Raw genomic sequence first — 72,089 nt, 5'->3', positions numbered from 1 at the left:
ATGAGTTAAGTTATTGAGTGTTATACAGTATGAAAGAGGAATAATTTGTTAAATAAAATATAGAGTATTATGACCATAACCTTGGTGGATGTTGCATAGACTTAGGAGAGGAGGCAGAGGAGTTAAAAAATAGTGATGCAGAGAGAGATAAGGATAATCATAGTTACAGGGGGCGAGATAGACTTAATCATATAGATACAACATTGGGAATACAGATTATCAAGAGGAACTGTTGCTTAGCACAATGATAAGAAAACATAGGCAAACAGTAGAACTCAAAAATGTTTCATGTGACTTGGGGGAAATAATTAATGATCATTAAAGTAGTGATTTTTTTTTTTTCATTTAATTTTTAACTTTTTATTTTGCATTGGGGTATAGCCAGTTAATAAACAATGTTGTGATACTTTCAGGTGAAGAGTGAAAGGATTTAGCCATACATATATGTCTATCCATTCTCCCCCAAATACTCCCTTCTCAGTTAAAGAAAGTAGTTTTAATAAATTGTTGGGAGAATACATTTGCAACAAAATAACTGACAAAGGATTAATCTCCAAAACATATAAGCAGCTCATTCAGCTAAATACCAGAAAAATAACCCAATCAAAAAATGTGCAGACCTACATAGACATTTCTCCAGTGGAGACATAAAGACAGCCAACAAACACATGAAAAGATGCTCAACATTGCTCACGATTAGAGAAATACAAGTCAAAACTGCAATGAGGTGTCACCTCACACTGGTCAGAATGGCCATTATTACAAATCTGTAAACAACAAATACTAGAGAGGATGTGGAGGAAAAGGGAACCCTCTTGCACTGCTGGTGGGAATATAAATTGACAGCCACTTTGGAGAACAGTATGGTGATTCCTTGCAAAGCTAGGAATAGAACTACCGTATGACCCCCAAATCCCATACTGGGCATATAACCTGTGAAAACCATAACTGAAAGAGACACATTGTTCATTGCAGCACTTTTTTATTTTATTTATTTATTTATTTATTTATTATTATTATTTTTTTTTAGTTGGAGGCTAATTACTTTACATCATTGCAGCACTTTTTACAATAGCTAGGACGTGGAAGCCACCTAGAAGTCCATTGACAAAGGAATAGATATAGCATTGTGGTACACATATACAATGGAATATTACTCAACTATAAAAACAAAACAAGAATGCATTTGAGTCAGTCCCAATGAGGTGGGTGAACCTAGAGCCTATCATACAAAGTAAGTCAGAAAGAGACAGACAAACACTGTATATTAATGCATGTGTATGGAATCCAGAAAGATGATACTAATGAACTTCAGGGGGCCAGGGGAGACACAGACAAAGAGAACAGACTTGTGGACACACTGGGGAAGGAGAGGGTAGGAAACTGAGAGAGTAGCATGGAAACATACACATTACCATATGTAAAACGGAGCAAGTGGGAATTTGCTCTGTGACACGCAGAGGTCAACTCACTGCTCTGTGACGACCTAGAGGGGCGAGACGGGGTGGGAGATGGGAGCGGGGTTCACGAGGGAGGCAACTTATGAATACCTGCAGCTGATTCATTTGCTATATGGCAGAAACTAGAACAATACTGTAAAGTAAGTAAATAAAAACATTTAAAAATAAGATTGAAGCAAGTATACTAGGAGGTAAAAGTGAAAATTACCTGTTGATCTCAATATTAAATAAATTTGTATTCGAAGCAAAGGGATGATGGTGTAGGAAGTGGGAGGTTTTGTGTTTCTCTTAATAAAGCAAAAGTTCTTACAGAACATATCAAATGAGAAGATGGGGCCTGCATGAATAAAGAGGTTGAAAGTACAAAAGAGAGAGGAGATCACATCCTGGATGAAAGGATATTTGCAAAAATCATATGCTCCTGGCCCACAATATGGACTTTTCCTTCTGTCATGAATCCATTCCACTCCCTCCATTGCAATGAATTCACTCATTTATTGAGTGAAAGATATGCAAGTATCACATAATCTAATATGTCTTGGGGTTCTGTAATCTCACATGCTAGTAAAGTAATGTTCAAAATTCTCCAAGCCAGGCTTCAGCAATACCTGAACCATGAACTTCCAGATGTTCAAGCTGGTTTTAGAAAAGGCAGAGGAACCAGAGATCAAATTGCCAACATCTGCTGCATCATCGAAAAAGCAAGAGAGTTCCAGAAAAACATCTACTTCTGCTTTATTGACTATGCCAAAGCCTTTGATGGCATGGTTCACAATAAACTGTGGAAAAGAGATGGGGATAACAGACCACCTGACCTGTCTCTTGAGAAATCTGTATGCAGGTCAGGAAGCAATGGTTAGAACTGGACATGGAACAACAGACTGGTTCCAAATAGGGAAAGGAGTATGGCAAAGCTGTATTTGTCACCCTGCTTATTTAACTTATATGCAGAGTACATCATGAGAAACTTTGGGCTTTATGAAACACAAGCTGGAATCAAGATTGCCAGGATAAATGTCAATAACCTCAGATATGCAGACAACACCACCCTTATGGCAAAAAGTGAAGAACTAAAAAGCCTCTTGATGCAAGTGAAAGAGGAGTAAAAAAGTTGGCTCAAAACTCAGAAAGCTAAAATCATGGTATCTGGCCCCATCACTCCATGGCAAATGGATAGGGAAACAGTGGGAACAGTGGCTGACTTTATTTTGGGGGGCTTCGAAACCACTGCAGATGGTGACTGCAGCTATGAAATTAAAAGACACTCCTTGGAAGAAAAGTTATGACCAACTTAGACAGCATATTAAAAAGCAGAGGCATTGCTTTGCCAAGAAAGGTCCATCTAGTCAAGGCTGTTTTTCCAGTAGTCATATATGGATGTGAGTGTTGGACTATAAAGAAAGCTGAGCACTGAAGAACTGATGCTTTTGAACTGTGGTGTTGGAGAAGACTCTTGAGAGTCCCTTGGACTGCAAGGAGATCCAACCAGTACATCCCAAAGGAGGTCAGTCCTGGGTGTTCACTGGAAGGACTGATGTTAAAGCTGAAACTCCAGTGCTTTGGCCACCTGATGTGAGGAGCTGACTCGTTTGAAAAGACCCCAATGTTGAAGAAGATTGAAGGCAGGAGGAGAAGGGGAAGACAGAGGATGAGATGGTTCGATGGCATCACCGACTCAATGCATATGAGTTTGAGTAAACTCTGGGAGTTGGTGATGGACATGGAGGCCTGGTGTGTTGCAGTCCAAAGAGTCAGACAGGACTGATCAACTAAACTGAACTGAATCTGTGTAGAAATACAGTATTAATATTAACAGATTAAAAAAACAGTTAATATATTGTAAGTATAAAAGGTTTGATTTACTTTAGTACGGCCTCAAGAATCTTGTCTTTTGGTCTCTGATCTTTTTACTTTTTAATATTTTCATACTTGATACTTATCATTATTAAGAGTTACATTAAATTTAAAAAATAAATAGAAATTTTAGTAAACCATGCTTAAACATAGTTACCGGAGTAGGAAATGGCAACCCACTTAATATTCTTGCCTGGAAAATCTCTTAGACAGAGGAGCCTTGTGGGCTACAGTCCTTGAGGTCGCAGATGCTGCTGCTAAGTCGTTGAGTTTGAATTGTATGCAAGTGAGCACACATGCACATACAAATATAGTTACAGCAAATATCAACTCAGTCATCACTGAGCTATATTAGTCAGTTTCATTCCTATTTATATCTGAGGTAACAGATGCACAGAAAAGTTGTTATAGTCCCAAGGCTACATGTTTTATAAAAAGTGAAGTTGGAAGGGGAGCTAATCTACCGAGTTTCTAGAGTGTTTATTCATATTTGCTGTAGTATGCAGTCTGATATTAGGACTCAGTTTACACATCTTCCTGTGGTTTCCAGCGAATAATTTCAGTTTAGTATTTCCTCTTTATTGTCTTTCTATGAACTTTAAGCTTAGAGACTTTAACAAGTACGTAATATAAGGGAACTAAATATATCGTGTTTATGAGAGAGTCTGCCTTTGGCATTCTTTGTCCCTCCAGTGAACCTCAAGTTTAGGCATTAATTCCAGAAATAAAAATTGTCCTGCACTTTAACGTTCTCTGGTATCTGAACTATAAGCTCTTTGAAATAGTCAAGATGTTACAAGAAAGACATGTAAAGGACAGGACAACCAATTCTTGACATATATAATGTTAAGGACCTTAGTACAAGTGTGTCTCTGCAGTATCTGAAAGGTTAATGGAATTGGGATTTGTGTAGACATGACTGATTTTTCTCCTGCAGGAAGGAAAGGAGGGGGAAGAAAGAAGCTGATTTGGACAGAGACCTTTAAGGTCATTCACATCTGCATCTTCCTTTCTTAAGTGCAGCAAAGCACTGTCTCTTCTACACTACATCACTCTAATCTCTGAGAAGAATCCAGTTAGAGAAAACAGTGTTCACCCAAGAATAAACTGAGAGACTAGATAAAATAGTCAGTGTGAGAAGAGCGAAAACCAACGTTGTGAATCAAGCAAGTCGGAGTAGCATTTTCATTGCTAAGTCAATGCCTTCCTGGTAGAAAACCTTAATATTTGATGGTATGGTTTCTGGCTTTTGAATATTAAATAAGGGTGATTTTTAGAGTGTGCCCCTGCCATCATTTTCCTCTAAAATGCAGTTAAAACTGTTCTAAATAGTGTCAAGATGATAGCCTATGTCAGTTTCTTCCTGAAGGATGTTACTTCTTTTGCTCTTATACACTCAAGAAGATTTTTTTTTTTTAACTTTGCATTAAGAAAAGTTTGCTTTGTCTTTTGACTCTTGGGATGTAGCTCTTATCTCATGGTAAGACATCCTTACAGAGCTGAGTGACTTAAGCTATCAGATCTGAGCAGATTTCAGACCATTTATTCGGCAAAACACTTCTTAAAAAACTGTTTCAGGATCACATATATTATGTACAGTTTGAGGAAATCATATTAATATGTTCCACTACAGAATTTAAGATGTTTTCCAAAAGCAGGTTCTTGTGTTGTCACAGAAAGATTTCAGAGATGAAATATGGAGGTCAAGAGAACAAATCAAGGGTTTCCTAAGTGTACTATACTCTCAAGGGGTGAGAGGACAGACAGGTGAGTAGCTGCCCTGAGTTGAAGAGGGAGGAGTTTTGTGTAGTATTTCCTGATTTTCATCCCAGCTCTACCTTCCCAAGGAAAAGAAAGATTTTTGTCCCTATTTAGCTTAAATTTGAAGTGTCATGGCAAAAGGGCATTGTGGGTACTTCTTATCCTTAGGGCTAATTTTATTGTAATGTGGGCATAATAAGCAAAAGATTGCATTGCGATGCCAGATGGTCCTGCATTTTCCCACCTTTCTTTTGCCTACAGAGCCCTTGTCAAACTCAAAATGTGTGATTTCCTGTCAGTCTGGAGGTTCCAGATTTTCTTTGTCTGCCCAAGGATGCTCACTCTTTACAAGATGGTAAAATGTGTGGTTTCCTCCCATTTGACCCTTGACCTCCTTTGTCGGTTCATATCTATCTCTCTGCTCAATTTTATGAGTGACTTGATTGCCTTTGAAGTTGAAAATCAAATGTGCAAAGGAAAGAAAAGGTTGGAAATCAATAGTTTGGCTCCATTATTTCATTGTCATGAACTTTAATGTTCCTTTATTTGCAAATATTTTATGTAGAAATATTGTAAGTGTTCCTTCTGCTTTTTGCTGGCCAATGTCATTAGTTAGCATTCAGTGTATACAACATCTCACCTGTTAGAAACAGTTTTGCCAAAAATAATTTCTAAAATATTCTAATTTTTAAATAACTAATAACACTACATAGTATGAACAAGGACATTTCTTTACAGATTAAAATAAAATTAACTAAATATTGAGTTCCATCCTGATTACAGTGTTTTGCCAGTGGTGTCTAAGTAAAAAACAAGAAAAGCCCCCAAACCCAAACCAAGACAAACAAAAAACCTGTGAGTCTGCTAATACGTACTGGAATTTGACTTCTTGTCATCACCTGAGAGCCCTTCCTTACCTTTCTATGAAGAATGAAATATGGATTAGAAACAGAGAATATTGATCCTTCTTTCTGTTGCAGTTCTGTTGAGGGTACCATATTTAATGTTTTCAAACTAGAAAAGGGAAAAGCAGGAAAAAAAAAATGTATACTATTGACATGAATGCTAATGTAGTCTGGATCTATAGAGTCAGACATAGGTAAACTAAGGAAAACAAGATAATAAGCATGAGGTGGCATAGAATTTAGAGTTCATGTGGTCCAGCCTCCTCAGGCACTTACAAGTGAGGGGCCTGGGCCAGTGTCTTAAATCAGGGATCAGGAAACATTCTCTGCAAAGGATTAGAAACATTTTGATGATATGATTTTTGTTGTGAGTACTCAGCTCTGCTATTGTCGCTCAGAAACAGCCATAGAGAATGTGAAAACAAATGAAAGTAGATTTTTTCCCAATAAAAATTTCTTTATAGGCAGTGAACTAAATTTGACCCATGGGCCATAGTTTTTTTTCTGCCCCAAACTATTGAAGTACTAAGTTATTAAAGTAAAGAAAAAGTACCCAGAAGTTGGCTCCAAGAGTTGTGCATGATCTACTCTGAGACTTTACTCTTTTAACTTGAATTTGCAGTAGACATTGAATATATGGAAGAAGCTATCCTTTCAGAGAATGATACTAAAGATGATGAAATGTTTACTAATGTGTAGATAACAATGAAAATCCTTTGGTATGCAGAGATTGGATATCAGAATAATAAGATAACCTTGAAAGATTATTAGATTCTTTGACCAGTGAGAGTTCTGTAGGTTATATTCCAACTTGATAAATTTGGTTTGAGCTGATGCCTCAAAACAGTATGTTCTTACATTTTCAGAGTCATTAACTGACTTTATTTTTCTGGGCTCCAAAATCACTGCAGATGGTGATTTCAGCCATGAAATTAAAAGACACTTACTCCTTGGAAGGAAAGTTATGACCAACCTAGACAGCATATTAAAAAGCAGAGACATTACTTTGCCAACAAATGTCTGTCTAGTCAAGGCTATGGTTTTTCCAGTGGTCATGTATGGATGTGAAAGTTGGACTATAAAGAAAGCTGAGTGCTAAAGAATTGATGCTTTTGAACTGTGGTGCTGGAGAAGACTCTTGAGAGTCCCTTGGACTGCAAGGAGATCCAACCAGTCCATCCTAAAGGAGATCAGTCCTGGGTGTTCATTGGAAGGACTGATGTTGAAGCTGAAACTCCAGTACTTTGGCCACCTGATGTGAAGAGTTGACTCATTGGAAAAGACCCTGATGCTGGGAAAGATTGAGGGCAGGAGGAGAAGGGGATGACAGAGGATAAGATGGTTGGATGGCATCACCGACTCAATGGACATGGGTTTGGGTGAACTCTGGGGGTTGGTGATGGACAGGGAGGCCTAGCATGCTGCGGTTCATGGCGTCACAAAGAGTTGGACATGACTAAGCAACTAAACTGAACTGAACTGAATGAATGATAACAATTGCAGGGGTTAAATCTATGAACTTCACTGGAGTTTTCTGGGGGAAAGAAAGCAATCATGACTTGTTGCTTCTAGAGTTGCAATGCAACGACACAGTAGGCCAAGTTTTCTGAGAAAAAAATTTTATTTAGACACACTATATACAATAATACATTTGTCCTTAACTACTGTTGGTGTCCAACTATGGCTACTTGAACCAATGAAAAGTTTAACACAAACACAGAATGCTGAAAACTCAAGTAATATGTAACATGGGATATCATAAAAAAATATGGCTTTCCTCTACTAAACACTGTTTAATAAGGGTAGTATTATGAACGGCTTCCCAAGTGGCTCAATTGTAAAGAATCTACATCTCAATGCAGGACACACCAGTTGGATCTCTGGACTATGAAAGATCCTCTGGAGAAGGAAATGGTAACTCACTCCAGTATTCTTGCCTGAAGAATCCCACGGACCGAGGACCCTAGGGGGCTATAGTCCATGGGGTCACAAAACAATCAGACATGACTTAGTGACTAAACAACAACAATTATCATGAATAATTATTAAATTACATGAATCTGTTTTTTTAAAGGCTAGAATACAGTATATGATGTTATGAAATGTCACATCCATTTATGATAAAACAGTGCTATTATTCATTAAATTGACTAATATTTGATGAGAACTTACTATGAATTAGGTAGTAGGATTACTGTTGAAATATCAGTAAGATATTAGACAGACAGTGTTTCTTCATCCATAAATATCTAACTGGAAAAAATTCCTTTAACCATCATATTTATAAATGATTATGAAAGTGAAAGTTGCTCAATTGTGTCTGACTCTTTGAGTCTGTATAGTCCATGGAATTCTCCAGGCCAGAATACCAGAGTGCATAGCTGTTCTTCTCTCCAGAGGATCTTCCCAACCCAGGAATGGAACTGATCTCCTACATTGCAGGAGCATTCTGTACCAGTCTATCCACCAGAGAAGCCCATAAATGACTATAAGTTGTGATAAAAACCATGGAGGTTAAAAAATAGTTTTAGTATAATTTCTCTGATTACGAGAACTTAATTTTGAAAGCTAAAATGATTATAACCATTCCAAGAGTATGGAAAAAAGAATCACAAAGACAGTGGAATATAAGAAAGCCTTGAGAAAACATTCTGTCACATTTGTGAGACGAACTGAAGATAGCTCTGCCTGAAGAATTAAGGAGGAAAGAACATACTTGGTGAGCTAGCTAGTGATTAGATAAATGATTCTGAGTCATGTGAGTCATGTTAAGGGAGATTTTAGGGTCCTATGTGCTGTGATGGAAGGAATGAATTGTGGATATGGGAGCAAGAAGTAATCATAAGAATACTTGAATACTTAGTAGCAGTTTGCAAACATCTGGGTAAGAGATGAATATACTAGAGTTATGTATTTGGGGACAGAATCAACAGGACTTGCTGATAAATTAAATGTGGGAGTTAATGAGAGAGAGAGAGGAATTAGGACCATTAGGTTTTAGGTTTGAGAAGTGAACCTCATTGACTGGGATAAAGGCTGATGGAAGATAAAGTCTTGTCAAGCACTTCAAGAGATATAATTTGAATATATCATGCAAGTTCAGAGCTCAGAAAAGAGGTGTGGTCCTGGAGATTTGAGAATCATCAATGTTGTACTTGATGTGAATTGATGTGAAAAAAGAAGAAAATGGGGAGTAGAATGCTTCTTACAGAACGTTTAGACATTATTAAGAGTTGAAGAGGCTTCCCTGGTAGCTCAGCTGGTAAAGAATTTGCCTGCAATGCAGGAGACTGGTTGGATTCCTGGGTTGAGAAGATCCACTGGGGAAGGGATAGCTACCCACTCCAGTATTCTTGGGCTTCCCTGGAGGCTCGGATGGTACAGAATGAGCCTGCAGTGTGGGAGACCTGGCTTCCATCCCTGAGTTGAGAAGATCCCCTGGAGAAGTGAACGTTTACCCACTCCAGTATTATGGCCCAGAGAATTCCAAGAGGGGTCACAGTTAGACACGATTGATCAACTTTTACATTAACTTTCAAGAGTAGAAAAATTGGAGAAAAAAAAGGTCACTTAAGTCAGGTATGTATTTCAACAGGGAGAAAATAGTGAATTGTGCTAAACGTTGCTAGCAGTTTGAGGAAATTGTGTGCAAAGAAGTGTCCATTGGTTTTGGCAACAGTTTACTGGTGATCAAAAAAATCATTGTTAGTAAAGCAGTGTTAACAAAAACCAGAACAAAGTAAGTAAAGAGAAAGTGAACATTCTTTTTTAAACAAGATAAAATTGAATACACATATTATTTTGATCCTTCCTGGAAACACCGCTGTATGGGAGTAATGGATTTTACAAGTCATCAACCTCAAATGATGAATAAGTAATTAGATAGCAATGAAATACTAACAGATAAACAATTGATAATTGTGTTCGTATACTTGATTACTTGATACTACTGAAACAGATGGAAAATCTTTAGATTCTTTTTAAAATCTAATACTTTTACTCTTTAGTACCAATATTTGATTAAGCTTCATTTCCATAATTTAAATTCTTGGATTTCAAGATTAATGCAGCTCATTTGATTTCCCATGAAAATGTCTAATTGTCAGATTATGAATAAGACCATTTTACAAGCTGCTTTGTCTTCTGCGTATAAGCCATGTAAACTGCAGAATGTGAGATTATAACCTGAAATAGTCCATAGAACTCAAGCAGGCCATAGGATCCTGGCAAATTAAGTCACCCTCCTCTTCTATTTAGAGCAACCAGGCAGTCACAGGTCCAATGTTGCCAAGTCTCCCTACTTTTAAAGAGAAAATATATATAATTTATATTTTTTAGGGAATGTTATTGAAGAATGAGTCAAGTTCATATGTCTTTGCTGTTTTACTTTTGTTTAACTTATTAAAGTAAATAAATACATCGAACAATATTCAGATCAGAGCAATGTTTTATGAATCACAGCTGTAGTTTGATACGGGTAAAAGAATTCTGCAAAAATCTATTGAAAGCATGCTATGAGAATCAATTGCTATGTGGAATTCAAAATGAAGAGTATTTTATATTTTATTATCTGCAAGTTTATACTACACATTCTTTATATCAGTAAAAAATTATATCAATCATGCATACATATCTATATCCATATGTTTTGCCACAGAGCTGGTTATTAAATATCTATCAGCAAGAAACTATTTGTAATGAAAAGATTTCTAAGAAATTCTATAAAACAGAGTAGGAGGAGGTGAAGGAAAAAGAGATAAGATGAAAGTGTCTCAGAAAATATAAGAAAAGTCAATGTTCAGTACTGGAAATTAAACACCTAATCATGGAATTTCTGCAAAGAGCGAAAGGAGGGAAGCAGATTATTAAAAAATAACAGAAGACTACTTCTCAGAATTGTGTGGACACACTTAGAACCAGATAAAATAAATTAAAAAAAAATACAAACCAAAATGCATAAGCAAGAAAGATCAGAACACCAGTATAAAAAGTAGTTTCTGAGAATTTCCATTGAGGGGAAAGAACAGCTGCAAGATCGCAGTATGAAGTAATACAAAGAAAATACGTACTAACTTCACAAGAGAAATATAGAAAATGAAAGTTTAAATATAATGCCTTCAAAATGCTGATGAAGTTTAGAATTGTACCCTGGCTAAATTATCTGTTGAGTGTTTTAATATTAAATTATCTATTAAGGGAAATGTAAAGATATACTAGATGCTTTGCACTTTAAAAACTTCCTCTGATGTATCCTTTCCCAGAAGTCTCTGGAGGTATGAACTTGAAGCACAACTTAGAAATAGGAAGATAATATAACAGGAGGCTTGATCCAATAGTGCCTGTGCTGTGCTTAGTTGCTCAGTCAGGTACTGACTCTCTGTGATCCCATGGTCACACCACCAGGCTCCTCCATCCATGGGATTCTCCAGGCAAGAATACCTGAGTGGGTCGCCACTCCTCCAGGGGATCTTCCAAACCAGGGATTGAACCCAGGTCTCCCACATTGCAGGCAGATTCTTTACCATCTGAGCCACCATGGAAGCCCATGAATACTGGAGTGGGTAGCCTATCCCTTCTCCAGGGGAAGAACTTCCCAATCCAGGGATTGAACCAGGGACTCCTGCATTGCAGGTGGAATCTTTACCACCTGAGCTATCAGGAAAGCCCAAGGATCCAGTAGAAAAGAGGGCAAAGGGATTTTCTGGACTAAAAGGAATAATAACAGACATCTGAGGGATAGACTGGTAGCCCACTGATATTTTGTTTGGAGCAGGAGGATGGATAACTTTAGAATGCATGATACCAGAAAACAACCAAAAAAAAAAAAAAATCAGCTTGATGCCTTTGACTATTTTGAGAAAATCTTTTTGACTATTTTAAGTTGAGAGTAAAACCTTATCTGGCACACATCCAGTACCAACTGAAAATAAATTGCCTTTCTTTGAATATTAGGAAAAATACAAAGCAATATAAGAAAGGAAATACAGTAAAAATATGCTGTGTGGTTGAGATTAAAACTAAAACTTAGAGCAATGATACAATTTAGCCAAAGCATGAGCATGATATATCCATGTCCACACTAAACAGTACAACAGACCCAAAATATCACCTATTTTCCTCTGGTATTTTCCAAGGTTAATCTTAGAGCCTCATTTTCATTGTGTCTCATCTATAGTCACACTTCTTTTTATTAATCAATCTCTTCCTCTTTTCTTCAGTTCAGCAAGAGTGTGTGCAAGCATGAACAAATGGAACATTTTTGCATGAATGTGTTTGAATTTTTCAGAGACAAATTATCCTTCCTGGCCCTTCTAAAAACTGCTTACAATGTGGTATAATTATCTTAATTACCTTAGCAAGTTTCGAAAATTGCAGTAAGCTAGCCTTTGCTAGAGACGTAATTTTAAATTTAATGTGATTAGGCTATTATTTCTCTAAATACTTTGAGCAGAATAATTTTAAATATCTAATGTACAGAGTTTATCTACAAGAATCATACTGAGTATTACTTAATGAAATGTATGTAGAAATGAAAAATAACCACTTGCCTTGTGGTTCACTGTGACTTAATATGAAGATAGCAGGTATGTAGTTAGTTCTATTTCAGGGTGATTCATTCAAAAGCTATGTTGCCAAATATAAATCTTTATAACTATTGTTAAAAAGTGTCTATTAGTGTCATTAAAACATACCTATACAACTTTTGGCTAATATATTTCTAAATTTTTCCATCTCAAACTGCTAATTTACATGCATTTGTTAAATTATTTCTTTTGTCCTACATTTTCCTAATGTACATGAAGTAATCAAATTGCTTTCTTCCTATAGGCAGAAAGAAAAAAATGGAAACCAAAGACTTGTCACTTTGTTCGAGTTTGTTAGTTTTCTCTTCAGATATAAATTCCCGAAAGTGTGAAGTATAAAGCCTTTAAATATGGATTCCAAAAGGAAATCTCTTTTGTTTTACAATCAGAGCAAGGAATCCTTGGTGTATATTTAACTTACCAGTACATGGTAACTTATTTGTTTCTAAGTTATTTAATAAAAATCATTTTCCCAATCAGAATTAGTCCTATTCATAATAAATTGAGCTGCCTTGGTGCTCATTTTATTATGTTTTTTTGATTATTAATGATGTTGTATTTGGAAAAAGAAATAATCTTTTCACATTTGTTCATGCTTTAAAATTGTTCACTTTTGTGAACAATTTAAACAATTGTTTAAAAGCAGCTATTCATCTCTGATAATGTTCCTATTGACTGTGAATATTCTTTATTGAAAGGTCTTCCTTTGCTTCAATCTTTAGTACTCTTTATTTCTCTCCCATTATTTTCTTTTCTCTAGATCCATTATTTGCTCTGACTTATTCCTCTGATCACTTAATTAATTTGAGGTTTTATATGGCAAATCTCTTACCCAGAACCTTTGATATATAAGAATTTTACTTCCATTTCTCACAGTTTAACACAGAAACACTGTTTAAAACAATTGAAATTGTTTGGAAAACATGTGTTTGGGATAGTGGTAATACTCAGAATCTGTACAAGAATGGAAGTGACTTTCTCACTCTCCATGTTAAAAAAGAGATCACAGACGGTAGGTCTAGATCAAGGGTCTTATCAACGAAGTGAAGCTGACTGATCACCAAGAATTTGGCTGAGAGTTATACAGTTTCCATGAGACCCAGGCATTGCAAGAAAATGTCTTGGTATATCAGTCAGTACATGTCAGTATGGGCAGAAACAGATGGTACTTCCAAGATGGGTAATTTGAAGATATATTTTTTAAGGAGTTGTGTACAAAAGGGAAAGAAAAAAAAAAAGGCTGTGAGAAAACCTCAAAGGGATAGTGAACTGGCACAGCAGTTCACAATTAAAACTCTAAAACTCCAAGCCTTGAGGGAAGAAGAGGCAGAGGGAGATGTGTGGAGAAGTCTCTTTGAAGAAAAGCTCTGGCTTTTCAACCAGGGATGCAGCCCCCAGAGGCGACAATGAAGGGTGCCTTGAATTTCATTCTCTTCCTCTTATTGATCTACACTGGTGGTTCCCATTGGGCAGACATGAACTGAAGTCAGAGGCCCAGAGAAAGAAGCAGAACAGTGCATGTTGTCAGCTTCTCATAACTCAGGACAAGGTGGATGGCAGATCTGAAGGGCAGGGAAGGTACTCAGCACACCGGGCATAATTACTATTGATCTGTTCTACTCTGTCCTTATTACATGTTGTATTAAGCAAATTATTATATTTTAATAATGCTCATGCCATTTAATATATATTTCTTAAGAAACAGGGTCAGTGAAATTAATAAAGTAAATAATTTATGAAAAGTCTAAAGATAAAAAAAAATCTACAAATAAAAGCACACATCAGTATGTTAAAATTTTTGAAAATTGATAGAAATCAAAGAGAAGGTGAAAGAGGAACAATAAAGATCTGGGATTCAGTATTCAAAATTTCAATAATAAAATGTGTGAGGCCAACTATAGAGCATAAATAACAATAATAATAAATCATTTAAAATTCATTCCTCAAGCAGTATTCATCTTGTTCTAGAACTTTTATAAAAAGGTGTCACAAACCTTTACAGTTATGAAAAAATTCAATACATTGTATAAAGTAGAAACATACAACATAATTTCTAAATTGCAGCAAAACTTTAATCGTGGAGAGTATAAAATATTCATATAGAAAAATTTTAAAGCAACAGTGAGACTGATGGAAGAAAATCACATAATTCTTAGAAAATAACTATTATTGCATCAAAATAACATCTTTTTTTCTTCACTCACTATTAATAACAAGAATTTATTAAGGTGAAAAATTATGTTTTCACTTGAGATTAAAATATGAACAATAAAGTAAACCTGAGTTATATGGAAAAGGTAATAATGAAATCTGAAGTAAAAAGTAACAAATTTGAAAAGAGAAAATTGGTAAAATTATTGTTTTCCAAGAGATAATGTGCAAAATATAATAAACAACTAGGATCTAGCTAGAATACATGTATGATATATAAATATCTGTATATATATGTGTATATATATATATCTGTATATATTGTACATATGTTATATACAGATATTTATATATCATATAGCATTGCTATAAGAAAAATAATACAAAGTTTTCCCTTGGTATCCACAGAGGATTTGTTCTAGGAGCCCCAAAGGTAGCAAAATCCACAGATGCTCAAGTCCCTATATAAAAAGGCATAGTAAAATGCATCCAGTCTGTTCTCTGTATCCCTGAGATGAGAAACCTGTGGCTATGGAGGGCCAACTATAGACACATATAGTGATTCAGATTCTGAAAGAATTTATGTACTGCTTTTTGTTAGCATCTAATAAAATCTTGATAAAAATATAATTAAGATAAAAAATATAAATCATAGAAAATAACTGCAGGACTAGAAAGCCTCATAAAAGCCTTTACAAATAAAAACAGAAAGAAAAGCACTTGAGAAAGAACATCTCAAAAATTACATCAATTCCACTTAGGTTAATGTATAAAGTAAATATTACTAAAAATGGATATCTCTCATGATATGTACATTTTTTAATGTATGATAGGTTGGAAAATTAAGTTTTGGATCAATTATACTGAATATATTACCAGTCTTCCAAAATTAATATGATTGTGTGAAACAACACGTTGATAAACTCCCCCAAGTAGTGACTCTTTAAATTTTCACTAAGTATTTTGTCAACTTCATTTTTATTTTGGGGCTTTCCCAGTGGCTCAGAGATAAAGAATATGCCTTCCGGTGCAGGAGACACAGTCCCTGGGTCAGGAAGATCCCTTAGTGGAAAGTGTCATTTTGTTCTTTCCTTTTGTCCTACCTAGATATCCCTTGCTTCTTTTTCCCTACTTCCTTATCCTCTTTCAAACTGATTATTTCTTGTGTGATTCAATTGCTTTCTCTTTACTTGTTCTGAAGTTATAAGAGTTATTTCTATTATTTTAGTAATTACTCTAGAAATGACAACATTTTAAATTATCATGGTTGTGATTAATCAGAAACTTTATATTCCACCTGAGCAAGAAAACTCATCAAGGAATTTAATTCCTATTGTTTTCATCTCAAATTGTACATAATTTTTATGTATATTAACAACAATGCTATTTTTAAACTCCAAACATATTTCCATTGATAAATTAGCCTTCATGTTTATCAGATTTTTGTTCTTTAATCCTTTTTGCATCCAATGCCTTCCGAGACCACATTAATTCTTTTTAAAAGTTTCTTATTTCTGTTATTATCTTCCTTCTATTTAGAGTGTTCACTATAATTTTCTATAGTAATTATATGCTTATAATAAACAATTTATGATCAGAGAATGTCACTGTTTATTTTTATTGTAGGCTTGGACTTTGCTTCTGTCCTATTCTCTTTCTCAACCTTTGCAATATTAAAAACAATATATATGAAAGAATTTATGTTCCTTATTTGTTAACATTTTTCTATGTTTTACTTCTAATTATCACTCTCTGTTATCTGGATAATTGATTCTGACTTCTCTTCCAGTTTTCCAATTTTCTCCTTAGCTATGTCTGTTCTGATGTTAAAACCTAGACATTTTGTTTGAACTTCCGTTAGTTGTTTAAATGTCCTAAAAAATCAGTTTGCTTCTTTGCGTCATCTGTAAGCTAAAGTTTCATAATATCCTATTTCTTGAAAGTCAGCGTAGTTCTTTAAGTATAGTGCTAAATTTTTAGTAATTAATCTGTGACTAATAATCCAGATCTTGGAATAATATATCATATTGCTTCTGTTGTCTGTTTTTACTGCTGATTTTTGTTACTGTGTTATGCTTACATGCATTCATGGAATTTTTTTTTCTTTTTCTTTTTATCATGGACTGCTAAAAATAGTTGTAGGTGTTTCAGGGGGCCCATAACAAAGGTATTTATTTTCCATAGAGAATTTACTTGTTGGGCCAGGCACATAAGGGTGCATCTAGTCCCATATCATTTTAACATAAGCATATAAGTTGGAGGTTTAATTGGATACTCTATGTACAAATATTAGGGCTGTAAAAATACCAGCTTTTGACTTCAGTTTCTCTAATGTATTTTCCTTTGCTCTGTTCAATAAAAAAGAAATTATTTTCCCAGTCTCTTGGGATGTGTGTTTTGAAAGAATAGTGGGTAGACTCCTAGTCGGAATTCTTGGCTTCTTCTTCTGTATCTCACAAATTTTATCAAAACTGATGTTGCTGTCTTATATTTAATCATATTTTAACTTAGTTTATATCATGATAACTGTCTCCTGCCTTTTCACCTCTTCTATGTATTTAAGATATTTTTAATCCTTTATTTTGAGTTGCTGTCAGCAAGAAGGTTGGTACCAATAGCCTGCTGTATTTCCTGAATCATATATTACACCTTCCACAATATTTATCTGTATTAGAAATTTCTTAGTAATCCTTCTACCTTCACTCTTGTCTCATATCTACTTATTGATATGAAGCTATAAGTTGGTGAGACTTCTTTTCTCAACTCCTATATAACTGTATAAATATAATTATTCATAGCACCTTAAAAAAAAAACAAACCTTTTTATTTTGTATTGGGGTATGTGTGTTGTTGCTCAGTCATGTCCCACACTTTGCAACTCCATAGATTGTAGCTGCCAGGCTCCTCTGTCCGTGGGTTTCTCCAGGCAAGAATACTGGAGTGGATTGCCGTTCCCTTCTCCAGGGTATCTTCCTAGCCCAGGGCCAGTTAACAAACAATGTTGTGATGGTTTCAGGTAAATATCAAAGGGACTCAGCCATACATATACATGTATCTGTTCTCCCCCAAACTCCCCTCCCATCCAGGTTTCCACAACATCGAGCAGAATTCCTTGTGCTATACAGTAGGTCTTGTTGGTTATCCATCTTAGATTTTGCAGTGTATACATGTCCATCCCAAACTCCTGAACTGTCCCTTCCCCTCACCTTTCCCTGTGGCAACCATAAGCTCATTCTAGAAGCCTATGAATCTATTTCTGTTTTGTAATTAAGTTCATTTATATAATTTCTTTCTAGATTTAGCATATAAGGGATGTCATACGATATTTCTCCTTTATTGTCTGACTTAACTCAGTATGACACTCTCTAGGTCCATCCATGTTGCTACAAAAGGCATTATTTCATTTTTTCAATGGCCGAGTAATATCCCACTGTATATATATACATGTATATGTGTATATATGTACACTGTGTTACATATATACAATAATATTCCACTGTATATATGTGCATTGTATATACATGTGCTGTATATATGTACACGTCTTTATCCATTACCCTGTCAGTGGCCGTTTAGGCTGTGTCCATGTCTTGGCTATTGTAAATAGTGTTGTAATGAACCTTGGGGTGCAAGTATCTTTACAGATCATGTTTTTCTCTGCATATATGTCCAGGAGTGGAACTGCAGGGTCGTGCATGCTCATTAACTCAGTCTTGTCCCACTCTTTGTGATCCCATGGACTATAGCACTCCAGGCTATTCTGTCCATGGAACTTTTCCAGGCAATAATACTGGAATGGGTTGACATTTCCTCCTCCAGCGTATCCTACTGACCCAGGGATTGAACTTGTGTTTCTTGCATCTCTTGCATTGGCAGAAGAATTCTTTACTACTGGGCCGTCTGGGATGACAGGCACATGGTAGCTCCATTTTAGTTTCTTAAGGAACCTCCATACTGTTCTCCATAGTGGCTGTGCCTATTTACATTCCCACCAACAGTATAGGAGAGTTCCCTTCTCTCCATATGGTCTTCACCATTGATTGTTTGTGGATATTTTGATGATGGCCACCTTAGCCACCTGATGTGAAAAGATGACTCATTGGAAAAGACCCTGATGCTGGGAAAAATTGAGGGCAGAAGGAGAAGGGAGTGACAGACGATGAAACGGGGTGGTATCACCGACTCAATGGACATGAGTTTGAGCACGCTCCGGGAGACAGCGAAGGACAGGGATGCCTGGCATGGGGCAGTCCATGTGGTCGCCAAGAGTTGGACTGAGCGACTGAACAGCAGCAACATTCTGGCTGGCAGGTCATTGTAGTTTTGTTTTGCATTTCTCTAATAATCAGTGATGCTGAACATCCTTTCATGTCCCTGTTGCTGATCTGTATGTCTTCTTTATAGAGATGCCTCTTTATGTCTTCTGCCCATTTCTTGAGTAGGCCATTTATTTTGATGCTCTTAAGCATCATGAGCTCATTGGAAATTTTTGGAGACTACTCCTTTATAGGTCACATCATTTGAGAATATTTTCTCCCCACCTGTGGGTTGTCTTTTTGTTTTGTTTATTGTTTTCTTTGTTATGTAAAAGTTTTTGGATTTAAATAGATCCTTTTTTTAAAAAAAAGAATTTTTGTTTTTATTTGCGTTATTCTGGCAGACAAATTGAAAAAGATATTGCTGCAGTTTATGTTAGATATTGTTCTGCCTATGCTTTCCTCTAGGAGTTTTATACTGTCTGGTCTCACATTTAGGTCTTTAATCCATTTTGAGCTTATTTTTGTGTATGGGGTGCAGCAAAATCAGTTTTAAGAGAGAAGTTTATAGCAGTACAATCTTACCTCAAGAAATAAGAAAAATCTCAAATAGCCTAACCTTACACCTAAGTCAACTAGAGAAAGAACAAGCAAAAACTAAAGTTATTAGAAGGAAAGAAAAAGACGAGAGCAGAAATAAATTACATAATTGAAAACAATTGCAAAGATCAATGAACCTAAATGCTGGTTCTTGGAAAAGATAAGCAAAATTGATAAACCTTTTGCCAGATTCATCAAGAAAATAATGGAGAAAATTCAAATCAGTAAAATTGGAAATGAAAAAGGAGAATTTACAACTGACTCCACAGAAATACCAAGAATCATAAAAGACTTCTATGAGCAATTTTATGCCAACAAAATGGACAAACTGGAAGAAATGGACATATTCTTAGAAAGGTTACAGTCTCCGAAGACTGAACCAGGAAGAAATAGAAAATATGAACAAACAAATTACGAACACTGAAATTGAAGCCGTGACTAAAAATCTCCCAACAAACAAAAGTCCAGAACCTGATAGTTTAACAGAACAATTTCATCAAACATTTAGAGAAGAGTTAACATGTATCCTTCTGAAACTTCCAAGAAATGCAGAGGAAGGAAAGCTTCCAAACTCATTCTATGAGGCCATCATCATGCTGATACCAAAGCCCAGACAAAGATACCACAAAAAAGGAAAATTACAGACCAGTATCACTGATGACCATGCATAGCACCTTTTAAACTATACTGTTTTCCTTTGTATGCTTTCCCTGACTTGGCTTCTCTCCAAACCAAACCAAATGAAGTTGTCTTTTCAGTCTTATTCTTAACCATATGTATATAAAGATTTCAGTCAATATTTACAATCACTTTCACTTCAATCTACATAGCCTTGAAAGAAAATCGCATGAACTTGTATAAATAGGAGCATTCCCAATCAAGAACAGTGAGACCTAGTTTCCAACTTCAGCGGTCTTACATCTAAAGATTTCATGTTGTTTGACAATTTTTTGTCAGCCCAAAGTTGAAAATATTATGAATTTCTGCGAAAAATAATTTTTGAGTGTTTTTAAATAGGATTATAGGGAAGCAGCAGTTGAAGAGATATTTATTCTACTTAGTATTGGCTAATAACTTGAATTATTATTTATGAATGCAAATGTCAACATCAGAATTTTAAAGTATCAAGGCATGCATTATTTAACACATGACTACCTTTCAAAAACAGTTGTTTTACTAAATATATTTATTAGCACTCATTAGAATAAGAATAAGATTGTAGAATATTGACATTTTGTGAACAGGTTTTAAATAACATTTTCAAATATGGATACATTGTCTTCTGTCTTGGAAATGTTAGACAATGTGGGTGAATTTTAGTGTTCTGTTATGTACTTATGGACACTGAACAGATAAAATTGAATGCTTTATTTTGATCATGGTGATTGTTACTAAAGATTGTGACATGGTTTGAGCTATCTAACAACTAAGTCACTTAGTTAGAAGTTTTTGAAAGTTAAAATGAATGTGTGATATTTCTGAGTTTTAAATAATAGTGCAAATCATACACAATTACCTTGCTTCTCTCCTAGATTTCAGTGAAATAAAAAAAAAAACCTCATTAGCCAAATATTAGACAACTTGAATATCAGAAAATTTGGCACAAAAATGAATTATAAAAAATTATAAATAAAAATAAATCAATGTATATATATCAATGTCAATATCAATTATTTAATTAAAAATAAAAGATGATTTCAAAATAAACATGGTAGAGAAGGAAAGGCTTTTGTTTGGGAAATATTTCAGGAAGGATAAGTAATTTGCTTGATCCTGTAGGAAGAGCAAACATAACGCCATGATAGGAGGCACAGGCAGGAAGGGAAAGGCCCTCCTCTGGCAACTAGGACGATTATCAGGCCACCCAGATACAGCCAATCAGAACTTGTTTACGGAAAAAATCCCGCGCGCGCGAATGTCTGACCAATGAAAGGACCCCCGCAAGCATGTAACCAATCCGCTTCGCTGAGTGACCCCTGCTTATGTTTGAAATTGGATGTTCTATAAATATGAGTAGAAAAACCGGGCTCGGGGCTCTCAGCCTGTGCGCCACTGCGTTGGACACAGCGGGGGCCCTAGCTCGAGCTAGCAATAAACTTCCTTCTTGCGTTTTGCATTGTCTCTTGGTAGCTTTCTCTCTTCCCGCTCGGGAATTCGGACATCGGGCATAACAGATCCTATACAGTAAGTATAAGCAAGTATCCGGTAAAGAAGTTGAATGAGAGTGTGGCTATATAAACAGAATTAATATCATCAGTGAGGGGTAATTTAATATCATATGCCCAGATATTACATCATTTCACTTGTGTAGAACTTTTTCTAGGAATCCATAACCTGAATCTAATCATAGAAAATGTCAAACAAAACCCAAATAATGAACTTTTTTTTTTCTTTAAGAGCTTCCCTTAAAGCTTCCACTGGAAAAAATTACAAAAAGGCTCTTGCTGTCCTCCAGTTTAAATGAGATTTAAAAGATATGGCAATTAATGCAATATCAGATCACCTGCACCAAAATTAAAAAAAAAAAAGATAAGATCCATACGATTGGTTCAAAAGGAACAAATAGAAAACGGACATTAGATTAGATAAAAGTATGATACCAAAACTTTCTTGAATAACTATATCTTGACAATGTAATAATATACCCCTATTCTTAGGAAATGCATGGTGAGCTATAATTAAGGGTTAAACTAAGAACCATGATGTATGAAACTCAATCTTAAATTATTAAAAAGGAAATTAAATGCATGTTTGCACACACGTGGAATGTAATAAAGCAGATGAAGTAAAATAAGGTAAAATAATAACAATAGGTAAATCTGTGTAAACCATATTTATATGTTTTTTAATATATCCTATCCCTGCTATCTTTTCTGTAAGTTTGATTTTCTTTTTCCCGAAGACATATGTATGTATAGACACATCATTTTACTAGATATTTAACTTTTTTATCAGAAAAGAAAAGAACTGTATTTTGGTCAGAAGTACTTTGTATATTTGCAAAGTTTAACTTTTTATTAACGTATGTATACATATATCTAGTTAAGTCTAAAGGTTGGATAGCATGCATATATGGAATAATTAAAAGAAAACACATACATATACACATGTATTTCCCCCAAATCAAAACAAAACAAATAATGTTACAGCAGTGGAAGAATTAAATTATAAAAAAAGCATGAATAAAAATAATATAATGCAGAAGCTGTTTAATCTATATATAAATAAAACAAATTGTGGTGGTTTAGTTGCTAAGTTGTGTCCGACTCTTGTGACCCCATGGACTGTAACCTGCCAGGCTCCTCTGGGATTTCCCAGGTAAGTGTACTGGAGTGGTTTGCCATTTACTTCTCTTGGGGATCTTCCCAATCCAGGGATCCAACCTGTGTTTCCTACATTGCAGGCAGACTCCTGCATTGCAGAATGTTTTTCTATAAAATAAATTTCAAGTATAATTTTAGAAAGGTTAGAAAGTAAAATTAAATTTAAATATAGTCACAGCTGCCAACAGCAAGACAGAAGTTTGACAATAGTGCTTTTTTTTTTTTTTTTTTTGAGAGGGGCACAGTTGAGCATGTTTACCAACTTTCAAGAAATACATGATTTCTCTGCTGTTTTAATTGTTCCAAAGAATAAAAAAGATAGAGCTTCCAGGAGAAGTCACATAGAGAGCTCATACTTCTATAATCCTCCATAAACATAAACTATGGCAGCAAAACATAAAGCGGAGAAAAACAATGCAGAAAAGATCAAATAAATAGTTAACATTTCTTCATGTAAAAAAAAAATGGGACAGGAAGTCAACATGGTAGGCTCTGTTAGTGGAATTATGCATGGGAGGCAAGAAATTCTATTTTCTAGGAGATGAAAAAGTTAAAAATTGCCCAGTGAAACCTGAAGCCCTACATTCAGGTCTCCTATTTAATGACAGAACTAGAGTACTCTTCGCCCCTGCATTCCTGACCTCTGTTTACTCCCATGCTACCTGATAACCCGGTGTCAAGTAACAATACTTACAACAGACAGTGACCTCATTGTTGTAACCCCAGATCACCTGGAGGAAGTAATTCCAAAAAGATTTTAAGAATTTTTGTTATACACAGAATCTGGAGGACCAAGAGACAACTGTAGAAAAAGGGAGTTGACCATAGAGGGACAGTAAAAGAAACTATGATATTAAAAAAAAAAACAAACCAAAACCAAAAACCCAAAACAAAAAAATCCCAAATAATAATAATAATATTAAAAAAAAAACTCCTTCATAATAATTTAGGATGACAATATTCAAAACACAAAAAAACAGAGAGGAGGACAATAATATTATCAAAGTGTGAATCCTATTATATAAAAATCAATAGAGAAAAATCTAAAATTAAATTTAAAACATGTGTGTTGAAATTGTTTAAAGAAATAGAGGAAGGCAACAATTTTCTTTAAAAATGACTCATTCATAAAATCTGGTTTGTATAGAACATAGCCATGGAAATAAAGGTTCATGGAAATAAATCATGCAACAAACAAGATATATACTCCACAAGACACAATCATAATGTGAATTCATAAACTGGAAAATGATAATGAAGAAATTGCTTATAATGTAGTTCATGCTGACAGAGATAAAAAGATGAAACCAGTTAAGAGACAAGCTCATACTCAAAGAAAAACATGAAGTAACTAGTCATTCAGTATAAGATCTTAGAAAAAATAATGTGAAGACAAATTAGTGTTGCTAAAATCAATGAAGTTAAAAAAAAATGTAGAAAATACATCCAAAATATATTTCCTTAAAAAGTTAAATACCTTATATTCCTTGCAAATTTGATTAGAAATTAGAAATAACATGTTATGAAAGATTAAAAATAGGGCAATAACTGATGTGCATGAAGTTCTAAAAATTTTAAGAGAATACTGTGTACAAGATATTGACAACAAATTTTAAGTCTAAGTGGACTTCTAAGAGGCTCCTTTCCTGGCAAACCAAACTCACCTAAGAAAATGAAAAATTTTTGGATAACCCTCTAAAGATATTGAAAAGGTGATTAAAGTTTTACCATTTTAAAATAGCCCAAGGAAAACCCTTCCAAACTGAGATCTACTAACCTTTAAAGAGTGGTTACGTCTAATGTTATTCAAAACTTATAGACTGTAAAAGATGAAAATCTCCCCAATGTAATTTTGCGACTAGTTCAAACTAAACATTAAGACCTCATACAGTCATTACCAAAGACAATTCATTTTTAAATATCTAGAATACTGAATCACTATATTGTATACCAGGAACTAACACAGTGTTTAAGTCAGTTTTACATCAGAATTTTAAAACAAGCAAACAAACTCATCAAAAGGGAACTTATACTGTTACCAGAGATGGGGAATGGGGGCAGGGGTAATTGGATGAAGTGGTCAAGAATACAAACTTCCAGTTATAAGATAGATAAGGACTAGGGATGCTAATGTACAACATGACTAGTGTAATTCATACTGCTGTATATTATGTATGAGAGAATGCTAGGAATTCTTATCACAGAGAAAAGTATTTTTTTTCTATTTCTTTAATGTTGTATTTATGTGAATAGATGAATGCTCACTAAACTTATTATTATAATCATTTCATGATGTGTATAAGTCAAATCATTATACTGTACACCTAACTTATATAGTGTTACATGTCAATTATATCTCAATAAAACTGGAAGAAAAATTTAAAATAAGACAACAGTGATAAAAGGAAATATAACAAATGAAAAGATGCCCCATGCTCTTGGTTAAAAAGACCTAATTTCCTAAAATTTTAAATAGTCTCAAAATTGATTAATTATTTTAATGAGATGCAATTATAATCAAAATAGGTAGAGGGAGTTGAGCAATAGCAGAATAAAACTAATTTCAAGTAACTTAAACCCCATGTTCTCATTTTTCTCATTTAAAATGAGAATTAGTAATGAAATACTTTTTTGGTCAGAAGGGCAAAATAGATGAAGAGGATTAAGAGATATAAACTACTGTTATAAAATAAATAGGGATATAATGTATAGCTCAGGGAATATAGTAAATATTTCATAATAATTTGTATGGTATGTAATCTATAAAACATTGAATCAATATGTTGTATACCTGAAGCTAAAATAATCTTGTAACTCAACTATGCTTCAGTTAAAAAAAAAACTTGAAAGCTATTTTTCAAAATACCAAAAAATAAAAATCACTTGTTACCACACACACACAAAAAAATACAAACTATCTTAGAGGGTTGTTGAAGTGTTAAACCTATAAAAAATGCATAGGGTATTGCTTTACACTTAATAAAAGTTGTATATATATTTTTAAGATCAAAAAGATTTATAAAATTTTGATGACGAGAAAGGTGTAACTTTTAGAAAGACTGTGTGAGAGAGTAATGTTATGTGAAATGGTTTTAAAAACACAGAACTGTTTTACAGGTAGCAGTCATGGACTGAAGGATGTAGAATTCTTGAGTCAGAAGAACTTTAGAGGAACATTTACAGTGGATGGGAATGAATATAAAAGTGTCTATGAAAGGACAATGTGTAAGGCAAATGCAAACCAGTGGCTTCTGAAAGTTTGTTTGTTTTTACATAAACCAAATATAAACAAAGAAAAGATGATTGTACCATCTGGTGCGCCTCTGCAAATTGTGCTTTCTTGGGCAGTAAAGTCCAGGTATGTGATAAATATGATTCAGATGTCATGATGTCATGTGCAGTATATTTTGAAGTTCTTCCCTCCTTTCGTTGGGTCCTTTTTTCAAGTAGATTTTTAGAGGATGTTTGCTTTCCCATTCCAGTGTATGCCAACCATTCTGAATCCACTCTAGAGAGTTGTCACAGGATCTTTTCTCTTTCCTTCCCTTTCCTCTTCCTATAAACTACTTGGAATAATCCTTTCCCTTTCCTGAGGTCAGCCTTGGCTTAGGTTCTCAGTAAGTTGGCTCCATTTGTTTTTTCCTAGGATAAAACTGGGGACGTGGTATTCAAGAGGTTTCATAAGTGGAAAGTGGTATATATAGAAATGGCCATTTTAATTCTAGTGTTCCTTTGAAACCTTTAAAGAATAGTGCATATTGTTTTCTTGTAATAGTTTCAGTGCCTCTCTAAGCTGATGTGTAATTTTGCTAAAAGATTTCTCTCTTCTTACTAAGGATGTCTCTGTAATATCATATTTTTATTTTGTCTATTATCCTAAAAATAAATGGGGATAGAAAACTCAGTCCAGGAACATATAAAACAAGAATATAGAGTGTCAGTTCAGTTAAGTTCAGTAACGCAGTCATGTCTGACTCTTTGCGACCCCATGAACTGGAGCACGCCAGGCCTCCCTGTTCATCACCAACTCCCAGAGTCCACCCAAACCCATGTCCATTGAGTTGGTGATGTCATCCAACCATCTCATCCTCTGTCATCCCCTTCTCCTCCTGCTGTCAATCTTTCCCAGCATCAGGGTCTTTTCCAATGAGTCAACTCTTCACATCAGGTGGCCAAAGTATTGGAGTTTCAGCTTCAGCATCAGTCCTTCCAATGAACACCCAGGACTGATCTCCTGTAGGATGGACTGGTTGGATCTCCTTGCAGTCCAAGGGACTCTCAAGAGTCTTCTCCAACAACACAGTTCAAAAGAATCAATTCTTTGGCACTCAGCTTTCTATACAGTCCAACTCTCACATTGGTACATGACTACTGTAGCAAAAACCATAGCGTTGACTAGACAGACCTTTGTTGGCAAAGTAATGTCCCTGCTTTATAATATGCTGTCTAGGTTAGTCATAGCTTTCCTTCCAAGGAGCAAGCGTCTTTTAATTTCATGGCTGCAGTCACCATCTGCAGTGATTTTGGGGCCCAGAAAATATACAGTGTGCTCATACATATATGCATATGTGCTCAGTTGCTTCAGGGATGTCCACCTCTTTGTGACCCCATGAACTATAGTCCACCAGGCTCCTCTGTCCATGGGATTTTTCCAGGCAACAATACTGGAGCGGGTTGCCATTTATGCAGTTTAGTTAGAATTAATTGCGAGGCAGACAACATAAAACTTCTTTTAAAACACTAAGTTACATACTTAAAAGATATTCTAATAGTTGTTTTTATTTTCTTTTTCGATAGTAGATGTTACTATAAACTCATTTTCATTAGTTTAATATTCTTCATGAAACACATCCATATAACTTGCTTTGCATAATTCACTTTAGACTAGCTACAACTAATATTTAGCCATGTTATTTTAGAGAGTATTAGTTCATTGTTCTATGACAGCGATTGCCTTATAGGGTGTTGAGGAGTTTAAGATTCTTCTAATAACAAATGGCTTTGGAACTTTGAAGAGTTGTGTTTTTCAGTTGAGATTTTCATGCTATCTAAATTATTTGTCCTGTGATTAGCATGCCTAACGCAACTCCTTTCTCTGTTCAAAAGTGATCAAGGCACATAATCCACGTCATAGAGTTTTAGGATTCTAGAGAAAATAAACTATAAAAAAAATGGAGACTGTAATGTAAAAGAGATTTAGAATTCTGTGCAAAATAGACTTAAAAGAAAGGGAAAAGGGATTTAAAAGAGAAAGAAGATATCAAGAGCAAGAAAGAAATAAAAGACAGGAGAGCATGAGTGATTGAGGTAAGATACCTCTGGTAAGGGGGAGAATATTTGGTTTCTGTGTTAGTAACATTGTGATGCTGCTTTAAGAGAGTTGTTTGCACCAGAAATTTTGACTTATAAGTGAATAGTTCTTTCTTTGCTTGGTTCTTGTCTCAGTTTTGCAGAAAGTCTTATCTTCTGCTTGTCATTTTTTTAAATTTAAAGTTCTTCTAGGAAGTCTCAAGTAACGCTTATATGTTCTACCATTATTTGTCTTGCATTGCTCTGTCTACTCTGGATACTGTAAGTACTCTTTTTTCAAGAATTCTTTACTATCTCATATCTTCAAATTGATTAGCTCAATATCATTTTTTTCTTTTTCCACAAATGCAGTTGATCCTTAACTCTCCAAAATTTCTCATATATTAAGCTAGTGTTTCTCAAAGCTTTATTGAATATTTAAGATACATTGAAACTATAGCACAGGGTTCCCTGGTGGCTCAGATGGTAAAAAGTCTGCCTACAGTGTGGGAGACTCAGGTTCAATCCCTGGGCTGGGAAGATGCCCATCACTGGGTTGGAGGAGGAAATGGCAAACCACTCCAGCATTCTTACCTGGAGAATCCCCATTGACAGAGGAGCCTGGTGGGCTACAATCCATGGGATCACAAAGATTTGGACATGTCTGAGTGGAGTAACACACACAGAACTATAGTACAGAGATTAAATTAGACAATTGTTTCCAGTGACTGTATCTATAGATTTTAAAATCTATCTCCATGTCCTGGGCATACATACCAAGAAAACCAGATTTGAAAGAGACACGTGCAACCCAATGTTCATCGCAGCACTATTTATAATAGCCAGGACATGGAAGCAACCTAGATGCCCATCAGCAGACGAATGGATAAGAAAGTTGTGGTAACATATACACAATGGAATATTACTCAGCCATTAAAAAGAATTCATTTGAATCAGTTCTAATGAGGTGGATGAAATTGGAGCCCATTATACAGAGTGAAGTAAGCCAGAAAGAAAAACACCAATACAGTATACTAACACATATATATGGAATTTAGAAAGATGGTAACGATAACCCTATAGGCAAGACAGAAAAAGAGACAGATTTATAGCATAGACTTTTGGACTCTATGGGAGAAGGTGAGAGTGGGATGATCTGAGAGAACAGCATCGAAACATGTATATTATCAAATGTGAAACAGATCACCAGCCCAGGTTGGATGCATGAGACAAGTGCTCGGGGCTGGTGCACTGGGATGACCCAGAGGGATGGGATGGGGAGGAGGTGGGAGGGCGGTTCAAGATGGGGAACACATGTAAATCCATGGCTGATTCATGTCAATGTATGGCAAAAACCACTACAATATTGTAAAGTAATTAATCTCCAACTAATAACAATAATTGGGAAAAAAATAAAATAATAAAAAGTAAAATCTATCTCCATGGTACCATATGTTTATAATGAAGGAACAAATTTCAGGGCCTTCATACCATACTAAAGAGCCTTCGGTATTAGAATGCAAGTCCTTCCTATTATTCACTTAAATCGAAGACCCAATGTTATGAACAAAGGTAAATTTTTTCTTAAAGATAAGTACTCTAACTGTGAGGGGAAAACTCCACCTTCCTTGTCACAGGGGGATTTTTCTTATGTTTGGGTTATTTATGCTTAAGTAGCTTGTCATGAGTAACTGTTTTTAACATACTTCATTAGCACAACTAATATGTGTCTATCTATTTTGCTATAATTTCTATTTATAGGTAGTAAGCTAATATCCAGCATTTATATTCAAAACTGCAATTACTTATCCAAGAACAAAACATAACATTTGCTTTATTTTTGTGAAACTGAAGTGCACTTTCTGGAAATTTTCTTAAATAAAGGCAATTTTTTGGTAATAGTTATGGCCACTCTAATTCTAGAAACTAAACTTTCATGACTCTCTAAAAAATAATTACCAAAAATTGCAAAAAATAATTGTAACTAATATAAGAGCTATTGTCTCTTGTATTAGAATATAAAGAACCAAGAGAAACAATGATAAACAGAAGATTATTTCTCTCTTTTATAAATGAAATGTGAATAGTTCAGGGGTGTTAAAGGGCTGTCTTTTTTTTTTTTCCATTTATTTATATGTCTTTTTTTTTTTTATGTTTGCAGAATCTTAACACATGGCATGCCTCTTTCTTTTTGAAAGTATAACCTGAAAATTACACCCAATATTTTATATTATTCAGTTTAGTTCAGTCGCTCAGTCATGTCCGACTCTTTGCGGCCCCATGAACCACAGCACACCAGGCCTCCCTGTCCATCACCAACTCCTGGAGTCTACCCAAACTCATGTCCATTGAGTTGGTGATGCCATCCAACCATCTCATCATCTGTCGTTGAACGGAACAAAATCACATGGCTAAATCTTACTGCAAGAAGGTAGGCAGTGTAGATTTACTGGGAAAAAAAAAGAGTCATATATGTTGGGAATAATCAGAATCTTTGGTGGTTTAGAAGATAAAGAATCTACCTGCAGTGTGGAAGACCGGAGTTTGATCCCCGGGTCAGGAAGATGCCCTGGAGAAGGGAATGGCAACTTACTCCCATATTATTGCCTGGAGAATTCCATGGATAAAGGAAACTGATCCGTGGTGTTGCAGAGTCGGACACTACTGAACAATTAACACTTTCATTTTCTCTGCCATCCTAAACATAGTTTTATATTGTATTAATGTTTGGACATCAGGAATACTAGTTTTAGAAGTGCTTTGAAATAAAGATTTGTTAAAATATCAAATTTAAAATTACTTCTATCTATATTGAGAATTTTTATAATCCTTAGTTTGTCATGCAAAAATAGAAAACAGTCTGCCATCAGGTTGAGCAAAGATGACATTTTTGGAAATCTCATAAGATACTCCTTGTCCCGCAAGTGTGTATGTGTGTGTTAAAAATCTGTCTATACTTTTTAGACTTTATGGCTGCTCTTTTCATCTCTTTCAGCTGCTTTTTATATATTGTACAGTATATCAATCCTTTTCCCTTAATGCATGTTGCAAATCAGTACCTTTGTTTGATTCCCTATCCTTTATATTCCTTTTGTTACTGAAGTTCTTTTAATGATCTTAATCATTCACACTAAAAATAAAGGATTGGGTATAATGAGATATCCCTGTTTCTAAAACAATTTTGCAAGAAAATCCTCAAAAGTATTTGATAAATCAAAATGACTGCAAAATTGTATTTATAAGATGCCATGGCCAACTGTTATCTTTACCTCTGTGCTGAGTGAGGGTGAGTTAATGGAAACTTCATCCTAAGCCTTGTCACTATTGAAATGATGAATCCAGCCCTGAAAAATCTCTTAGTATAAGGGACTGAGAAGCCTGCTGTTATGAATGCATATTAAAGAAAAAATATCAACAGAATTGTATTTGCAACAAAGACTTTGGAGTCACACAGGAGGGAAATGTTAATTTTATAATTGTCACCTGAACTTTCGTCCAATTTAGTTCCTCAAGCTCTATGGCAAAAAAAAAAAAAAAAAAAAAAAATTAAAAAATAAAAAGGAGAAAAGTTTTTATGGGGAATGATGTAGTTGAAAGTGAAGGATTGTAACAATAAAATATCTTTTAGACACTGACTTCCACAAGAGCTGGTTGTGACACAATGGGAAACAGTATAAGACTAAAATGAGGAGATCCTCTCACTTTTCCATAGAACCCATAGAACTAGAAACCTCTAGAACATGAGAGGAAATGATCCCAGAAAACTTGGCAGTGGTACCCAACAGAGTCATTGCCAGTGGTAATTTGTGCAGGTAAACATACTAGCACCTCATAAAAGAGGGTCAAAGCAGGAGAAAAGAGAGAAATATTTTCTGTAGCAGGTTCCATAAATATCAAGTAAGCCAAAGGAATGCTTAAACACAGGACAGGGAGCCATACCTCCAGTCCTTTACTCCATATTCTATTCAGTGACTAGGGAACTTCCTGCTATCTACTAGCATCCCTCCACTAAATTCATTCAAGACTTTAGTCACTTTAGCTAACAAATATTAATAAGTGCCTTCTAATCCCTAGGCATTGTAGCAGTGGCAATTTCTGACAGCAATAAGAACTGATCTTGAGGACACTCATCTGGATGATTTAAAGACAAACCTTTGTGCATTTTGCTAGTTATGTTCTTTTTACCTACTCTTCCATCTGGGACTGAATACTTAGGGCTGGCCTGGGTCGAGTTGTTCATTGGTACTCAAGATGTGTTGACAACACAGTGACTCATCTGTTGTAGACAGACTTTTTCCTTCAAGCTCATTTCTATTTTGAGTGGCATCAGAAAAAAGAGACTTAAGATGGTGTTTTCAAATGGATTAGATTTCAATAATCAATGTTTAGATAAACATTCTGCACATACTTTAAAGCTGAGATATTAAAAATATTTTCAATGAAAACAGAGTCCAACACTTAAATCAGCCATTGAATTGATCATTGTTTGCCATTGCTTTCATAGAATATTGGCTATTTATTATATAAAAATCATGCAGATAATATTTCTAATTGAAAAGTAATTTTTTTTCAAAAATCACAAAATAACTCAGAATCATATTTTAATATCTCAAAATTTTGAATTAGATCGGAAGGTCACATAACATAAACTTAACCATTTTGAATTGTACTGCTCATTTGCATTTACTGCATATACTGTGTTGTGCAACCACCGACTATGTCTTCAAAATTTTTTATCATCTGTGATGAGCTCCCTATATCTTTCAGTCAGTCAGTGGTAAAGAATCTGCTTGTAATGCAGGAGACATGGATTCGATCCCTGGGTTGGGAAGATGCCCTGAAGAAGGGCATGGCAACCCGTGGGAGAATCCCATGGGTAGAGGAGCCTGGGGACTACAGTTCATAGGGTCCTAAGAGTCAGACATGACTGACGCAACTGAGCGCTCACATAAAAGAAACCACAATATGTGATTTTTTTGTGTTTGACTTCTTTTCCTAAGCACGTTATTGAGGTTCATTCAAGTTACAGCAGGTATCACTACTTCACTTATTTTTAATAGGTGAATAAACATTCCATTGCATGAAACTGTGGAAGTAACCACACCTTGTTATTTCATCCTCCGCAGGTGACAGCTGGATTCTTTCTACCTGTTGACTAATGTGAATATGGCTGCTATGAACACGTGTTTGAGTATAATAGACCTGTTCTCATTTCTTTTAAGTATTTGCCTAGGAGTAAAATGATTGGATTAATGTTTAAGCATTATCTATATTTAGCTTATTGAGGAACCACCATTTGCCATGATTATCACACCATTTTACTTCCCACCAGTAATGTACCTATTTCTCTATATCGTTATCAATACTTGTTACTTTCCCATTAGAAAACAAACAGTCATTCTAGTGGGTATGAAGTGGTATCTCATTGTGGTTTAGACGTATGTTTATTCAGGAACATCTTTTAGTGTGAATGTTGAACATTTGTGTATGTTCTTAGAAAAAATGTCTGTTCAATTCTTTGCTCATTTTTTTTAAACTGGTTCTTTTGTCTTTTTATTGTTGAATTGTAAAAGTTCTTTATATATTTCAGAATAGAAATTCTTATCAAATATATGATTTAAAATATCTTTCCATTCTGTAGATTTTTCTTTTAACTCTCCTGATAATGTTTTTTTCATATACAAAAGTTGTTGTTTTTTTTTTTTTACATAAATTTCAGTTTATTTTTCTTTTATCACTTGTGTTTTTGGTGTCAGATCTAAGAATTCATTGTCCAATCTGAGGACATGAAAGTCCACCCATTTCTTCTAATTTCTTCTTTCTTCTAATAGTTTTATAATTTTTGTTCTTATATATATGATGTTCATACATTTTGAGTTAATTTTTGCATAAGAGTGAAGTGAGGGTCCAACTTCATTCTTTCATGTGTGGTTATCCAGTTGTCTCTGTGCTATTAGTGGAAGATTTATAATTTTTTAGCCAATGAAAAGTGAAAGTGTTAGTTACTCAGTCATATTTGACTCTTTGTAACTCCATGGACTGTAGCCCACCAGGTTCCTCTGTCCATGGAATTCTCCAGGCAAGAGTGTTGGATTGGGTTGCCATTCCCTTCTCCAGGGTATCTTCCTGACACAGGGATCAAACTGGGTCTCCCGCATTACAGGCAGATTCTTTACCATCTGAGCCACTCAGGAAGCAATGGACTTCTTTTTAATTTGTGGTTATTATTTAGAATTATAATGAAGCAGGGATTTAAACTGAATAAGAATATTAATATTTTGATTTAGGAAATTTCATAGTTTCTCAGTTCAGTCCAGTCACTCAGTCACGTCTGATGCTTTGCAACCCCATGGACAGCACACCATGCTTCCCTGTCCATCACCAACTCCTGGAGCTTGCTCAAACTCATATCCATCATGTCAGTGATGTCATTCAACCATCTCATCCTCTGTTGTTCCCCTCTCCCCCTGCCTTCAATCCTTCCCAGCATCAGGGTCTTTTCCAATGAGTCAGTTCTTCACATCAGGTGGCCAAAGTATTGGAGCATCAGTTTCAGCAACAGTCCTTCCAATGAATATTCAGGATTTATTTCCTCTAGGAATGATTGGTTTGATCATCTTACAGTCTAAGGTACTCTCAAAAGTCTTCTCCAATGCCACAGTTCAAAAGCATCAAATATTCCTCACTCAACTTTCTTTATAGTCCAACTCTCACATCCATACACGACTGCTGGAAAAACCATAGCTTTGACTAGATGGGCCTTTGTCAGCAAAGTAATGTCTCTGCTTTTTAATATGCTGTCTAGGTTGGCCATAGCTTTTCTTCCAAGGAGCAAGCGTCTTTTAATTTCATGGCTGCAGTCACCATCTGCAGTGATTCTGGAGCCCAAGAAAATAAAATCTGTCACTGTTTCCATGTTTCCCCATCTATTTCCCATGAAGTGATGGGACCAGATGCCATGATCTTAGTTCTTTGAATGCTGAGCTTTAAGCCAGCTTTTTCACTCTCCTCTTTTACTTTCATCAAGAGGCTCTTTAGTTTCTCTTTGTTTTCTGCCATAAGGGTGGTGTCATCTGCATATTTGAGGTTATTGATATTTCTCCTGGGAATCTTGATTCCAACTTGCCCTTCATCCAGCCTGGCATTTCTCACAATGCACTCACTCTGCATATAAATTAAATAAGCAGGACAACAATATAAAGCCTTGATATACTGTACTGGATGTACTGTACTGGATGTACTGTCCCAGTTTGGAACCAGTCTGTTTTTATGGTGCAGTTCTAACTGTTGCTTCTTGACCTTCATACAGATTTCTCAGGAGGCAGGTAAGGTGGTGTGGTATTCCTGTCTCTTTAAGAATTTTTCAGTTTGTTGTGATCCACACAGTCAAAGGCTTTAGTATAGTCAATGAAGCAGAAGTAGATGTTTCTCTGGACTTCTCTTGATTTTTCTATGATCCAGTGGATATTGGTGATTTGATGTCTGTTTCCTCTGCCTTCTCTAAATCCAGCTTGAACATCTGTAAGTTCTCCATTCATGTGCTGTTGAAGCTTGGAGAATTTTGAGAATTATTTTTCTAACGTGTGATATGAGTGCAATTGTGTGGTGGTTTGAAGATTCTTTGACATTGCCTTTCTTTGGGATTGGAAAGAAAATTGATCTTTTCCAGGTTTCCTTTTCATAGTTTCTAGCATAATACAAAATCTGCTTATAAAGATAGCTGTGATAAGAATATAAGTGAAATTATTTCATTAACAAATTAATAACCAATTAATAAAAAGACTAAAATAGCCACTGAGACCAAGAGAAAACTTCATTTACTGGCAAGTCAATTTAATCAAATGAGGTGCTAGCCAACCCTCACTATGAATGTTCTTATATTCACTGACTGCTATTTCTAATATATACTAATACACAGATGTTTAATAAGTCAATAGAATAAGTATACAAAGCTATGAAACAGTCAGTACTCAGATAAAAAAATCCTTCCAATACATGTGTATATCAGATGGCTTATTGTTTCATTAGTCCCAGTCATTATTTTAATAACAATTGCCTCTTTACATTATAATTTAAAATATGTATGTGTGTGCTCAGAAAGTAAAGGACATGCTTTCATACCAGATTTCTTTAGAAATATTTTAAACTAACCCAAAGGATGTTATTGCTATTTTAAAATTCAAGTGTCAAAATTTTAATAAAAAGTTTAATCTTAACTCCCAAATAAAAATATAAACTAAAGCAAATGATTTGGTGTATATTTTCTATTAAATCCTGAATTGAATAAAATGGAAAGCAGTGATGTGAAAAGCTGATCACTTTCTTTATGTTCACAACTTTTTTAAGACCCACCATTTTCATTATGCCACTTTATTAACAATGAATAGTTAAAATGAAAAAAACTCCAGAAGCTCTCTCCTCCAGGCCTTAGCTTTAGCTGTTCTGCATGTCTGGATGGCAGATAGCTGAATAAAGGTGAATTCTGAATATAGGCAGTTCATTCTCTTCTTTCTGTCATTGTCATCCTTGTCACCTTGCTGAAGACTTTTATGAACATTCCCTAGGACTCTCTTCAGTTTCACTTAACTCAATAATTGTCATATATGCCACTATATAATACATGTCCATATACATGCCATATATATATATATATATATATATATATATATATATATATGATACATAATCCACTTAAAAATAAACTAAAATTTCATATTTTGGAATAGTTTAATATGTACAGAAAAGTTGCAAAGATAGTAGAGATTTTGCCCAGCTTCCTCTAATGTTAGCTTCATTTGTAACAAGGTTTCCTTTGCTAAAATTATAAGTCTAACTTTGATACAATACTATTAACTAAACATCACACTTCATTCAGATTTCTCTAGTTTTTCCACTAATACCCATCTTTCTGTTCCAGGATCCAGCCCAGCATCCAAGGACCCTTTTAAATGCCATGTCTCCTTGGTCTTTCCCCTCTCTGATTAGTCTTCGCTTGTTTTTCACTCTTTGGAAGAGATTAGGTATTATTTTTAGAATGCCCTTCAGTTTGATCTTGTCTGATGTTTTCTCATAATTAGATGAGAGTTGTGGATTTGGGAGAGGAATACAATAGAAGTGAAGAGTGCTTCTGTGGTGTCATATCAGAGATACATGATATAAACATGACTTACCACTGATGATGTTAACCTCGAATATGTGATTTCTCATGTGCCTTCATTGCAATGACACTCTTTTTCCCTTTGCATACTCTATCAAGTCTCTACCTTCTGTCTACACTCAAGGGGAAGGAAATTAAACTCCAGCTCCTGAAAAAGAGATGATCTACATTTAGACTTTCGTATTCTTTTGAAAGGTAAATATGTTCCATTTCCTCCATTTTTTACTTATTAAATCATTTATTAATGTTGTTAAGGCTTTTATTATTTAATTCTTTGGGTAAGATAAATACTATTGGGTTTCCCTGGTGACTCAAATGGTAAATAATATGCCTGCAAAGCAGGAGACCCAGGTTCAATCCCTGAGTTTTGAAGAAGGGACTATCTCTCCACTCCAGTATTCTTGCCTGGAGAATCCCATGGACAGAGGAGCCTGACAGGCCTCAATTTTAGGGCTTCCTTAGTGGTTCAGACCGCAAAGAGTCAGACACAACTCAGGGACTAACACTTTCACAAGGTACTATTACCTATTTTATTGCTGAAATTGTTCCACTTTTGGAACTCTGTCAAGCTCACCCCTGAACTTCCCTTTGATACAGACACTCCCATCAATTTGTGGACTTATTTTTGTTTCTTTTTTTGCCTGTTGGTTTGTTTAGTATGTCCTTGTATTCTGACAGTATAAGATATTACAAGTTTATCTGGAATTTTCTCTGCCCCAGATCTAGAATCAGCTATTTATCTAAATACCCTAGGTCCTGATGTATCTATTTTACCTGTTCACTTTATATTTCTTTACACTGAAGTGTAAGTTCAGTATGAGTAATTTTTTTGTTTGTTACCCACTGTATGCTCAGTACTGAATACAATACCTGGTGTGCAGTTACCATTTAATAATAATGTAAAATGAATAAACAGACAGAAAATTAAGCTTACCTATACTTACTTATCATAACCACAATTTTAAAATGCTTTTTATAATTTCCCCTCAGAAAACTTTTTCACAAAATTTTGGACAGATAATGGACACTACCTTTCTAATAGGTGTTTTACAAAGCTTTTTAAAACACGTGGTCAATCCTGTTAGGGTGACCTCTGGCATTTTTAAAACTTGATGTTCTCCCTCATTTTTCTCTTCCTCTTTCCTTCCACTCTCCTCCTCCTTTCAATATCATCATCATCACTGAGGGTGGCCAGAGCAAGAGAGAAATTCTACTCTATTTTTTGCGAGCTAAACAGAATTTGTTATGTTTCTCTATGACTGATATGATATTTTCTTGATCTATCATAATTTTTATTGCTTTGATATAACAAAAGAGAGGACAATATATTCATTACTGCATAGCTATTTAAGTCAAAGGTCTGAACTCTTTTTTAAGCATCAAAAGCAAATAGGAGCAAAACAAAAGGAGAGAAAGAAAGAGAAAAAGGGAGGCAGGCAAAACCACTTAACCTTAAATCCAGTGAAAGTTTACTTTCTAATTTGCCAAAGTTACAGGAGTTCTAGTCTATTAGCCTTGAACATTCTGACAATTTTTCTTCAAATGCTTGAGAACCACACAAATTGAACAATGTCACAGCATCATATTTTTTTTTTTCCCTTTGCTCAGGAAACTCTATAAAGTTCTCATTGAATGTCTTTCAAAGTCATATCAGCCAATACAGTTTAATCTTTTTTAATTATGCAACAGTAAGTTTACTGTCAGAAACAGATATAAAAAATAACTGTAGAAAGGAGAAATCGCTAAAATGAAAAACTTATTTATCAAAGCAATTTTGTTATTCCAGCACAAATTTCCTGATTGTATCAGGTGCTGTCATGCCTCAGAGAGGTTTGTTTTCAATAGTGGAGATGATATATACAGTAGAAATTGATATAAAGAGATATATTACCATAGCAGAATATGCTGATTCCAGAATTACTTTTCAATCACAATTTTCACACTCTATACATAATCTCAGTGTTTAATAGTGTCTTAGTCATCTGTGGCTTGATTTCTTCCAGTAAATACTTGCAGTGCTCATAAAGCACATGGATTTTGTCAATATTTTAGACTCAGGTTTTGATGTATGGTGATATTTGTTTGACTAACATCCAGAGAACTGTAAATAACTCTAAAAGTTAACTCTAAAAGTTTTTAAAATTTGAAAATTTACTCTAAAAAAAGTATTTATTTTTCATATCCTGACTATAAATGACAGACTCTAGTTAGAAAATGAACTAAAAAAATAAAAACTGAAAAGAGACTCACTAAATATATAAAGATTTTCTCTTCTAAGTAAGTATTAATGTTGTTTGCTAGGAAAACTGTTTTTTCTCCTTTTTCCTATATTAACATTAACAAGATATGAGATTAATTGATTTCATCAGATCATAGACTGATAAGAGTTTGTGAGAAAAATTCACCAGCACTATGCATCAAATGAAATCACCGTAGTGGACAGTTTATTTGTATGACTTAAGTTAGTATGTATATAAATAGACTTTCTTTTTCTTTCCAAAAATATAGATATTCTGGTTTGTGCCCCTAACACATTCTACACACAGTATAGCTGTATTTCTTGCCTACTTCTCTGAAGGGTGAGTGCTACACTGGAAGTGTCTGTATAACCCAAATTAAAAATTTTGATGTAAAGCTGAGTAAATTATTAATTTGTATTTAAAGTAATAATCTGGATTTACTTTGGTTTCTGATTCATTCCCAAACAGGAATTATATTTACTGCGAGATTTCTTGCCATTATGTTGTTCAGTATAATCTTTGCTCAGTATAATTTTGGTTGTTTTTGTTGATGCATTTATGTGGGAGTGTTTATGAAGGTGTTTAATGAGGTTCATTTTCTTCTCCCATATGATTTTTTGCTAACATCATTGCTGATTTTGGGGAAAAAAAATAGGGATCACTTAGCTGTAAATAGTTTGTAATTCATTAAATACTTATCATATAATGTTATTAAAGCTAAATTAGGTTACTAGACATTTTAAGTTTTATTTAAAAAGCAAGATTATAACATATGAAGAGTCTTAAACATAGTATGCAATAAGATGAAAGAAAAAGCCACAGAGAATCTTATATATAATTTCCTTATGGTGTTAAGAAAATTCTAAAAATGTTAATTTTATGGCTAAGATTTTAAAATGTTAAAATTAAAAGGAAATATATTGTACATTGTAACACAAGATGATATGAAGGGGTGGTATCAGTACTGTTATTGATACCTATCTGAAAATTTGACACAAATATGGAAAACAAATTTACATTTAAATATAGGTTATAACATAGCCTAGAGAATTTAAGCATTATGAACTAGTTACAAGAAACTAAAATTCTTTAAAAGAAGAAAAGTCTTTGTATATATATTTCCATAAAGTAAAGATACTTTTGAAGGATACATTATCAGAACTCTATACATTTAAAGATTAAGAACTTTCTCTATTATATAGATTGCCTTCGTCTCTATAAAACATAAAGGTGAGGGCAGTAATGATATACCAATATATGCTGTGTGAATTCTTGCCCAAGCATGAGTGTTGACATATTGGTTTCTTTGTACACTATTTTCTTATGAATTGATCCTTGTGAGTCTTTAGTAATTCTTTTAGGATTCAAGGTAATGTTATCGATTCTTTCATATCTTGGTGGGTTTCTCTGTGTATATCACCCTGTCCGTGGGTGATACTGCTTCAGTTGTGTCCAACTATTTGTGACCATATGGACTGTAGACTGTCAGGCTCCTCTGTCCATGGGATTCCACAGGCAAAAGTACTGGAGCGGGTTACCATGCCCACCTCATGATCTCTCTGAGTCAGGAATTGAACCTGGGCCTCTTATGTCTCCTGCATTGGCAGCTGGGTTCTTTACCACTATCGCCACCTTGGAAGCCCCATATGTCTCTCTACCATATTCTAAACTTGTGAAAGAAGGAAACAAGATTATACTTACATTAAATGGAGGCTGCCTACTGTATTGCATGGTATAGAGAAGTTCTCAAACATTTGTTCAGTATTTCCATGCATGCTGATACTTTTGATAAAAGCACAGAACTTTAATCAAGAAACTGTTATTCTCTGAAAAAAAAGTTAGAGAATAATAAAGCAAAATAATGTAGAAAGATAGAAGTTGGAAAACAGAAAAAAGAGGAGGAAGGATTATTGCAGAGACTAAGATAAATATAATTCTTAAACATTTTCTTTGTGTGAATTTCTTTTCAGATTTTTCAATTTAGTAGGTACTATGTGACTAATTTCTTTCCAAGGTGAAGTAGGTAGACACTGCTGTTGATATATCTGGAAAAATCCTTTAAAGAAAAAGAATCATCGCATCCTGTTGTACTGTACTTTCCCATTCTTCCTGCTTGCCTGATTTGATCTTTCATCCTATGATCATTTTCTAAGTGTGAAGATATGATCTGTTAAATGTTCTAAGTCTAAATTCCTTTGACTACTCAAAACTGATTTTTGTTTATGCAGATCATATATGCTTTTTAAAGCTCATTCATTTCCACATGTAAGAATGAGAGGGTTTGAACATAGTATTTAGGATGTATTTTTGTATTTTAGTTGTAACTCAGGAATGCTTATAGCAGAGTCGTTCAGATGAAGTCTGATTTGCAGGTTCTAGTATATTCAAATAATGCTGCAATGATATTGCATCTTTTCTATCAATAAGTAGTAATTCTTATTGGTATAAATATCATTTATCTCCCTATCATGACTATAAGTCTCTCTGGAAAATCTTTTATAAAAAAAAAAATAAAAACTACACATTGGTTAGACTTGGTTTCTGTATCAGGCTTCTCTTTTTAAGGCATTTAGTGTGTGCTTGAACATTGTTAGATAAAAGAAAAAAGAAAGCTGTATAAAATAAAGGCATTAAAATCACAATAAAATAAATTGCAAGAAATTGTAATTCAGAAAAATATTTTTTTAAAAGAAGAACAAATTATTAACCCAAGATGAAAGGAAAAAATAACTGAATGGTGAAGTCAAAAAGAACACTAAAAAAATTAAATGATCTTATTTAAGTATAATAAAGCATTATATTATAAAAGAATCTATAATGATGTAAAAAAAAAGTTATTTTCCTGGTCATCTCAATAAAAAGTCTAGCACAAAGCTATCGAAGATATAAAATGTATTCTGAACATGAATCTATAAAAGTATAACAATCTACAGAAGGAAGTGATTTACACATTTGAAAAAAAAATGTGCTTTTAAGTTCTTATTGAAATACTTAGGTTAAAGGTGACAAAGTTGACAGCATTCCTACAATATTGCTTTTATTCCCATGAATCTCAGCACAAAATGTTTAAATGAAAGAATGTGATTTTCTTGAAATAGAAATGTGTAGCAAGCACTTGTGAAGGATGAGATAGGCAAGAATTATTTAAAATTTGATTTTTATTGGTGAGGAAACTGTTGCCCTCTATATTAACATGAAATAATGAATGGAAAACTGTAAGGAACCAGGGCTTCTAGTTCAGATCGTATAGAATCAGCCTGTAATGCCAAAGATCCAGGCTTGACTCCTGGGTTGGGACGGTGCCCTGGAGAAGAGAATGGCTACCCACTCTAGTATCTTGCCTGGGAAATCCCATGGACTTATAAGCCTGGTGGGAGACAGTCCATTGGGTTTCAAAAACTCAGACATGACTGAATGACTGACACACACTCAAAATGTTCAAGCCTCAAAATCTTTGGCCTTTTGATGTTTAGAGACAACTGAATCCTCAAAATGTTGTTCGGTAGAATTTTGTCTCCACTTGTGTAACAAAACCCTTTCTCACATATTTAAAACACTTGAAAGAGAGAAGAAGCTTGCAGACCATTTATTTATGTATTTAATCACACACAATGTTTATAGGTTAAAATCAGAAGAGAGATTTATTTGAGAGAATGAAAACCCTCCTGGCAAAGCGAGGGTTGATTAACCTAAATAGTTTCTTCCTTTCTGTGGGGTATATACTCTTCCATATTGGGAGAGAGGATAAACTTGTCAAAGAGAATAGGAAGAGCCTTCAGATACTCAAAGTTTCTTCATTCATATGAAATCTATTTAAAATATACAAACTGGAAGTTATTTGAAGTCTGTCTTCTTCTTCTTTTTTTTTTTTTGGCCTAACAGACATTAATAATGTTAATACTTTATTAAAATAGGCAGCATGCTTTATGCTTACATTATGTCAGGCATATCACACTTGCACATTCATTTTATGCTTCAGACAACCTTATGAGAAAGTGAGATGAGTTTCCTTCAGTCTGTGGATGCAAAGTTGAGGCAGACAAGGAACAACTGCCCAGGGAACATCCATAGTGACTGTCAGACCAGAATTTCAGATCCTTGCCTTCTCTGATCACTTGAGCAATGTTCTTAACTGTTGTACCATATTGTCTCTGGAATACTGATCTGTAGCGGTTTCCAGTGTAACTACCAACAGGAGGTAGAAAAAACTGAAATTGAAAGTTATTTCTGATATCTTGGGAATACATGTATCATTGGCTTTAAATTATGTCAAAACCTTTCTTCTGAACTTCTATTCTAACTTAAATATCTTAGTTTGCAATAAGATTCTTTATAGAGATGTGAGATCTCTTTTTTCCCTTCATACATATTCAGAAGCAAAATATTAAAATATTTTAGAAATTAAAATAAATGATTTGGAGAGGCCTCACAATTGGTATTTGGTAGTAATAAACATAAGGAAAAGTTTGAAAGGATATTACAAATGAATTATAAACAAATAGTAACAACTCTCTCTATATATACATGCTAATATTTAGATCCTCTTTATTGAAACCATGAAGAGTGTTTTCCTTTAATTATAGACTTAGATTCTAGGAAGGGAAAGTAGATAATTTTCATTTTTAAAACAGAGTACCTATCATTCTGATGCATACTGAAGTTGCAGAGCCTTTGATTAATATTTTATTTTAATAATAAAACATTGTTGACTGTCTACTAATTTTAAGTCTGGTATCAAGTAATGGGCATGGAACAACAAAATTTACCCTCAGGCGTATCCCAGTCTTTAAAAATAAACAGCAATGAAAAGTAGAAATTACACAAAAGCACATTTTAGCCCTTCTATTCAATTGTCAATTTGTCTGATTCAGCTGAAGTCATATTTATGTCATCAAGTATTACCAAACAGAAATAAAGATGTACATACTTCCTCTAGAGAAACACCATAAATAATTCAGGTTACATTATAAAATATAAGTGGTTCTATTGTCTCCTACTTTGTCTTGCTTAATCTTTTTGTTCTATAATTTTTATTGTGCTACTCATAAAAGGTAGATTTGGATATAATTGTTTATCTATTACTATTCTGATAGCTAGCAATAGTAAATGTTTTCTTTAAGAAAATCATAGAATATTAGAACTGAGAACATTGGTGAACTTGATCCTCATTTTCCAGTGCTCTTAAACTTCTTTCTGATCATATTCAAAGGTAAAAGTACTGGTTTTGACCATATATATTCCATGTTTTCAATATACTAAAGGTTAGAAATTTAAATTTATTTTTATATATTCTAAGGAAACCTACGTAGGGGCATCTTGCTTTCTCTCTGCATACAATTTGGTTCTTTAAATATTTTAAACATCTATTTTACCTGCATTTATTCTCCTACATCATTTATTGTTTCCTCATTGACCTCATTCTGTATTGGCTTGCCCTTACTTCCCATCACATTGGCCTCTTGGATGTTTCTACCTTACGGAATTGCTTTGGCTCTTCTCTCCTGCTAGACATCATCTCCTTAAATATGTGTTTGGTTAACTCCTTCACCTCTTTCACATTTTTGCTTAAATATTATCTTCTGAATGAGCTCCAACATGAATGTCTTGTTTAAATTATGAATTAGCTCCAATACCACACTATTCAGATCACTTTAGTGCTGTTTTAGTTTTTCCTTCTAACATACATTAACTTTTAAAAATGTTTATTTTTATTCATTGTCCTTCTCTCTTCTGGAAAGTTCATTTCCAGGAAGTAATGCATTTTATATCTATTGGTTCATTATACAGTAAAGCCAATCTACTGATACAGGGTGGTGGTGAAGGAAAATGAATCATTTGTTGTAAGGTGCCACACAAGGAAACCTGGACAGCTAATGTTCCAAAAAAAAAAAAAAATCCAGACTTCTGAAGGGGTTTCAGGGAAGTATTTGTAAAGGCACGGTAGGGGAGGGAAGTCACTGGGTACATGATGGGCTCATGCACAATTCTCTGATTGGTTAATGATGAGATAACAGGATGGTGTCACAAAGTTTAACATTATCAATCCTCAGCTTCCAGTCAGTTTGGGAGCTACATGCTCAAGTTCATCATGTAGTTGATCTCTTCTATTTGGTGAGAATGTTTTAGCATCTATAACACAACTCAGGAAATGTGCATCAGATACTGTTATCTAGGTATTTCAGGGAGAAACTACAGATTCTGTGAATGCCATATGATTGATATATTGTCTATTACCAGTTCTCCTGACCCAGCTGCTACTTTTGTTACTACATGTTCACATCCTTTCATTCATTAATTCTTGAGTGAGGCCTTTGTGGCCCAGGGGAGGTCTGGGAAATTACAGCTTTTCTACAAACAAGAGTCAGGCAGAGGATGTGTATCGGGGAGGAGGTCTGTCCTGGGCAGACCCCATAGCGTGCTGCTCTGTAACTTTGCAGTAAAACTGTAACTTTGTAACTGTAACTTTGCAGTAAAACATAAAAATATTAATTGATTATCTGTGTAGTAAACATCTAGAGATTTTGTTGTTATCTCTAATTTATTGTAGCTGCTGTTTCTTCTTCAAAAGTTAAGAACATTAATTATGTAAGAAGAACAGTACAAGTTTCTTATATGAAATTACTGAAACATATTTGAAGAAATATCAGGTTAACAAATCAGGTTAACTTAATACATACAATAGAAACCTAAGAAATATTAAACCTCTATAAACATTCCAGGTTAGTTAAATTTCTATAAAGTAGGTTACAGTGCCATTTAGAATAGGCAAATGTACCTCAACTAATAAGGAAAATTATTTTTAGAAATAAACTCCAGATTAAAATCTGCCATGTACAAGATATTGTGTATAAATTATCATCTATACTATACAAGCAACAAAAGATGAATATTCCCTGTTGAAGAATGTATACTTCATCACTTAAAGGATAATTATATGTATGATGCTATGTCTAAATTAAAAGGTAGGAAAAAGAAAGTCATGGGTATAGAGCAACCTGACCAATTCACCAAAATCTTCAGAATTTAACATAAGATTTATCCATACATTCATTGTTACTTTTTTAAAACCCAAATATCAGTGATGTTCAGAGTTTTTTTCCAATGGAAATGCAATTATCCACCATCCTTTGATTGCAGTGAGTACAGGAGCAAATGGAGTTTGTCAAGCATGCTGGTTTATGTAACTAAATATGAAGCAATTTATATAATAGTGTAATCTGCAAACAGAAATATAGATAATGCATGCAAATTACCTGTTATAGCTGAATTCAGAAGCAGTCTTAATGTTATGTACCACAATGAGAAGAATTATTTGAGTTGATTTAAATTTATATTGTTAACATATTCAGTTATTTCCTATTGAATCACAATGCATGCTATTAAATAAAAGAATCTCTTCTTTGTTAGATATTTGTTTGCTTCATTATCCAAAAAGATAAAAGAAAAAAGAAAAAGTTCCCTCTTAGAAGGAGTATGGTATACTGTATATTTACACTGAATATGGCTTCCTCACAGGATTTATCACATAGTACATTAGGATAGGAAGATACAATAGCAAGGTAATATGAAAGTGAGGGTGATGCTCCAGCCAATCGCAAAAAATGCTGATAGGAAAAGATGAGAGAGTATAAAATGAATGACAAAAGACTTAGAGTTAAAATTTAATTTGGACATAATTAGAAAAGCTAAAGTAAGCAAACAAAAAACTATTGTCTTGGAAAAAAGAAATGGACTCAAAGTGTTAGAGACTGTTTTACAAAGTCCCCTAGCTGAGGAATCTTTCATTTATCTGGAAGTATAATGTTTGAACAAAATGTGTTTATTTTCCTAGGTATTTTCCTCTTTACCAGCCTCGAAGATTCCTAATGGCAGAAAGTGAAGAACTAAAGAGCCTCTTGATGAAAGTAAAGGCAGAGAGTGAAAACGTTGGCTTAAAGCTCAACATTCAGAAAATGAAGATAATGGCATCTAGTCCCATCACTTCATAGCAAATAGGTGGGGAAACAGTGGCTAATTTTATTTTTCTGGGCTCCAAAATCACTGCAGATGGTGACTGCAGGCATGGATTAAAAGATGCTTAATCCTTGGAAGGAAATTTATGACCAACTTAGACAGCATTTTAAAAAGCAGAGACATTATTTTGTACACAAAGGTCCATCTAGTCAAGGCTATGGTTTTTCCAGTGGTCGTGTATGGATGTGAGAGTTGAACTATAAAAACAACTGAGCTCCAAAAAATTGATGCTTTTGAACCATGGTGTTGGAGAAGACTCTTGAGAGTCCCTTGGACTGCAAGGAGATCCAACAAGTCCATCCTAAAGGAGATCAGTCCTGTGTGCTCATTGGAAGGACTGATGTTGAAGCTGAAACTCCAATGCTTTCGCCACCTCATGCAAAGAGTTGACTCATTGGAAAAGACCCTGATGCTGGGAAAGACTGAGCGCAGGAGGAGAAGGGGATGACAGAGGATGAGATGGCTGGATGGCATCACCAACTCATTGGACATAAATTGAGTGGAATCTGGGAGTTGGTGATGGACAGGGAGGTCTGGTGTACTGCAATTTATTGGGTCGCAGAGTCAGACACGACTGAGCTGAACTGAAGATTCCTAAACTCTAGTCATATAAGTTCTCTAATTTAGAGTCTTTTATACTCTAAGTGAAAATAGTGAAGTCCAAGATTGAGTTAATACTGATGAACTACCTCCCAACTACAAAAAGAGCATAAAAGTAAGATGGAGACAAAGAGCAGTGAATAATCATCTTGAATGAATTGAGAAGGTGATAGATGCTTTCAATAGACAGTGAAGTGATAAGCAGTAAACATGTAAAATATATATGTGTAATATATATATATGTATATATTACACATATCTACATATGTGACAGCAGATGAAATGATTGAAATGATAGTTCAGTTCAGTAGCTCAGTCATGCCCAACACAAACAAAGTTAGTGGAGGTGATGGAACTCCAGTTGAGCTATTTCAAATCCTAAAAGATGATGCTGTGAAAGTGCTGCACTCAATATGTCAGCAAATTTGGAAAACTTAGCAGTGGCCACAGGACTGGAAAAGGTCAGATTTCATTCCAATCCCAAAGAAAGGCAATGCCAAAGAATGAACAAACTACCACACAGTTGTGTTCATTTCATACACTAGTAAAGTAATGCTCAAAATTCTCCAAGCCAGGCTTCAGCAATACATGAACTGTGAACTTCCAGATGTTCAAGCTGGTTTTAGAAAATGTAGAGGAACCAGATATCAAATTGCCAACATCCACTGGATCATTGAAAAAGCAAGAAATTTCCAGAAAAACATCTATTTCTACTTTATGGACTATGCCAAAGCCTTTGACTGTGTGAATCACAATAAACTGTGGAAAATTCTGAAAGAGATGGGAATACCAGACCACTTGACCTGCCTCTTGAAAAACCTATATGCAGGTCAGGAAGCAACAGTTAGAACTGGACATGAAACAATAGACTAGTTTCAAATAGGGAAAGGAGTACATCAAGGCTACATATTGTCACCCTGCTTATTTAACTTATATGCAGAGTACATCATGAGAAACCCTGGGCTTGAGGAAGCACAAGCTGGAATCAAGATTGCTAGGAGAAATGTCAATAACCTCACATAAGCAGATAACACCACCCTTATCACAGAACGTGAAGAAGAACTAAAGAGCCTCTTGATGAAAGTGAAAGAGGAGAGTGAAAAAGTTGGCTTGAAGCTCAACATTCAGAAAACTAAGATCATGGCATCTGGTCCCATCACTTCATGGCAAATAGATGGGGAAACTGGAAACAGTGGGAATCTTTATTATTTTGGACTCCAAAATCACTGCAGATCGTGATTGCAGCCATAAAAGCAAAAGATGCTTACTGCTTGGAAGGAAAGTTATGACTAACTTAGACAGAATATTAAAAAGCAGAGACATTACTTTGTCAACAAAGGTCCATCTAGTCAAGGCTATGGTTTTTCCATTAGTCATGTATGGATGTGAGAATTGGATTATAAAGAAAACTGAGCACTGAAGAATTGATGCTTTTGAACTGTGGTGTTGGAGAAGACTCTTGAGAGTCCCTTGGACTGCAAGGAGATCCAACCAGTCCATCCTAAAGGAAATCAGTCCTGAATATTTATTGGAAGGACTGACATGGAAGCTGAAGCTCCAATGCTTTGGTTACCTGATGTAAAGAGCTGACTCATTTGAAAAGACCCTGATGCTGGGAAAGATTGAAAGAAGGAGGAGAAGGGGATGACAGGAGATGAGATGGTTGAATGGCCTCACTGACTCAATGGACATGAGTTTGGGTCAACTCCAGGAGTTGGTGATTCAGAGGGAGGCCTGGCATGCGCAGTCCATGATGTCACAAAGAGTCGGACACAACTGAGCAACTGAACTGAACAGACGCATAAAGTAGACAGATTTCTACTCTCTTGGAGTTTACAATGTAGCAGATAAGACATGCTTAAAATTAACAGCTAATTAATATAAAATTATGAGTCTCAAAACAGCATAAAGGAGAAATTGATGGTAGTATGGGATTGTTTGGTTAAGCCATCTAACCCAATCTGGTAGAGACAGTCAGGGATAATATCCTTCATAATTGAAATTTTAGTTGAAGCTTAAGTGAAAGAGTTGAAGAACAGAATACCCAGTGTGGTGTTCCACCAGTTACTGAGTATGTCTGTTCCAATTATGCATTCTATAGTCAGGAAAATAATTGTGGCCTGGGGCCAGGGAACCCCTGGACCCACCGTGATATGGATTTGTGCTAAAACTCCATTGATCACCTGACCTCCATTTGTCTGACTGGTAGCCCACAGTGATGTTTTGGAGCTACGGTCTTAGTGCCAGTTCAGAGTAAACGTTCAGCAATAATAAAAAATTCTCATTATTTTCTTTTTACCAAGGCATCATCACTCCAGTTAAAACTCTTCAGTCATTTTGAAGACCTAAGAAAGCCTGGCAGAAAGATTAACAGTGTACAGTTTTAGCAGTATTGTGGAGTCCTCTGTCAAAGGAACTACATTTCCTCTTCTTTAAAGGGATTCCAAGTCTGTTATCTGGTTCAAGTTTGGGAACTGATTGAGGGGTTGTCAACGTCAGTGTTTATGAGTCAAGTTAGATATTTGTTCACTTTCACCTCACCTCCCTTTTGTTTCTTATCTGACTTGAAATATTACCTGTTTCCAGAACTCTTTGTAAAGTTCTTAATAACCTGTGTTAGATTTAATTTTGTCGTCTTATATGATCACTTAGCAGCTTTCAGTACAATGGACCTCTTTTTGCCTAAGACATTCCACTGTGTTTCACTGAAAACAGAGTGGACTTTAGTAAAATGTATGTTTGATTGTGAAATCAACTATTCAACACCCTTTGATAGTTTCATATACCATTAAGATAAAATCATAAATTCTAAGGTATTAACATGGTTATGTTTTATCACTCTAATTATATTTTTTGTGGTTGAAAAAAGTATGTACATAAGATATGACCTATTAAAATAGAACAATCTGTAAAAGTAATGAAGTTTTATTCTCCAAAATAAAGTAGAAATATTTGAAATGCATGAAATTTTATTTTACATTAAAGCAAAAATGTAGAAACATTAATCAAAATCTGACATGACTCATTGAGAGCACTTAGAGAAAAGAAAAATACTTTAGAATAATACTAAGGGCAACAAAACCAAAAGATAATTGATTAATGGAAGTGATCATAAAGCCATAGACTCTCAAAGGCTTCAGATTTTTTAATTAGGTGTAGTAAACCCTAGATCTATGGGAGAGGGGAAAATAATGCTTGGAGGGAAAACATATTGGGAATCAATTCTCACACAGTGTTATGCTGAATCAGTCCTATGTGAGTCTTCACTAAGAATAAAAGGCTTCTCCCCACTAAAAATATTACTGCCCCCCAACCCCAGTTAGGATTTCCTATGAAAAATTTCAAATATCCAGCCAGCAACAGCATTGAGATGTCACAATCATGGTCAAGAAATAGTTCATTAGTGGTTCCTTATGTGAAAACAAAAATATCAAAAGAAGGAAAGGAATTAGCAGTGTTTGGGACAGAAGTGTCAGGTTTATGTTATGAAAATTAATGCATAGTTAATTGCTGAAGAGATGTATCCAATAGATCAAGGATTCCCAAACTCCAGGATTTAATACCTGGTTATCTGAGATGAAACTGATGTAATAATAAATAGAAATAAAAATGCACAATAAAGGTAATGTGCTTGAATCAACCTGAAAGCAAAATTGTCCACCATGAAATTGGTCCCTTGTGTCAAAAAGTTTGGGGACCACTGATATAGACAATAGATATTAATGATGTTGAAAACAGGAAAAAAAAAAGGTGAAAATAAAAGACAGGGAAGCTTGACTAACATCACCTGGTCCAGTCATTTTTTCCATGTGGTTTTCCAGTGCCTCACTATGGTGTATGCTTTCTAATAGGCTTTACCATCCATCCCAATATGTATTTTTACTTTCTATAGATATAGATATAGATATATATAGATATACATAGATATATAAATATATATAGATATAGATATATAGAGATGTATATCATGGACAGAGGAGCCTGGCAGTCTACAGTTCATATGGTTGCAAAGAGGTGGCCATGACTTAGAGACTGATCACATGCTTGTTGATATGCATCTTTTCTCTAGTTGTATTAATTTTCTATTGCTGGTATAACAAATTACTATAAATCCAATGGTGTAAAACTGCAAATTTATTTTCCTATAGTTTTGTAGGTTAGAAGCCCAAAACTAGTCTCACTGGGCTATCAGCAAGGTCTTGGAAAGATTGCATTATTCTCTGGAAGTCTGTTTCCTTGCCTTTTTCATATTCTAGTGGTTTCCACATTCCTTGACCAGTAACCCTCTTCTTCCTTCTTCAAAACCAGCAAGGTTTCATCCCTTTTACAGTCTTCCCACAGTTACAACTCCCTCTCAACACAGCCAGAAAAGGTTATTTCCATTAAGAATTTATGTGCTTAGATAGGGCCCACCCAAATGATACAGGGTAATCTTCCCATCTCAACGTCCTTAATCACATTTGCAGTCTCCTTATTAACATGTATGGCAACATTATTTTAGGTTCCAGGAATTAGGACTTGGACATCTTTGGGGAGAAAGGAGGTTTTAGTCTTCCTACCACAATCAGGAAGGAATAGATAATAGAATTCAGGAAAAAGGACAAAGTATCACTTACTTAATACAAAGTAATATTTTACTTTCATGAAAAGAAATTGCAAGGAATTTTATTTTTTTTATTGTTTTGGTCAGTCAGTGGGTAAAAGGCATTTCTGTGACTTAAGTGTGATTTATTTGCAATACAGAAGATTTGTAATCTGAGTGTTGCTGTTGTAGTTATTATGTAAAATAGCTGGTGTGTTTATAAGCAAAATAGTGTGCCCTGCTCAAGAGGGAGGTTTCTCCTCTTGACATCTTTAGTCCATTCCATCTAACACCTGCCAGCACCACTATTGGCAGTCATGTTTTCACTGGCTTTCTCCAGGCATTTAGGGATGTCATTGGGCCTTAGGCTTTTTGTAGCAAGAAAGGATATATGCTTTGTACTTTTTCTCATGTCATATTTGGCAGCCTTTCTGTGAAATTACTGCAGTGTTCTCATCTGCCAGATGTCAGTAAAATTTGAAGGAAAGGGACAAGTACTATAGATATTTCAGTGGGACCTGGCTTTAAGATTGAGGAAGGACATACAAAACCACAGATATAATAATTGGGTTTAAAGTACTTTCCTTCATACCATTAAAATGTGTAAATACAGAAAGTGTAAAACTAGTACTGAAGATAAATTCAGACATAAATTTCTGTTTCCTATAAAAAAGAAAGAGAAAAATTAATGAATCCTGAGTAAAGGTGCATCACACAATTTGGAGGGCCCCTTGATGTTCCACCTGAGCAAAAAAAATCTGCCTGTTTAATCATTTTTTAAATTTCATTTTAATATATGTGTGTGTGTATATATATATATAATTGGTTCAGGCATATCAGAATTTTTAGAAGGAAATTATTAACTAGTTAATCTATTAGAACCAATTTTTGATGGTACAGCAAAACAGAGCCCCAAAGTAATAAAACTAATTCCCTTGATTTATAAAGGTGTTTATAAATTGTGTTAGCATATATCTTTTTACCTAATTATACTGTCAATCCTGGGAAATATAGAGGGCAAGTGGTTTATATTACAGATGAAGTAATTGAGACCTAAGACAAAGCACTAATAAACAATGGAAATGGAACTAGGAAACTGCTTTTCTTCTTCCCATCTTGGTCTTTTGCTATTTTCTCAATACAATTCCAATTCTCTTACGAAAAGAAAATGTGGGTGTGAGGAGGAATGGGATAAACAAAGAAGCAAACAAAACTGAAGTATGAGAGTGAAAACATATGGATATTATTTTAAAACATCACAGTGATACTTCTGCATGTTTAAAACAAAGAAAACAGTGCAAGTGATGGATAGGCTCTGTGATACATGAAAAAGGGGGAGTGGGCAATGGATGTGGTTGCTGCCACTGTTGGCTGCTGTTTACTCGCTAAGTCACGTCCGACTCTTTGCGACCCCGTGGACTGTAGCCCTCCAGGCTTCTTCTGTCCATGGGATTTCTTCAGCAAGAATAACGGAATGGGTTGCCATTTCTTTCTCCAGGGAATCTTCTCACTGGGGCTCGAACACAAGTCTCCTGCTTTGCAGGCCGATTCTTTACCACCGAGCCACCATCGCGCTAAGTCGCTTTAGCCATGTCCAGCTCTTTGTGAGCCCATGGCCTGTAGCCCGCCAGGTGCCTTGTTCATGGGATTCTCTAAGCAAGAATACTGGGGTGAGTTGACATGCCCTTCTCTAGTAGATCTTCCTGACCCACTATTCAAACCCCATCTCTTAAGTCTCCTGCACTGGCAGGCAGGTTCTTTACCCCTAGTGCCGTCTGGGAAGCCCCGAGATACCTGAGAAACCCCTAATAGGTGGTGTGTGTGCGCGCGCCTGCCGTGCATGTGAACACTCAGTCTCTAGGTCATGTCCAACTCTTTGGGACCCCATGGATTATAGTCCACCATGTTCCTCTGTCCATGGGATTTTCCAGGCAAAAATACTGGAGTGGGTTGCCATTTCCTTCTCCAAGGGATTTCCCAGACCCAGGGATCAAACCTGCATCTCCTGCATTGGCAGACAAACTCTTTACCATTGTATCAGCTGAGATGGGGTTTTCCCAGTGGCTCAGTGGTAAACATTCTGCCTGCAATGCAGGAATTGCAGGATACAAGGGTTTCATCCCTGGGTTGGGAAGATCCCCTGGAGAAAGAAATGACAACTCATTCCAGTATTCTTGCCTGGAAAATTCCATGGACAGAGGAACCTGGCAGGCTACAGTCCATGGGGTCATAGAGTCAGACACAAATGAACACGAACCCAATGCAATCACCAGGATAAATTAGATTATTATACTGTAGAAAACAACAACAAAACAAAACCCAACATATTGGGGTCGCAAAACAGCAAATGTTTGGGTTTTTTTTTTTTTGACTAAGATAAGATATATTTATTTCTATACTGGTTTTCTTTTTTTTCCCCAATTATTTTTATTAGTTGGAGGCTAATTACTTAACAATATTGTAATGGTTTTTGCCATACATTGACATGAAGCAGCCATGGATTTACATGGGTTTTCTTCTCATGATCATATCCATTACAGTGTCCTTAAACAGGGACTATGCTGAATTAGCCTTTATTCTTGAGAATATGGCCTGGCACAGAAAGGAGTGACTGGCATGAACTGTGTATCACCAACTTTTAAATACTCCACCTGGAAGCTCACATTTCACATTTAACCTTTAGATTTCCTATTGTGTGCCTAGAAAGTGAAGAACCAGAAAAGTTGCTGAATAACTCACAATGAAGTTGTGTGTTTCAGATCAAAACCTCAATATGACATAGAGAAAATTTATTTTAGGTGAAAGTTAAGAATAAACTGAACTTATTTAGAATAACATGGTTTACCACCCACATCAAGATTTTAATTGGGAAATTCTGCTTTAAGATTTCAAATAGAAATTTAGAAAATGCCACATTATTTTGATATGTTCTCTATTAAATAATAGGCTGCCTTAAAATATATCTGGTACTACTCAGAGCACTGCGGACTATTTTCTTGTAAGTGGTATTGATTCAGATTTTGAAGCATAACTGAAGTAGATACTGTGATGTGGCTTGGTCTAAACATATTTCCTCTGGGTGATGGAGAAAGAGGTGATATTGTCTCATACAACAGTACAAATAACAAGCACTTTGGAAATACTTTGATGTTTGTCTTTTGAGTTGCTTTTTCAGCAGAAAGAAGAGAGAAAAATGTAGTTTTTTTATGCAGGGTCAAGCAAAGGGCAGTGGCCAATGAAAATGAAGATGAATTATTGAAGTGTTCTGAAGCTAAGAAGAACTTGAAATCAGTTTCAGATATTTGCAGCAAGGCCAAATTCCTAACGGAAAGCTTAAAATGCTGCTTTTGGTTGGATAGCATTTGCCAAGAATGTATACTCAGCATTGGGTGAAGACACACACACACACGTTTATTTAATCATCTTGACAGAGGTTGTAGGAAATGAATGGTTATCATATAAAGGAACATGGTGACCTGATTTATATGAAAGCATGTTAAAAAGGGAACAACATGCTACAAATGTGCATCTATTTATCCCTGAATTTTGTGTGTTAATTCATTGGAATGTCTCAGAATTGATAGCTTAAATACTTACAGTGGATAAACTTTTTTTATGTTATTTTGTGTTACTTGATATTATCTTAAATTTCCCCAACATTAGAACCCTGAATTGCAAGACAAGGCAGCAAAGTGCAGAAAAATGAATTTAAGGGGATCTCTTAAATCATCAGTCAGGACAAATACATTTAAAGTAGGCAAAATGAAATAAACAAGAGAAGTGGTGACCTCTTGGGAGCTCAGAAGAGAAGAGGAAACCAAGAAGCAAATAGAAATAATGGAGAAGGATAAACATCTTTGTAAAATTTCCGAGGTTAAAAAAGAGTAACAGTATTATATATTGGGTTGGCCAAAAATTTACTTCAGTTTTTAAGTAAAAATAAAAGACAGTTTTCATTTTCACTGAGAACTTTATTGAACAGTATATTCACTTCTTTGTTCCACTGTTTTCTGCCATTTTTTAGGCAACTTCATAATTCCATCTTCTGCTACTTTTTGTCTTTTTGATCAAAGAACTGTTCCAGGTACCTTTTACAGTCTCCCAGGTATGAAATTTTTTCTATTAAGAGAATTTTGTAGTCCAAAATAAGTGGACATCCAAAGGTGCAATGTCTAGTGAATATGGTGGATGAATCAGAACTTCCCAGCCTGGCTGTAACAGTTTTTAACAGGTCTCAAAGGGACGTGTTCTTGCATTATCCTGATAGAAGATTGTGTTTTCTGTTAACTAATTCCAGATGGTTTTTGCTGAGTGCTGCTTTCCATTGTTTTAACTGGGAGCAGTATTTGTAATTAATCATTTAATTTGCCAGAAGGAACTCATAATAGAAGACTCCTTTCCCATCCCACCATATATACATTACCTTCTTTGGATGAAGACCGGTCTTTGATGTGATTCATGGTGGTTCATTTCACCTGCTCCTTGATCTCTTGCATTCCACATTAGTGTATAGTATCCACTTTTCTTTGCCTGTTACAATTTGTTTTAAAAAACGGAACATACTTTTTATGTGTAAGTAGAGAATCTCATGTGGAAATACAGTCTCTTAGTTCCAATGTCAATTCAGACCTTGAATGCAACAGTCCTGAAATAACTCTTTTTTCCCCTTTCACCAAGACTGGGACAATCACCACAATATATACTTTTTTGGTGTTGAAAAATCTTTCCTCATGATGATGTAGCCACTTCTTCAATTGATATCTAAAATCTGGCTGACATTTTGGCTTTGGGCTACATGAATGCTTTCAACTTCCTGCAGATTTGTATACAAACGCTGTGCTCTACTCAGTTGCTCAGTCATATCCAACTCTTTTGCGACCTCATGGACTTTAGCCCACTAAGCTGCTCTGTCCATGAGATTCTTCCAGCAAGAATACTGGAATGGGTTGCTATTTCTTCTTCTAGGAGATCATTCCAACACAGATCTAACCCATACTGCCTGCATTACAGGCAGATTCTCTATCACTGAGCACAGAGAAGCCCCTTGTATACAAATAGCTCTACCCTAAATTTATTTTTATTGATTTCTAAAATTTTTATTTATTTTTTTCCCAATTATTTTTATTAGTTGGAGATTAATTACTTTATAATATTGTAGTGGTTTTTGCCATACATAGACATGAATCAGCCATGGATTTACATGTGTTCCCCATCCTGAACACCCCTCCCACCTCCCTCGCCATCCCCTCCATCTGGGTCATCCCAGTGCACCAGCCCTGAACACTTGTCTTGTCTCATGTGTCCAACCTGGACTGGCGATCTGTTTCACACTTGATAATATACATGTTTTGATGCTGTTCTCTCAGATCATCCCATCCTCGCCTTCTCCCATAGAGTCCAAAAGTCTATTTATACATCTGTGTCTCTTTTTCTGTCTTGCCTATAGGGTTATCGTTACCATCTTTCTAAATTCCATATATATATGTGTTAGTATACTGTATTGGTGTTTTTCTTTCTGGCTTACTTCACTCTGTATAATGGGCTCCAGTTTCATCCACCTCATTAGTACTGAATCAAATGAATTCTTTTTAATGGCTGAGTAATATTCCATGGTGTATGTGTTACCACAGCTTCCTTATCCATTCATCTGCTGATGGGCATCTAGGTTGCTTCCAAGTACTGGCTATTATAAATAGTGTTGTGATGAACACTGGGGTGCATGTGTCTCTTTCAGTTCTGGTTTCCTCGATGTGTATGCCCAGGAGTGGGATTGCTGGGTCATATGGCAGTTCTATTTCCAGTTTTTTAAGGAAATCTCCACACTGTTCTCCATAGTGGCTGTACTAGTTTGCATTCCCACCAACAGTGTAAGAGGGTTCCCTTTTCTCCACACCCTCTCCAGCATTTATTGCTTGTAGACTTTTGGATAGCAGCCATTCTGACTGGCATGTAATGGTACTTCACTGTGGTTTTGATTTGCATTTCTCTGATAATGAGTGATGTTGAGCATCTTTTCATGTATTTGTTAGCCATTTGTATTTCTTCCTTGGAGAAATGTATGTTCAGATCTTTGGCCCATTTTTTGATTGGGTCATTTATTTTTCTGGAATTGAGCTGCAGGAGTTGCTTGTATATTTTTTAGATTAATCATTTGTCTGCTGCTTTGTTTGCTATTATTTTCTCCCATTCTGAAGGCTGTCTTTTCACCTTGCTTATAGTTTCCTTTGTTGTGCAAAAGCTTTTAAGTTTCATTAGGTCCCATTTGTTTATTTTTGCTTTTATTTCCAACATTCTGGGAGGTGCGTCATACAGGATCTTGCTGTGATTTATGTCAGAGAGTGTCTTGCCTATGTTCTCCTCTAGGAGTTTTATAGTTTCTGGTTTTACATTTAGATCTTCAATCCATTTTTTTTTTTGCCTTAAAAATTTTATTCCAACAATATGTTGTTTATATATATTAATGCAACAAATATATATTTTTTCCATTTATTTTTATTAGTTGCAGGCTAATTACTTTATAATATTGTAGTGGATTTTGCCATACATTGTCATGAATCAGCCATGGAGTTACATGTATTCCCTATCCTGATCCCCCTTCCCACCTCCCTCTCCATCTGATTTATCTGGGTCTTCCCAGTGCACCAGGCCCAAACACTTGTCTCATGCATCCATCCTGGGCTGGTGATCTGTTTCACCCTAGATAATATACATGATTCAATGCTGTTCTCTCGAAACATCCCACCCTCGCCTTCTCCCACAGAGTCCAAAAGTCTGTTTTGCACATCTGTGTCTCTTTTTCTGTTTTGCATATAGGGTTATCATTGCCATCTTTCTAAATTCCATATATATACATTAGTATACTGTATTGGACTTAAAAAGCTTTTGCACAACAAAGGAAACTATAAGCAAGGTGAAAAGACAGCCCTCAGATTGGGAGAAAATAGCAAATGAAGCAACAGACAAAGGATCAATCTCAAAAATATACAAGCAACTCCTGCAGCTCAATTCCAGAAAAATAAATGACCCAATTAAACAAACAGCAAAAAAAAAGGGCAAAAGATCTAGACAGACATTTCTCCAAAGAAGACATACAGATGCTAACAAATACATGAAAAGATGCTCAACATCACTTATTATCAGAGAAATGTAAATCAAAACCACAATGAGGTACCATTACACGCCAGTCAGAATGGCTGCTATCCAAAAGTCTACAAGTAATAAATGCTGGAGAGGGTGTGGAGAAAAGGGAACCCTCTTACACTGTTGGTGGGAATGCAAACTAGTACAGCCACTATGGAGAACAGTGTGGAGATTTCCTTAAAAAACTGGAAATAGAACTGCCATATGACCCAGCAATCCCACTCCTGGGCATACACACCGAGGAAACCAGATCTGAAAGAGACACATGCACCCCAGTGTTCATCACAGCACTATTTATAATAGCCAGTACTTGGAAGCAACCTAGATGCCCATCAGCAGATGAATGGATAAGGAAGCTTTGGTACATATACACCATGGAATATTACTCATCCATTAAAAAGAATCCATTTGAATCAGTTCTAATGAGATGGAAGAAACTGGACCCATCATACAGAGTGAAGTAAGCCAGAAAGATAAAGACCTTCAATCCATTTTGAGTTTATTTTTGTGTATGGTATTACAAAGTGTTTTAGTTTCATTCTTTTACAAGTGGTTGACCAGTTTTCCCAGCACCACTTGTTAAAGAGGTTGTCTTTTTTCCATTGTATATTCCTGCCTCCTTTGTCAAAGATAAGGTGTTCATAGGTTTGTGGATTTATCTCTGGGCTTTCTATTTTTTTTCCATTGATCTATATTTCTGTCTTTGTGCAGGACCATACTGTCTTGATGACTGTGGCTTTGTAGTAGAGACTGAAGTCAGGCAGGTTGATTCCTCCAGTTCCCTTCTTCTTTCTCAAGATTGCTTTGGCTATTCAAGGTTTTTTGTATTTCCATAAATATTGTGAAATTATTTGTTCTAGTTCTGTGAAAAATACCATTGGTAGCTTTATAGGGATTGCACTGAATCTATAGATTGCTTTGGGTAGTATACTCATTATCACAATATTGATTTTGCCAATCCATGAACGCGGTATATGTCTCCATCTATTTGTGTCCTCTTTGATTTCTTTCATCAGTGTTTTATAGTTTTCTATGTGTAAGTCTTTTGTTTCTTTAGGTAGATATACTCCTAAGTACTTTATTCTTCTTCTGGCAGTGGTGAATGGTAATATTTCCTTAATTTCTCTTTCTGTTTTTTCCTTGTTAGTGTATAGACATGCAAGGGATTTTTGTGTGTTAATTTTATATCCTGCAACTTTACTATATTCATTGATTAGCTCTAGTAATTTTCTGGTAGAGTCTTTAGGGTTTTCTATGTAGAAGATCATGCCATCTGCAAACAGTGAGAGTTTCACTTCTTCTTTTACTGTCTGGATTCATTTTATTTCTTTTTCTGCTCTGATTGCTGTGGCCAACACTTTCATAACTATGTTGAATAGTAGTGGTGAGAGTGGGCACCCTTGTCTTGTTCCTGATTTTAGGGAATATGCTTTCAGTTCTTCACCATTGAAGACAATGTTTGCTGTGGCTTTGTCATATACAGCTTTTATTATGTTGAGGCATGCTCCTTCTACTCCTGCTTTCTGGAGAGTTTTTATCATAAATGGATGTTGAATTTTGTCAAAGGTTTTTTTTCCTGCATCTATTGAGATAATCATATGGTTTTTATCTTTAAATTTGTTAATGTGGTGTATTACATTAATTGATATGCAGATATTAAAGAATGCTTGCATTCCTGGGATAAAGACCCTTGGTCATGATATATGATTTTTTTATTATGTTGTTGGATTGTGTTTGCTAGAATTTTGTTAAGGATTTTTGCATCTATGTTCATCAGTGATATTAGCCTGTAGTTTTCTTTTTCTGTGGCATCTTTGTCTGGTTTTGGAATTAGGGTGATGGTGGCCTCATAGAATGAGTTTGGAAGTTTACCTTCTTCGGCAATTTTCTGGAAGAGTTTGAGTAAGATAGGTGTTAGCTCTTCTCTACATTTCTGGTAGGATTCAGCTGTGAAGCCATCTGGTCCTGGGCTTTTGTTTGCTGGAAGACTTCTGATTACAGTTTCGATTTCCGTGCTTGTGATGGGTCTGGTAAGATCTTCTATTTCTTCCTGGTTCACTTTTGGAAAGTTATACTTCTCTAAGAACTTGTCCATTTCTTCCAAGTTGTCCATTTTATTGGCATAGAGCTGCTGGTAGTAGTCTCTTATGATCCTTTGTATTTCAGTGTTGTCTGTTGTGATCTCTCCATTTTCATTTCTAATTTTGTTGATTTGGTTTTTCTCCCTTTGTTTCTTGATGAGTCTGGCTAACAGTTTGTCAATTTTATTTATCTTTTCAAAAAGCCAGCTTTTAGCTTTGTTGATTTTTGCTATGGTCTTTTTAGTTTCTTTTGCATTTATTTCTGCCCTAATTTTTAAGATTTCTTTCCTTCTACTAATCCTGGGGTTCTTCATTTTTTCCTCCTCTAGTTGCTTTAGGTGTAGAGCTAGGTTATTTATTTGACTTCTTTCTTGTTTCTTGAGGTAAGCCTGTATTGCTATGAACCTTCCCCTTAGTACTGCTTTTACGGTGTCCCATAGGTTTGGGGTTGTTGTGTTTTCATTTTATTCGTTTCTATGCATATTTTGATTTCTTTTTTGATTTCTTCTATGATTCTTTGTTTATTCAGAAGCATGTTATTTAGCCTCCATATGTTTGAATATTTAATTTTTTTTTCTCCTGTAACTGAGATCTAATCTTACTGCATTGTGGCCAGAAAAGATGACTGGAATGATTTCAATTTTTTTTTTTTTAATTTATCAAGGCTAGATTTATGACTCAGAATGTTCTGTATTCTGGAGAAGGTTCCGTGTGAACTTGAGAAAAAGGTGAAGTTGATTGTTTTGGGGTGAAATGTCCTATAGATATCAATTAGGTCTAGTTGTTCCATTGTGTCATTTAAAGTTTGTGTTTCCTTGTTAATTTTCTGTTTAGTTGGTCTATCCATAGGTGTGATTGGGGTATTAAATTCTCCCACTATTATTGTATTATTGTTAATTTCCCCTTTCATACTCATTAACATTTGCCTTACATATTGCAGTGATCCTATGTTGGGTGCATATATAATTGTTATATATTCTTCTTGGATTAATCCTTTGATCATTATGTGGTGTCCTTCTTTGTCTCTTTTCACAGCCTTTATTTTAAAGTCTATTTTATCTGATATGAGTATTGTGACTCCTGCTTTCTTTTGGTCTCCGTTTGCATGATTTTTTTTTTTCCCCCAATCCTTCACTTTCAGGCTGTATGTGTCCCTTGTTTTGAGGTGGGTCTCTCCTAGACAGCATATATAGGGGTCTTGCTTTTGTATCCATTCAGCCAGTCTTTGTCTTTTGGTTGGGGCATTCAACCCATTTACATTTAAGGTAATTATTGATAAGGATGGTCCTGTTTTCATTTACTTAGTTGTTTTGGGTTCACATTTATACAATCTTTCTGTGTTTCCTGTCTAGAGAAGATCCTTTAGCATTTGTTGAAGGGCTGGTTTGGTGGTGCTAAATTCTCTCAGCTTTTGCTTGTCTGTAAAGCCTTTGAATTCTCCTTCATATCTGAATGAGATCCTTGCTGGGTACAGTATTCTGGGTTGTAGGTTATTCTCTTTCATTACTTTATGTATGTCCTACCATTCCCTTCTGGCCTGAAGAGTTTCTATTGATAGATCAGTGTTATCCTTATGGGAATCCCTTTGTGTGTTATTTTTTGTTTCTCCCTTGCTGCTTTTAATATTTGTTCTTTGTGTTTGATCTTTGTTAATTTGATTAATATGTGTCTTGGGGTGTTTTGCCTTGGGTTTATCCTGTTTGGGAGTCTCTGGGTTTCTTGGACTGGTGTAACTATTTCCTTCTCCATTTTAGGGAAGTTTTAAGCTATTATCTCCTTGAGTATTTTCTCATGGCCTTTCTTTATGTCTTCTTCTTCTGGGACTACTATGATTCGAATGTTGGGGCATTTCACATTGTCCCAGATATCCCTGAGGTTGTCCTCATTTCTTTTAATTCTTTTTTTCTTTTTCTCTCTCTGCTTCATTTATTTCCACCATTTTATCTTCTACCTCACTCATCCTATCTTCTGCCTCCATTATTCTGCTGTTGGTTCCGTCCACAGTGTTTTTGACCTTATTTATTGCATTATTCATTTTTAATTGACTCTTTTTTTAAATTTCTTCTAGGCCCTTGTTAAACATTTCTTGCATCTTCTCAATCCTTATCTCCAGGTTATTTATTTGTAACTCTATTTTGTTTTCAAGATTTTGGATCATTTTATTATCATTATTCTAAATTCTTTCTCAGGTATATTCCCTATCTCCTCCTCTTTTTTTGGCTTGGTGAGCATTTTTCATGTTCCTTTACCTGCTGAGTATTTCTCTGCCTTTTCATCTTGCTTAGATTGCTGTGTTTGGAGTGGCCTTTCTGTATTCTGGTGGTCTGTGGTTCCTTTTTATTGTAGAGGTTTCTCCCAGTGAGTGGGGTTGGACGATTGGCTTGTCAAGGTTTCTTGGTTAGGGAAGCTTGCATTTGTGTTCTGGTGTGTGGAACTGGATTTCTTCTCTCTGAAGTGCAATAGAGTGTCCAGTAGTGAGTTTTGAGATGGGTCTATGTGTTTGGTGTGACTTTGGGCGGCCTGTATGTTGACACTCAGGGCTATGTTCCTGCGTTGCTGGAGAATTTGCATCGTATGTCTTGCTCTGGAACTTATTGGCTCTCCGGTGGTGGTTGGTTTCAGTGTAGGTATGGAGGCTTTTGAATGATCTCTTATTACTTAATGTTCCCTATAGTCAGGAGTTTTCTGGTGTTCTCAAGTTTTGGGCTTAGGTCTCCTGCCTCTGGATTTCAATCTGATTCTTCCAGTAGCCTCAAGACTTCTCCAACTATACAGCACTGATAATAAAACTTCTAGGTTAATGGTGAAAATATTCTCCACAGTGAGGGACACCCAGAGAAGTTCACAGAGTTACATGAAGAAGAGGAGAGGGAAGAGGGAGATAGAGATGAGCAGGAGGAGAAAAAGGGGGACTCAAGAGGAGAGAGACAGATCTATGCAGTAGTCTGTGCCCTAAGTGTTCTCCACAGCCCAGAACACCCACAGAGATTCACAGAATTTAATTGAGAAAAGAAGGTGGAGGAAGGAAATAGAGGTGATCTGGGGGAAAAAAAGGAGAGTCAAAAGGGGGAGAGAGTAATCATCACACTTTGAGTAAAAATGGATGCTGACTATTGGATTCTTAAATGTCCAAAATTGATGTCAAATACTGAAAAACAAAGATTAAAAATCTAGAGTAGAGGTTAGACTCTTAAAAATACAGTATTAAAAACAAAAACAAAAACACAAAAAATTTAAGAAATACATATGAAGTTTGCTTTAAAAATAGGGTCTTTTTTTTGCAAGCTTATAGTGAAATGAAAATGAAAATTAAGGAGTAATAGAGGAGTAATAGAGAACTTTAAAGGAAAATAAAAGAAAAAAATTAAAAAAGAAAAACAAATTTTTAATTAAAAAAATAGTAAATATATGAAAATGAAAATTAAGCAGTAATAGAGGAATAATAGGGGACTTTAAAAGAAAATAAAATGAAAATTAAGGAGTAATGGAGGAGCACTGGGGAATTTTAAATGAAAAAAAAAGAGAAAAAATAAAAAGAAAAAAAAGGAAAAAAGAAAAAAAATTGTTTAATTAAAAAAAAAAAGTAAAAATATATCTAGGAATTTCTCTGGAGCTGTTGTGGGCAGTGTGTGTTCGGTTCAGCTTCAGATAACTCCTTGTTCCAGATTACACTTCTTGATATCTATGGGCCCCTTCCACTGTCTGTTAGTCGCTTAGTCATGTCTGACTCTTTGTGACCCCATGGACGGTACAGCCTGCCAGACTCTTCTTTCCATGGGATTTCCCAGGCAAGGATACTGGAGTGGGTTGCCATTTCCTTCTCCATGGGATCTTCCCAACCCAGGGATCAAACCCGGGTGTTTTGCATTGCAGTGAGATGCTTTACCATCTGAGCTACTAGTCGGTGTTAACTACAGGGATTTAATCTGTTGCACCTGCCACTTCTGAAGCGGTTCCATTTGTTTATTTGGCTTCTGTTTGCAGGTCTCTTCAGCGTCTAATTTCTGCCCTGACACACGCGGGTGGAGGTGGTCTCTTCTTTAGGTTCCCTTGTTCAGTCGTGCTGCGGGGAGGGAGGGGCGCTGCAGACAAATGTCACTGGCCTGTGTTGGGAGCACTCGCAGTGCTCCAGCCACACTGGGTTTGCCCCCACTCACAGTGTGTGTGCTTTCCCCGTCTACACTGCTCAGGCTCCAGGCTGCTCTATAGGGAGCGTGCCCTGAGTTGTGTGCGGTTCCAGTTTTCGGGTACTCCACAAAGGCGCAGATTTGGTTGGGCCTGCGTTTTGTGCCTTCCCCATCTGAGCAGCTCAGGCAGCCAGGAGCTTGACGGGCGCACTCTCCCCGGGTGCGGTGCGCCTTATCCCCTCTGCGGTCCCAGCCTCAGTTTCCGCATGCACCAGTCAGGTGCGCCTTGTGTCTGTTCTGGGGAGCTGGTCTTTAGCTGCAACCCTCCCAGTGGATGTCAACCATCCAGAATCTCAGGAAGTCTTTGGTTAGAGACTGGAAGCCTGTTTGCTATTTGGTAGGGGATGCCGTCTCCGGGGCCGAGTTTGCCCCTTTCCCCTCCCCCCTGCCTCCTGCCTCCAGCGGGGGATGGGCTGGTCCGCAGCCGGCTAGCTCTTCTCTGGAATTGCTCAGTCCTTCCTTTGTTCTGCGAATGGGCTGGCAGTGTCTTCGGTTAGGGCTTTTTGCAGGTTAATTTTCTCTCTCTCTCTTGCTATCCCACAGTTTAAGTTGTTATCTCACATTAGCCCCCTCCAATTGTCCTCAGGGCATTCAGGCCCGGTCCTTACCCTAAGCAATGCCGCCCGCTCCTCTCCGTCCAGCCCCACTTGCTGGTGGTGGATGCAAGCGTCTGGAGTACTTTTCTGCTGGGAGTTGCTTTTAGGCATGTAATCTGTGGGTTTTATTTATTTTTCCTCCCAGTTAAGTTGCCCTCTGAGATTCGAAAACTTCCCTCAGACCTGCCAGTGAGAGGGTTTCCTGGTGTTTGGAAACTTCCTCTATTATGACTCCCTTCCTGGAAAGGGTCTCCATCCCTAGCTCTTTTGTCTCTCTTTTTATCTTTTATAGTTTGTCCTACCTCCTTTCAAAGACAATGGGCTGCTTTTCTGGGTGCCTGATGTCCTCTGCTAGCAATCAGAAGTTGTTTTGTGGAGTTTGCTCAGCGTTCAAATGTTCTTTCGATGAATTTGCAGGGGAGAAAATGGTCTCCCCGTCCTATTCCTCTGCCATCTTAGTTCCTCCTCCTCTACCCTAAATTTAATGAGGTCGTTTTCCATGAACCAACATAGAGAATCTGTGGCAAAGTCATAGGCTGTGTTACTTGACTACGCTGTGGGTAAACAAATATGTAAAATGTTTACTTTCTTATTATTGTAATAGGAACCAACCATTATCTTTTAATGCAACCTGATCTGCTCAATTTTTCTATGTAATCAGTGTCTTTGTTTCTATGGAGACTATTAGACTGTACAATACAAATTTTTCTGTACTATTGTAGCATGGGGGATGAAGAACGTGGTGTGAAAGAAAGGTTACAAGAAGGTCAATGTTTCTATAGTGTACAGTAATAGGAATTAAGTAGAAGTTGTGGATGTTAGAGCATGTTTTTAGGTAAGTGACAAAGTGTAAAGATCTGAAAGTTAGGACACTCTGAGCACTGATGAGGTGGTTTGGGCTTGATTCCTGGGTTGGGAAGATCCCCTGGAGGAGGATATGACAGCCCACTTCAGTATTCTTGCCTGGAAAATCCCATAGACAGAGGAGTCTGGCAGGCTAGTCCATGGGGTTGCAAAAGAGTTGGACACACAGCTTAGTGACTCAAACAAGTAACAGAAGCAGCATAGAAAGGTCATCTACCTTCTAGTACAGATCTCTTCACAATTTTAGTATTTGCATAACTCAATTCATGTGCTATCTGAAGATTAAAGATAGTTTTTGGTCATTATATCTCCCATCACTGTCTACAAATAACTAGAAATCAACTAGAGACATGTCTTTTTTTATATAATGAAGTTATGTAAATGGTTCTGAAATGAGATTGTTCTTCCCTTTATTAATTGTGTTTTTAATTAATTTCAGGCGTGTTTCCTAAACCCTGTAGATCTCAATTTTCTCATCTGTATACTAGACGTAATAATAGCACCTACTTCATAGTGATGTGCAAATTGATCAAATTAATATATGGAAAGCCCCTGGCGCGAATAAAATCTCAGCAAACATTATTATCAATAATGTTATAGTATTCTGGAATATTTTCACTATAGCAATATTACTTTTGACTTTTTCCAAGAAAATGAACCTTCTCAGTACTTCTCTGAACGTCACCAAAATCATATATAATTTTAGAGGCACAAAAATTATAGAAGTCATTGTAGTTTACATATAAGGAAAATAAGATCCAGGAGTGTTATAGTCCTTTCCAAAGATAATGACTCTTGGTGATGGCATGTGGTCTAATAATCCTTTATTCTTATAAAGTTTTACTTGGAATTCATTTTATTTAGATTAAGAGAATATAGAAGCTTCTACATGTACATTTGATGAACATAATTAACTTTTTAAAAAATTTTTTTGCTTAAAATTGTAAGATTTTATTTCTTTAAAAATTTTCCAGGTAATTTTGTATTAATGAGGTGCAATTGTACTTTTTAGCTTCAAGCATAATCATCAGTAATTATCTTAATTCAGTAAACACTGATATTATAATTCATGAGAAAATGTATATAATATTTAATTCAGATTTCTGATCATGAGTCTCTCCCTATTGATATATTAAGTGCTCTTGAAAAGATGTATACTAGCTAAAGTATAAGAAAACTTAGAATTAGTTTGTGTACTAATTAGTTTAGTTTACATAATAATTAGATTATGTAATCATACTTAATTAGAATTGGTATGATCTAAGGAACCATGGAAGACAAAGAATGATTATTATATTTATTATTGATTTAATAATAATTGAAGAGAGTTTCAGAGAGTTCAGTGTGTCTTTTTAAAACTGACTCCTTGATTTACAACAAAATTTTATTTGGTTAATAAGGGTATAAAATGATTTTATGACCCAATACTGGTAGTGTGAATAATGGTGAATTGAATACTTGAATTTAGTTTTAAATCTGTATTAAGTGCACATTATATGACTATAGAAAACTATTAATCTTTTAAATGAAATGGGCATAGAAGTAAAGAATTACACAAACGAGTGTGCATATTATCCACTTAAAAATGTCATTACCTTTTATAACATGCTTCTTATTCAGTCTCTAAGTCATGTCTGACTCTTTGCAGCCCCATGGACTTCAACACACCAGGCTTCCCTGTCCTTCACTATCTCTCAGAATTTGCTCAAACTCATGTGTCTATTGAATTGGTGATGCCATCCAACCATCTCATCTTCTGTCACCCCCTTCTTCTGCCATCAGTCTTTCCTGGCATCAGGTTATTTTCCAGTGAGTCAGCTCTTCGCATCATGTGGCCAAAGTATTGGAGCTTCAGGTTCAGTATCAGTCCTTCCAATGACTACTCAGGGTTGATTTCCTTTAGGGTTGATTGATTTGATCTCTTTTCTGTCCAAGGGACTCTCAATAGTATTCTCCAGCAATTAATACACTTGCTAAAGTATAATATCTTCTCTTCAGACATCCATACATTTATAGTTTTTTTTTTAATTTCTTAAAAATGAACCATGAAAATTGTTTAGAAAAGCTTATTTGATACAAAAGTTTATTTCTTTGACACACAGTATCATTTGCTTTGTGCACTCTTAAAAATATACATTTTGCAAGAATTCATCCTAACAGGTAGGACTGAAAGATTGCCTAAATCACAACTCCCATGTTATTCAGCAATGGGGAGATTTCAATTTAAATATGAGAACAATCACATTAACTTATATTTCAGATTTCAGTGTCTGCTTGCCAATGAAAATAATTGCATCTACTTGGCTTTTCTTCTCTTTTAAATTCTTCTCTTTAGATAGTCATAGCCATTTGGTTGAATGCAAATTAGACTTTCAGGATCAGCAAACTTGTAAGTAAATAGCATATTTCATGATACGTTTAAACAGTTTTCACATTCTTTCACAGTAGAACAAATGAAATTGCCATAAAGTTAGAGGGAAAGACTTGCTCTTGATTTTCCTATTATTTTCCCACTGTAAGTGAGCAGGATGCTGGTTTGGTATAATTCTGACAGGTGTTCTAGTCTATGAATTCTCCTCAGTTTTTATAACCAGATTCTTATGTGGAATAGTGAGGAAATGTTTTGTTAGCAGGACACTGCAGATAAAAAGAAAGTGTAGAGATTGTAAAATATTTCTGTTTAAAATGGAAACAAATCACCATAATACATTCTAGAATGCCAGAATTTAACAGTTTCTCAAAAAGCAGATATAATAGTGTTGTTCTGTATCTACAGTATCTAGCAGTGTTAAATGGAATTGGCTTTCTTTTGAACAATAAACAGTAAGTTTTTAAACAATCCCCATTGTAGATTATATACTTAACTCTCAATATAATTTTTTAATGGATAACAATGTATGTGAATTTTACAGAATTCTTCCCCCAACTAGTTCAATTCTGACCAGAGAAACACATAGAAACTAGGCTCTAGTACTGGGACTATGTTGTTTTTGTTCAGTCATCAAGTCCTGTCCAACTCTTTGCAATCCCGTGGACTGCAGCACACCAGGCTTCCCATGGACTCAAACTCATGTCCATTGAGTTGGTGATACCATCCAACCATCTGACTCTATAACTCCCTTCTCTTCCTGCCTTCCATCTCTCCCAGCATCAGGGTCTTTTCCAGGGAGTTGGCTCTGTACATCAGGTGGCCAAATATTGGAGCTTCAGCTTCAACATCAATCCTTCCAATGAATATTCAGCATTTGTTAACTTTAGGGTTGACTGGGCTGATCTCTTTCCTGTCCAAAGGACTCTTGAATGTCATCACCAGCACCACAACTCAAAAACATCTATTCTTTGGCACTCAGCCTTCTTTATGGTCCACCTCTCACATCCATATATGACTACTGGAAAAACATTAGCTTTGCTTATGTGGAACTTTGTTGGCAAAGTGATGTCTCTGCTCTTTAATACTCTGTCTAGGTTTGTCATAGCTTTTCTTCCAAGGACCAAGCATCTTAGTCCATAGTCCAAAATCTTATAAATACATTTATCTGGCACAGGTGCCATAGAAATTCATAGTATTTTTTTTGTGTGCAGTACTTTTCTTAGCATGTGTTTTTTCTAACTCTCACCATTACAATTTCCTAATAGTAACTGGTGCCTCAACTAGATTTTAAATCTTTCAACTACTCCTACCTTCACTTCCATTCAAACAGCAGAGAATGTTTTTCATCCATTTTTTTCCCTTTTTCTCCAAAATGCATAGTTAGGAATTATAAAAGTTTATTTGTTTATTTTCCTAATGTTATATTTAATTTCATGCTAAGTTAAATATTCACATGAATACATGTACATTACATAATAGGATGTGTGTGTATGTGTTTGTTGGATTGTCTGCATCAGCATTGTGCAGTCAATTAAAATGATGCTACTATAGTATCTTTGCATTTTGTTTACAGTTAGCTTTACTGTAATAAGAACACCAAATCTATTGTCAAAATAAGAGACAGACTCAATATTTTGTGGCTTAATATCTGTATCAACTTAAGGTCATATGATGCCATGACTACAATAAGTGCTCTCCAATAGCCTAAGTTTAGATAAGTGATAAATATGAGTTATCCTGAGGCACATAGTTCTACAGATGTGCTGAATTTTAAAAAATGCTATCACATACCATATAATATTTATTTCATAAGAAATTCCACTTATGAACATCATCTCTTAATTTAAAGGTTATTTCAAGTGCATTTTCATGTTGATTATAAAAATGTGTGCTTATTATTATCTCTTTGTATTAGCTATGGATTGATACTGAATTTTGCAGCTTTGCATATTTAAATAGAATTACATTAAAAATAATCTAAATCAGCACTCAGGAATTCATGAAAATTATTTTCCTCATTTGAATAGGGTTTTTCTATTATTTAAGTTTGAACAATATTGGTCTGAGTTAATATG

Source organism: Odocoileus virginianus, chromosome 29 (assembly GCF_023699985.2).
Source record: "Odocoileus virginianus isolate 20LAN1187 ecotype Illinois chromosome 29, Ovbor_1.2, whole genome shotgun sequence".
In the NCBI taxonomy this organism is placed as follows: domain Eukaryota; kingdom Metazoa; phylum Chordata; class Mammalia; order Artiodactyla; family Cervidae; genus Odocoileus; species Odocoileus virginianus.
Note: the sequence above shows the minus strand (reverse complement) of the source record.